The sequence below is a fragment of the Primulina eburnea genome, chromosome 12 (genome assembly GCF_022965805.1).
Source record: "Primulina eburnea isolate SZY01 chromosome 12, ASM2296580v1, whole genome shotgun sequence".
Lineage (NCBI taxonomy): Eukaryota > Viridiplantae > Streptophyta > Magnoliopsida > Lamiales > Gesneriaceae > Primulina > Primulina eburnea.
Genome location: NC_133112.1, coordinates 12,914,061 through 12,986,149, shown reverse-complemented (window position 1 = coordinate 12,986,149; position 72,089 = coordinate 12,914,061). Strand labels below are relative to the sequence as shown.

Below are 72,089 nucleotides of genomic sequence, written 5' to 3'. Positions count from 1 at the left end.
AAGGATATGACAGTAAGAAGAGTCAATGAGGGGATTGAAAACTTACACCGAGGTAGAATCGTCGCAGATGATTGTCGAAGGCCTGCGAATGATACAAAATTCAAAGTAAGGAAAATAGGACTTAACGAACTAGAACTTGGTGGAATTAAAAGTACCTAAGAGCAGACATCCTAGGAGCTGAGGGAGAAAGTTGAGTTAGACAGTTAGGAAAGCGTGTGTCCATGAGCGAAAGGGCACTGGTTGTCCCTACAAATCAAAACACGCAAGCTTCCTCACATTTCAAACAAGAAAAATCCATAAGGATGGAAGCTTTCACACGTAACTAATTACAAAGAACCGCCAATGCATAAGGATTATCACAAAGGATGAGCAAGAGTATATAAATAGCATGAAGCCTACCCAAATATGTCAACGAAAAATCTCGAATAAACACATAGAGCATCATCCGATTGATTCTACCATGTTGATTAAATGAGAGATTCAGATAGTCTACATGTTCCTTGGAGTGGCACAGTTGGTGAGTGGCGAGTGGAAGAATCACAAACTAACAAAGGGAAGCCCATGCTACTTGAAGAGCAGAACCCACCGAAACATAAGCGGAGTCCAGGATATCCCAAAGGGTGTTACGGCGAGAACAAGCCACGCGAGGAAGAGGCAGGCTGCGATGATGTGCAAGATGAGCCACATGCCGCGATTCGCAGTCGGTTAAAATCATTTGGGCGATTAGCGAAATCGAGGAACGAAGGATGTCGAGGGATGGCGGCGCTTCTATTGTCCGGCATATGGTTAGTGGTAGGTGGAAAATTAAGGGGTAATGGAAAAGAAGAAGGAAGTTAGTGTGCGAGATTTTGAGGACTTGGTGCGGAAATCGAGGGGTTAAGGGTGGAGAATGAGATTATTGAGGGGAATGAAGATAAATGTTGGAAATTTTCAAGTTCGCAATCTTGATTTTGATGTTAACAAAACTTGTTGTTGTGTTTCTAATATATTTACTCAAGTGTGAAGTTGTTAACACAAGAAGCAAACTGAAACCGAATTCTACACAAACTGAATTTCTGGCGAGCTTCGGTGTTTTGATGATATCTCCCAGCAGGATGATTCAAATGACAATTCGCCAATTGAACTGACCAGAAAACTCAATTTGGAACAAGTCGTAGCTCACATCAGTTGGGAAAAATCGGATGTTATCATGGTCTAACTGATCGCTCAATTACCGAACTGATCACACGAAAACAGCAATCAGTTGGGTTTGAGCGACTGTGGTATTTTGGTCATATCTCTCAGATAGGTTATCGAAATGAAGCGATTCAGTATGCGTTGGAAAGATAAGACAAAGATCTACAAATCATCTTTAGAAGTCAAAGTCTGAATCGAAGCTTACGATGCTGATAAATGACGATGAAGCTACTGGTTCTGCACAAACTGAAATCAGCTAGGCTGATTTCAGCACACCAGCTGAAACTGAACCAACTGAACCAGCTGCTGACCAACTGAACTGAACTGAACCAGCTGCTGACCAGTTGAACTGAACGACCAGTTGAGTTGACCAGTCGGGAAAATGCCCAGCAAACTGAATTTGACCGTTGTAATTTCAAAACAATACAGAAACTTTTCAACGGGTCATATTCTTATGTCTAACGTATAAACATTGTTGGGGCTTATAAATACAACATATTGAAGATCAAACAAGAGTTTTTGAAGAGGATTCAAAGCATGGGCATTTAGCATGAAGAAATCAGCTAGAAGAGAGCACAAGGCCTTGTGTGAGGATACATTTGAGATGTACATTGTAACTGATAAATTCCTCACACACGATCACTCACACATATACAAGAGAGTTGAAGTTCAAAGAATTAGTTGATTGAGCCTTGCACAAAGACGTAAAACTTGTGTATGTAGTCTTTGCATATGAGACATTAAACAATATCCTGATTGTGAGGTGCTGCCTACAATCTTGAGTGTTAGGAATTCAGTTTAGGCAGTGGGTAAGTCCTAGCTGAATGGGTTTGTACAAAGTGTTGTATAAATCAAAGTCTTCTAGTGAATCCTTCCCAAGGGGAAGAAGGGGTGACGTAGGAGTTATTCAATCTCCGAACATCCATAAACAAATTCGTGTCTATTTGTTTATTGAATTTACTTATCATTTCCATAGTTTTAAAGATGTTTTGTTGAAGCATTTTATGTGTTCTTCAAATACCAAAATATTGTACACCAAGTGTTTGATAAAATGCGTCAACTAAAATTCAACTTGCATATATTTTAAATGCTTTACAAAATATTTAATCGGTTTCTACGAAGGATTATTTCGAGTATCTTCCGCTTGATTTTTTTAACCAAACTCGATTTAATTCATTGGTGTTTCAAGAACCGGGCTATTGTAGCTCAACGGTGCTCCCCCTAACCGATCCCAACAAGTGGTATCAGAGCGGGTTGTTCTTGAAATAACATTGAAACTGATTTTGATATTTAAAATTCGAAATTTCAGATTTTTTGCACATATATATATGCAAAACTGAATTTTCGTGCAACTTGTAGCGACCATGGGAAAAATGGCATATCTCCTTGTTCGAGTGTCCAAATGACGAACCGCTTTTTGCATTGAAAACTAGACTTGTAGAGGTTTACAACAGTATAAAATTTGCAGTTTAATTATGCGTGAGAAAATACAGTTTATTTGTTGAAAACAGAGCATATGTGCTGCAGCAGAGAATGAGCCATATAGAAAATTGGTTAGTTATCCCTCTTATTTTACATTTTTCAAAATTTCAAAAATATAGGGGGAGAACTCATTAAAATTTTAATGGAGTTATTATTGAGGGGGAGAAAATTTTTGTCAAAAATATTTTTAAAATATGACTTTTTGATTCACACAAAAAGGGGGAGAAATATGTTAGTTGAGTTGATTGTTTATCCAAGTTTTGTGATCATCAAAAAGAGGGAGATTGTTGGACCTTTTCAAGTGCGCAATCTTGATTTTGATGTTAACAAAACTTGTTATTATGTTTCTAACATATTTACTCAAGTGTGAAGTTGTTAACACAAAAAGCAAACTGAAACCGAATTCTACACAAACTGAATTTCTGGCGAGCTTCGATGTTTTGATGATATCTCCCATCTGGATGATTCAAATGACAATCCGCCAATTGGACTGATCAGAAAACTCAATTTGGAACAAGTCGTATCTCACATCAGTTGGGAAAAATCGAATGTTATCATGGTCTAACGGATCGCTTAATTACCAAACTGATCACACGAAAACAGCAATCAGTTGGGTTTGAGCGACTGCGGTATTTTGGTCATATCTCTCAGCTCGGTTATCGAAATGAAGCGATTCAGTATGCGTTGGAAAGATAAGAAAAAGATCTACAAATCATCTTTAGAAGTCAAAGTCTGAATCGAAGCTTACGATGCTCATAAATGACGATGAAGCTACTGGTTCTGCACAAACAGAAATCAGCTAGGCTGATTTAAGCACACCAGCTGAAACTGAACCAACTGAACCAGCTGCTGACAAGCTGACTGTTGCGTGTTTTCACTACCGCAAGTGTACGGTGTCAAGTTTTAGTACTGGTTAGAGTACATATATCGATCCCACGAGGAGTGTGTGTAGAATTGTATATCAATTCTTGTAATTAAAATAGTCCAAACTTTATCTAGAAAATTCGTACGAGAATTGGTTTGTTAAAAACAATTAAATTGCAGTGAATAATAATTCGAATTACCGAATGGAGAAATATCAGTGATATAAAATATCTAGAGGAATGATTTCAATAAGTTTCTACGATTATTCTTCCTGGTAGCATTTAAATTCTTGAATTCCTATTATTTAATGGTCAAGAACACTTACGTATTTTATTCCCCCTTTCCCAAGTGACGAATAACTGTATCATTCAAACTTCGATTCAATTATTCCTAATACAAATCTAAGTTTAATTGATAGATGCAATTAATGTTCTTACCTAAGCCTCGCAAAAGTTATACGCCTTCCGAACGATATAAACATCTCACGATGTGCCTCTAGTGATCTATAATCCTAGTCCTTCTCCCGAGTTGCAGAATTAATCACAACATACAATTTATGGCCAGTAAATTGCAATGAAACAAGAGTAGAGAACACAATTAAATAAAACGGAATCCAATCATAAAAATATCCACGTCAAATCATCGTATAGACAAAGCTACGTCAACCTCTAGAATGTAAATTTAGTTCATCACGAAATCCAAGAGAAAACAAGACATGTTTGTGATTCTAGACATCGCCACGCAATAAAATAAAGAGACAAAGGGAAAGATAACAAATCCGAAGCGTCGTCTCTGTCCCCAGATCCGTCGTTCTTCGTAGTTGTGATCGATCTTCGCGTGTTGTGCCTTCGTCTCGCCTTCGCTCCGAGTCTTCCTATGTATTTTCGTCCGAAATGGCGTGTCCCCCTTCTGACCTAGTGGTGCGCATTATATAGTGATTTATGGGACGCCGTGCACGCGGGTGCGCGTGATATCGCGCTGCTGCGCGCGCGCTACTGTGTTTGGTCGTGCAGGTGTACGCGCGGTTGGGCGTAATCTCGCGCGCCCGCGCGCAAGCTTCTGTACATTCGCTTCTTCTGTGTGCGCGCGAGTGCGCGTAATGTCGCGCGGTGGCGCGCGATGTTCTGCTCGGGTGCGTGGCGCGATGGCGCGCGACTCACTGGTCTTGCATTTGTGTTGGTGTGCGCGCGCCTGCGCGTGAAGTGGCACGGCCGCGCGCACACATCTGTCCGGTGATGTGCTCGTGGTCGTGCGCTTCTTGGTACACTTGGCTTCGTGTTCGCTATTTTCTCCATTCCTGAAATGACAACATAAACAAACCAAAAACGCATAATTCTGTTCGAAACAAGCATAATTCAAAATGGATTTAAATGTAAATTAAGTGCAAATCTTGCACTTATCAAACCCCCCAAACTTGAACTTTTGCTAGTCCCGAGCAAAATAAAATAAAAACAAGAAGTCAATTAATAAATAATGAAACTCTTAACAGTCATGGATTCGCAAGAAGTGATATTGGCCTCAGATTTTATCTATTTATTGTAATTCACGATTTCCCAATAGTCACGTGTGTGTGTGATAAGTCAATGTTCGTTTACCCCATCGAGTGCTCAAATAGAGTCATAATGCCCATCCACTTACAGAATCAAGAAATTCTCAGTTTAGTTTAACTCACAATTCATCAAAATACAAGTTCACATTCATAGATCACATAGGACTTTTTTGGTGATTAATTGGCTCAATGAATATTCAACGAAATTATACCAAAGATGAAATCACACGACGAGATGCTTGCAAGCAATTGATTAAAGTTTATACTTGATGACAATGTTTTTCAGGTATCCATAGGCTTGACTTGAACAACTTTTCTCCACTAGTATATTGGATAAATGTGACAAGGTTAATAGGTCTTGTAGGCTTGTAACGTTAGGCCACGGCTCACGGCTACAATAAAGTTATGGAAATCAAAATTTGAGAGAAATATTTGAACTTCATCAACTTCACTCATTTTCATTTTCTTTTGAACCACCACCCACTTTATTGTTTTCTTTTCATTCATATCCTCCATTTCCCGTATTTTCTTTCTTGCTAACCACTTTTGATTCATTCTTTTCATTGTTTTTCTTCTTATTTTCTTTGCCAACTCCTTTTTTCATGCTTTAAATTTTTCTTTTTCTTTACAAGGAGCATTTCAATCATTACAACACCACTGAATTTATTTCTCTCAAAATCAGGTAGGAAATTAAGTGTATAAGCTTCATTTGGTAGTTGCTGTGGGATATAGAATAGATACAAGTGGGGGTTAATTGTATGTCATTGACATACGCCACTTGATTTTTTAATAGGCTCAAAATGGGACACTAGGGATACTTCATGTTCAGTTGGTAGGCTCGAAGGCTCAAAACGGCTCCAAGGATCGCCTAAATCATTCCTATGTCGCATATTATCCGTATTTCGCCTCGAAAAGTGTTCAAATAAGTTCTAGATTACCGTCAATCCATTAATCATCTCATACAAACCAGTCACATGCAATTTGCAATCAAAATGATATGTGAAATAGGTGCACAAAGAAAAAGTAAGCATCTCAATTAACTTTGAAGCTCAACGGGCTACAATTGACAGTACACAAAGAACACAGGCCCAAGGATGTTGTGAAAGACTGCCTAGATCATTTCTAAGTCTGCAAAAGTGTCAATCGATGTCATGCAAGTTTTACCAATAATCGGATCTCCCTCATCTATTTAGCATCATAGGCATGCAACTTGTCTCTAAGCAACAATAGTATCAATAAACACGACAGTGCAAAATATTTGTGACTCCTAGGTTCTCATGAACACATATATATTTCAAGATCGTAATTCAGTTTTCATCATTGGTCACACATTTTGCTTATCCAAGACGCTACCTAACAAGTTCTAACATGCAATAAAAAAAAATTCAAATTAACTAATACTGAGCGAGAAAATAAAAAATTTTGCAGAAAAGTTCTAACAAGCAACGCAATTTTACCCTCCCCCCAAACTTAAATTATGCATTGTAATGCCCGGAAATTTAATCCTATAATCGGTAATTATTGATTTATAATTTGATATGATTACGAAAGGATTAATCGGGACACGAAATGATATTTTCCATGGATGGTGTAAGTTTTGGACAGAAGTAGTGGCGCCCGAGCGGTAGAAAATGACCGCCCGAGCGCCAATGTTCAGTAGGAAAATGCTTCGGGCAGAGACTGTGGCGCCCGGGCGGTAGTTTTTGACCGCCCGAGCGCCAATGTGCAATTCGGAAGAGTTCGGACAGAAACTGCCGCGCTCGAGCGGTAGTTTATTACCGCTCGAGCGCCGCCCAAAAGATTTGAAAAGTGGACACGTATCATTAACCGAGCACCTTAATATATATATACATATATACGTTGGTTTAGGGGAAAAGAAAAGAAAGAATCGGAAAAAGGGTTCTGGTATATTTGTTGAAAATCCTTACGCCTTTTCTGAGAAATCCGTCCGTCTGAATTGTAATCCGACTTCGGTACTGTAATCCTATCGACGTAGGCTACACTTTGACGTAAGTTTTGCTACGTTTTGACATGCTTTGAAATTATGCTATTGTCAGAATTTAATAGGATTCATATATGATGTTCTTGACATGTTAGACATCGTAGAATCGAAGTCAGATTAAGAAATAGACTGATTATGGAATTGTTATGAATTTTGGATTATAATCGGTTGATATCGGACAGATTTGAATTGTGGCGGGATTACAGATTGTATGGAATATGAGTTATAGATTGTAACTGTTATCTGGTAAATTGGTATTAACGGGAATACTGAAATTGTACCGTTATACCGTTGATTTTGAATTAAAGCCAGATTGATCATATTGTTATGATATTGACTGGTATATTGATATGAGATTATTGATATTGTCAGTACCAGACAGATTGTGAGTTCAGGACTTCGACTGAGCCAGAAACCGACGAAGGAAAGGTATAAGTCAATGTGGTATTGGGAGATGGACTTAAGTCGGTTTAGACTTGGGTTTCCCTAAATCACATACTTTACTTTATTGCATTGATATTTCCATTGATTGATGATATACTTGTTTTCTGGAGTTATAGATTACAGGTATTAGACGAGTAGTCTTATGACAGAAGTGCCGTTAGTGGTGGGATCACCACGGGCACATTGCACGATGTCATAAGATGGTGTATTGGCGGATGTGCCAAAGTCTGTCACTGGATGTTTGGCTATCGATGTGGATAGGATGGTGGCTTTTTCTATTACTGTTAATCAGTATTGTATCGATGTGGATAGATTAGTAGCTCTTCTATTACTGTTAATCGATGTCATATCGATGTGGATAGAATTAGAGTTGCTTCTATTACTGTTAATCGGTACTATATTGATGTGGATAGAATAACAGCTTCCTCTATTACTGGTAATCGATACCGTATCGATGTGAATAGAACTGGAGTCTTTTCTATCACTGTTAGTCGATATATGCATGCCAACTTCTGGAACCGGGATCCCTAGACTAGGATTGAGTCTAGTCTGAATGAGGTAGCTACGAGTATTGTCGACAGTTTGATATGGATTATGTTTCAGACTTTGTTACATATATCTGTTACCTGATTTCATGCTTTATATTGTTTATATGATTGCATGTTTCGTTGATTTATACTGGGAGTATATTCTCACCGGTTTATCCGGCTGTTGTCTTGTCTGTATGTGTACTTGACAACAGGTGGGACAGGATCAGGGTCCAGGAGATGAAGAGAGAGATCGTGATTAGAGTGGTGGCACCGGACTTGGACTAGAAATAGGGTTGAACACTTGATAGTAGTTTTCAAACCCTAGTTTGAATAAATGTTTGTGATACAGGACTTGTATTTTATATACTGATATGTATATATGTTTTAATTTCACTACGTTCCGCATTTTAAAAAAAAAAATTTAGACCCTGTTTATAATTGATTAATTAGTCCCAATTATGATTAAGATTTTGATTAGCGTCCGGGTCCCCACATGCATTGTCCTCAATGTATAGAAATAAAGAACACGAAAACACATACCTTGCGCACGAGTGTCAAAACTCAGGCGCTCGAGTTGTTGTCTGCAGCATCTGTGTCATCCATGTCCATGGGCTGCGGCGGTGATAGATCTAGTGGTGGGTAAAATTAACAACTAAGGACGTAAAATAAAATAAAATAATAAAAACAAAATGAATGCTAAAGAAAATAAATTGTGGGTTGCCTCCCACACATCGCTTGGTTTAACGTCATCAGCCCGACTATACCACTCTTGTTCATGGTGGTTTGTATGATATCTTAGAAGCCTTGAGTTCTATGTTTTGACCATCAACCTCCATGGTCAGTTTTCCTTGTCTCAAATCAATGACGGCTCCAGCAGTAGCCAAAAATGGTCGTCCTAAAATAGCACGAACATTCTGACTGTTCCCCATGTCAAGCACCACAAAATCTGCTAGAAGCCTTAATTTATCTATTTTGAGTTCAACATCTTCCACAATACCCAGCGGTGTCCTAACCGATTTATCTGCCATCTGCAAGCTTAGTCCTGTGGGCTTTATCCTACTCAATCCAAGTTTCTCGTAAAGTAAACTTGGCATTATGTTCACACTCGCTCCTGAATCACAGATGGCTTTTTCAACTAATTTACCCCCTATTTCACATGGTACTACAAATTCTCCGGGGTCTTGTAGCTTCTGAGGGAGATTTCCTTGCTTCTCCTTATCATCTCCTCCATTAAATGCCACATCTTCCTGCTCTGCAGACTGAATATTAGAATGTAGGGTCTTGAGATCTTCAAGACTTTTTTTCTTTTTAAATTCAGCTTGTAATTGTAAAAATCTCTGAGGGTATGGAAGTAAGGAAATATCAATGCATTGATTTAAATCATACCTCTCAGATTTCTTACCTCGGGTTCTTTTGCTTGGAGTTGGCTTTTCATTCTGAACATGTGTGAGTTCAACCTCTTTCTCTTCGCTACCTACCACACCAATCTCCTCATGCTGCATAAAAATGGCATTCACCTCTCTCAGATTTGGATCTGCAGCCTTTTGTACTGCGCCTGACGGTTGAGACGTGAGTTGCTTCGTTATCTGCCCAACTTGCGATTCCAGGATTTTCAACGAAGCTCCAATATTTGTCATGTGTGTCTCGAGGTTGTCAAGTCTAGACTCAGTCCTAGCCATCCTCTTGCCAGATTCAGAAACGAATGTCCCAAATAAATCCTCAAATGATGGCTTCCCTTCCCCATTTGATGTATTGAACCCCGGTGGAGGATTCAACACATTCTTATTGTTTGCATATGAAAAATTCTCATGGTTCCTCAAATCAGGATGATAAGTGTTAGGGGGAGGGTTACCTCGATATCCTCCATAGCCTCCAAAGTTTTTGTTGTTGATGTATTGGACTTCTTCAAGAAAATGTGGTTCTTCAACAACAAGCGGTGGTCCCTCAGTGTTTGATGTACTCACTTTATTCATGGTTGCTATCTGTGTATTCAACGCTGAGACTTGCGCAGTGAGTGATGTGATAGGATCCACAGCATAAACTCCAGCTGTCCTCTGTAATCCTGACCTCTCAGACGGCCATTGGTAGCTAATTAATAGTCATCTGCTCAAGTAAGTCATAGGCTTGAGCAGGAGACTTGGCAAAGATCGTGCCACCTGCCGCTGCATCCACAGTTGTACGCGTCTGACCATTCAATCCATTATAGAAAAGCTCGATTTGTACCCAGTCTTCAAAACCATGATTTGGGCACCTCCTGAACAACTCCTTATACCTTTCCCAAGCTTCATACAATTGCTCGAAGTCAGTCTGTCTAAAAGTGCTGATCTCAATCTTTAATTGTGCAAACTTCGCAGGTGGAAAATATTTAGAAAGGAACTTCGTCGCCAGCTCCTGCCATGTCGTGATGCTCCCTAATGGCAGTGATTAGAGCCATCCTCTTGCTTGATCCCTGAGAGAAAAAGGAAACAAGCGCAGTCGAATAATATCATCAGGAACACTATTTATTTTTACCGTGTCCGTAATCTCCAAGAATGTTCTGAGATGTAGATGAGGATCTGCAGTAGTGGCTCCCCCAAACTGGTTCTGTTGAACCATGTTTATCAATGCGGGCTTAAGCTCGAAATTGTTGGCGTTGATGGTTCCTCGAGCAATGCCAGAATAGTGCGTGTTGATCACTGGTCGGAAGTGATCTCTGATTGGTATAGCCTCAGGCGGCATCTGTCTGTCGTTTTCTCTGTTATCAGCCATCGCTTTGATTTCTTCCCTTCTCGCTTTTCTTAATCTTTTTGCAGTTCGTTCGATCTCCGGATAAAAAACAAGCGAGTCGGGGTTTTGCAATCTTAGCATGCACTGTCAAACAGAAAAAATGAAAACTTAATCAATATAAAACAAAATAAAAATAAAAGCTCTAAATTAAAATCTAGACTAATTGGTAACAATACTGATATAAATTCAAATTTGACACTCCCCGACAACGGCGCCAAAAATTTGTTGCGTGTTTTCACTACCGCAAGTGTACGGTGTCAAGTTTTAGTACTGGTTAGAGTACAGATATCGATCCCACGAGGAGTGTGTGTAGAATTGTATATCAATTCTTGTAATTAAAATAGTCCAAACTTTATCTAGAAAATTCGTACGAGAATTGGTTTGTCAAAAACAATTAAATTGCGAGTGAATAATAATTCGAATTACCGAATGGAGAAATATCAGTGATATAAAATATCTAGAGGAATGATTTCACTAAGTTTCTACGATTATTCTTCCTGGTAGCATTTAAATTCCTGAATTCCTATTATTTAATGGCCAAGAACACTTACGTATTTTATTCCCCCTTTCCCAAGTGACGAATAACTGTATCATTCAAACTTCGATTCAATTATTCCTAATACAAATCTAAGTTTAATTGATAGATGCAATTAATGTTCTTACCTAAGCCTCGCAAAAGTTATACGCCTTCCGAACGATATAAACATCCCACGATGTGCCTCTAGTGATATATAATCCTAGTCTCTCTCCCGAGTTGCAGAATTAATCACAACATACAATTTATGGCCAGTAAATTGCAATGAAACAAGAGTAGAGAACACAATTAAATAAAACGGAATCCAATCATAAAAATATCCACGTCAAATCATCGTATAGACAAAGCTACGTCAACCTCTAGAATGGAAATTTAGTTCATCACGAAATCCAAGAAAAAACAAGACATGTTTGTGATTCTAGACATCGCCACGCAATAAAATAAAGAGACAAAGGGAAAGATAACAAATCCGAAGCGTCGTCTCTGTCCCCAGATCCGTCGTTCTTCGTAGTTGTGATCGATCTTCGCGTGTTGTGCCTTCGTCTCGCCTTCGCTTCGAGTCTTCCTCTGTATTTTCGTCCGAAATGGCGTGTCCCCCTTCTGACCTAGTGGTGCGCATTATATAGTGATTTCTGGGACGCCGTGCGCGTGGGTGCGCGTGATATCGTGCTGCTGCGCGCGCGCTACTGTGTTTGTCCGTGCAGGTGTACGCGCGGTTGCGCGTAATCTCGCTTCTTCTGTGCGCACGCGGGTGCGCGTGATGTCGCGCGGTGGCGCGCGATGTTCTGCTCGGGTGCTTGTCTTTGCGCGCGCGGCTGCGCGCGATGTGGCGCGATGGCGCGCGACTCACTGGTCTTGAATTTGTGTTGGTGTGCGCGTGCCTGTGCGTGAAGTGGCGCGGCCGCGCGCACACATCTGTCCGGTGATGTGCTCGTGGACGTGCGCTTCTTGGTCCACTTGGCTTTGTGTTCGCTATTTTCTCCATTCCTGAAATGACAACATAAACAAACCAAAAACGCATAATTTTGTTCGGAACAAGCATAATTCAAAATGGATTTTATCTTGCACTTATCACTGACCAACCAACTGAACTGAACCAGCTGCTGACTAACTGAACTGAACTGAACCAGCTGCTGACCAGTTAAACGGAACGACCAATTGAGTTTATCAGAGTTGACCAATTGATCAGAGTTGACCAGTCGGGAAAATGTCCAGCAAGCTGAATTTGACCGTTGCAATTTCAAAACAATACAGAGACTTTTCAAACGGTCATATTCTTGTGTCTAACATATATATCATTATTGGGGCTTATAAATACAACATATTGAAGATCAAACAAGAGCTTTTGAAGAGGATTCAAAGCATGGGCAGTTAGCATGAAGAAATCAGCTAGTTGAGAGCACAAGCCCTTGTGTGAGGATACATTTGAGATATACACTGTAACTGATAAATTTCTCATACACGATCACTCACACATATACAAGAGAGTTGAAGTTCAAAGAATTAGTTGAGTGAGTCTTGCACAAAGACGTAAAACTTGTGTATGTAGTCTTTGCATATGAGACATTAAACATTATGCTGATTGTGAGGTGCTGCCTACAATCTTGAGTGCTAGGAGTTCAGTTCAGGCAATGGGTAAGTTCTAGCTGAATGGGTTTGTACAAAGTGTTGTATAAATCAAAGTCTTCTAGTGAATCTTTCCCAAGGGGAAGAAGGGGTGACGTAGGAGTTATTCAATCTCCGAACATCCATAAACAAATTCGTGTCTATTTGTTTATTGCATTTACTTATCATTTCCATAGTTTTAAAGATGCTTTGTTGAAGCATTTTATGTGTTCTTCAAATACCAAAATATTGTATACGAAGTGTTTGATAAAATGCTTCAACTAAAATAGTTTTTCTTATTCAACTTGCATATATTTTAAATGCTTTACAAAATATTTAATCGGTTTCTACGAAGAATTATTTCGAGTATCTTCCGCTTGGTTTTTTTAACCAAACTCGATTTAATTCATCGGTGTTCAATATTTCAAGAACCGGGCTATTATAGCTCAACGGTGCTCCCTATAACCGATCCCAACAATAAACTATAATCTTTGATCGCGAAGGAATTATATTTGTGGATCTCATGTTGAGGAACACCAGAAGAATCGATATGCTCAGGAAGCGTGCGAGGGAATTTTATTTTTTGAAAAGACATGTTTCAGCTATCAGCTCATCGTGATAGAATTTTCTTTCAGTGACTAAGTTGGTTTGGGCTCATTTAGAAGCCTTAAAAGAGATGGGCACACCACCAATAACCAATTTGGCCAAATTGGCTACGGTGGGCAATTGTTATGTCTAAAAATAACTCAGGCCCATAATCAGAAGCTCAAACATTTTGGCCCAAGAAGAGTTGCAGTTCGGTCCAAAAAAGCACGATGACAGAAGTTGAGCCATGACCCAACATGAGTGGTCGTGGAATGTGGTTGAAACTGCCATGTGGAGCGTGAGAAAAGCAGCAGGAAGGATAAAAAAGAATCCCCCGACAAAATCAACACAAAAGCTACAGTAAAAGCTCTGCAGAATTCTACCACTAATTGTTCGCCCATTTTCCATTTTCCAAGCAAACTATTTTCTCATTTCTTCAACTTTATTGTAGAATGTTGATAAAAATTCATAACAAAATATTTAAGTTTGATGTTATCTATATATTTTCTCTATAATTTCTTTATTTTCCTCAGTTTATACATTTAGCTTTGAAGCAATATCGAAGGAACTATAACTAACGGTCGAATCGAGATTCGCAACGCTTGATAAACGAAGTCGGATAATTAAAATTTGGCACGAACATGTGCCTGGCACGCCCCACAATTTTCGTGAGAAACAACTTCTAATTCAGTGCATACAATAATCAAATATTTTTATTTATCCTATAATGATTTAATTTTATTTTTTATTAATGTGTTATGATAAGTATTATGAGATTAGTCTTTTAATATAACAAAAATAATAATCTCCAATTTGTATGTTTATATATTCCCATTCTCATCCCTGTCAAATACTCGCATCTAGAAATTTCCGAGATACAATCCCAGCCGTCGATTAATCTACATAACCTATCCACACCGTTCAATAAATATTTCCCTTTTCACCACCCAATCAGCTGCCTTGCAATCATCTATTATCGCCGCCTCGCTATGAAGCTCTCACCAGCAGCCAGCTATTTAGCTCGCTCTTTTTTCTTAGATTTTCGCTTCGTTGATTCTTTTTGGTGAAAATTTCTTTGCATATTCTGTTGCATCGTGCGACGATCTGAGTTTCTATCGTGGATTTGAAACTAATGGTTTTCTACGATTTTATCCGTTTCTCGGACCTTTCTTTCGGTTCCGTTCTTGATTTCGATCGATCATGCTCGAGAGATTTGTGGAGGATTTCGGCTGATCGATGAAGGTAGTTTACGAATCTACTCGTAGTATTCATGGTCTTTGATGAAGGTATTTTATGACTGTTTTGTATTTTGTAATATCTTTTTACCCTATGTAGAGATGATCTATGGCTGAAAATTGATGAAGGTTTATGCCGCAAAGGCCGTATTCGTCAGAATCGTGTGTCTATGACCTCTGGCGAGTTTTCATTTCGGAATTTCTTGATTTTTGATTGTTTGAATCTTACTTTTGCTTTTTGCTATAGTTTACGTCCGTGATCTTATTTTTTTCGTGTTTTGTTTGATCTTAAATCCTTAGGTGATCTTTGTTCGGCGACAAGGTTTTTTACTTCTCTCACCGGATTCAGCTTTTTTCTCCCGTCTCAGAAACAATCGTTGCGTGGAGGATTGATGCAGTGGAATAGCGAATACCATGCGGTTTGAGAAAGTTTTTAACAAATAATTTGTTTAATTGCATGTTATTGCTTCAATAGCATCGTTATGTGATTTGTTGTGAAAGAATGGTGAGGAAATAGTCGTGTAACATGGTGGCTTATGTGTTGCTAGAAAGATGAGGCGATCGCTTGTCCATTTTGACCTTTGCCATGATGGGTGCGCTCGCATGGCAGGTCGCGAATTCAATAAAAAAATGTTTTTTGTTTTGGAGGGGAGATGGTACGGGAAATTGCCCGACTCTTCTCTCTCTCTCTCTCTCTCTCTCTCTGTTCTTGCCATATGCTTTTGTTTCCTTCCATGGTGTTGGTGCGTATCCGGCAATCTATCCCGCAGTTTGGCCTTGAATGGGAGGGAGACTGATTACAACTAATCAAACTCTATTCCAATCCATTCATTACCAAACTGAATCTCAATTTTTGCGAGGAAAGAAGTAAGAAAGCAAACAAGGAATCTATCACCCAAAGTATCAACGAATTCAAAGGTATATATCAGCTTTCCTTCGTATCTTGTTGGATCTATCACCCAAAATGTTCACATCTATTTTTTTTTGTTGCAATTTTAACAAATCAATTTGTCTAATAAATTTATGATAATTGGATTTACAAAAACGAAACTTGGGTGTCTGTATGTTTGACATATTATTATCAAAATTCAGAACAATGAGAGTATTCTTTATGAAGGATATGTTTAACTTATTATCATCAAATTCAGAACAATGAGAGTATTCTTTATGAAGGATGTTGTACGGAGTGGCACTATCTCAGTTCTTGAAAATTTTCTTTGTACGATTTCAGCTGTAAAATTGGAATACGAGGTTTTCTATCTACAGGCATCCTGCTGGGGTAAATGTTAATCATGCAATCCAAACAGTTCTGCTACACTTTCTTCTTGCAGTAATAACAGCAACTGTGTTTGTTGGTCATCGTCCTATGCACAACTAATTTTGTTCTATTAACTAGTCCGTGATTTACATACACATCGGTGTTTACATTATGCTTCTGATGTTTGGCATTGCGTATCATAGTTTATACATTTCGTCATATATTTCCAAGTTCTGCGAATTTTCTTTTGTATATTAGAAGCTATATCAATTAAGCTAATCAATTGAGCCACTGAAACTTTTGTTGCACTCTGAGCTATCAATGGTCAATATGTTGTAATGTAGAATATATTAGAGGAAAGCTTTGTCTTGAAAGTTTCGGAGGCATCTGTCAATTAGATCAGCAATCTTCACTCTGTGGCTTGCCAATTGAAAGGCCATGAATGGCTTTCACGTTTTTGTACTGGTGGAACTGCTGTTACCCGTGCATGTTTATTATGAGATTTTTTTGTTGTGGTGGTTGGAAGATCAATATTTGAATTGCTTCTCTACCAGCTTCATCCATTGAGCAAAGAAAGATATTTGGTGAATATTTGTTTGCTACTTGAAGAATGAACTTGGTTCATCTGTTGAAATTTGTGAAGATATTATCTAGTCTGGTTGCATATGATGCAGAAATTTTTTGTCAAGCGATCCGAGGAAGCGCTAATATTTTTAGGTTATTTTGCGGTGTCTGGTGGACAGCACAGGGCTATCGTAACAAGGTTCTTGGAGGTGAATATGCTTCTTGATGTTTCAGTTTAGGCAAAAACTTATGTGAGACGGTCTCACGTGTATTATTTGTGATACGGATCTCTTATTTGGGTCACCCATAAAAGAGTATTACTTTTTATGCTAAGAGTATTATTTTTTATTGTGAATATGAGTATTGTTGACCCGTCTCACAGATTATGATCCGTGAGACGGTCTCACATGAGACTCACTCATTATATGTTGCCGTGTCCTTTTGTTATTCAATATTCGGAATGATTCCGTTTTTATTAATTTGCGTGAAAATTTACCTGTGTAAAAATGCTATAATTATTATTGAAATTAAATTATATTCTATGATACAATATAAAATAGATTTTATGTTATATATTATATTGTGATAGCCAATTTTTTTCCTTTTTGTGAACTTTTAGTCTGACGGTCCTTTAAAATTTATAAAGGAACGACAAATTTATAAAACTTTTAGATTTTATGTTTTTTGCTATCAGTTAGCTCTTTTTGTGTTTTTTGGTGTTAGCTTTTTATTTTTATCGTGTGAAGATTTTTGACAATTGTTGTGCAAATTTTGAACTTTTTTCCTGCCCTTTCTGCTTTTAAATCATATTTCTGTTTTTTTTTTCGTTTTTTTTTTTATTTTTTTGCATTGATATTTGAGATTGTTTCTTCTAATGTCTAAAAACCATATATGTAAGTCGTATGCATAATTTAATAAGTTAATTAATTTAAATTAATTAAATAATGTAGTTAACATGTTTAATTTATTTTAAATATTTATATATTTATTTTATGGGATTTAATTGTATTTCTTGAGTTGAGTTTTTCATGCCAATATTGAATGTTTGGTCGGGAATAGTAAAAGCAGAGATGATTGATGTGCTGAAATTAAATGTTATTTTTTATTTTAAACCAAAAAATTAGTTAATTTAAATGATTTATAAATTTTAGTATTATAAAGTCAAGTTTGTTGAAAATATAATATTAAAATATGTATGTTGAATGTTGAATGTTGAAAATTAGGTAAAATTAGGTGTTGAATATTGAAAATTAGTGTGTGATGATGTATGTAATGAGGTAATTTATTTTGGAATATTTGTATATGAAACTCTATAAATAGAGCACTCATTTGTGAATGAAATAACAATTGAGTTGAGAGAAAAATATTATAAAGTGTGTAGTTTGATAATTTTGAGAGTTTGAGATTTTTACTTTTTACCATAAATTTTTACTTTTTCACAACACGTTATCAGCACGAAGCTCTAAAAGTCCTGCATACTATTCCAAGCTCCAAACAGAAGAAAAAGGTAACAAAAGTAATAATATTTATTTTACTGTTATTTATTTATTGTGTATTTATTTAATATACAATATAATGTTATTATTAGAAATAATAAAAATAAATTTTTCATAAAACTTGTTATAAATCCTGGGAGGATGTTAAGACGACATCCCACACTCCCGGTAAGGGATACGACAAGTATAAAAGCCTATACGGTTTTTAAACAAAAAGTAATAATATTTATTTTATTGTTATTTATTTATTGTGTATTTATTTAATATACAATATAATTTTATTATTAGAAATAATAAAAATAAATTTTTCATAAACTTGTTATAAATTCTGGGAGGATGTTAAGACGACATCCCACACTCTCGGTAAGGGATACGACAAGTATAAAAGCCTATAAGGTTTTTAAACAAAATAAATTATGACACTCATTATAATATTATGATATGATATACATAATTATTTAAACATGTCTAATATTATATACATCATATTATTACCATAAAATTATACAAATACATAAATTTATTTTTTGTACACCAACGGTCATAAACGGTAACAAACGGCTAGTTTTTGCCCTATAAATATCATCTCACAAACACATTCAATCACTCCAACTTTCTCTTCTTCTCTAAAAATTATTCATCATCAAATTTTTCGAAGAAAAAAGAAGATGGCTTTCTCAAGGATATTTTTAATTATTTTGGTTATCATACTCACGAGTCTTGTATTTATCGGAGAATATCCTCCTCGTACGTTTTCTTTATTTTTACAAATACTTGTACTTGTTGTTTATCCGTTACTTTGTATTGCAATATTTATTAACTAATAAAATGCATCATAATTTTTTTAGTACCACCATGTCAAATTTAACAAAGCTCGAATTTATTGCGCTCGACATCACGGGAAAGAATTATATGCCATGGACTCTAGATGTAGAAATGCATCTTGAGTCATTGGGTCTAAGCGAAACCATTAAAGAAAATGGCATATGCACGTCACAAGAAAAGGCAAGAGCCATGATATTTTTGCGTCGACATCTCGACGATGGATTGAAATGTGAATATCTGACTGAAAAAAATCCCATGGTTTTGTGGAAGGGATTAAAAGAAAGATTTGAACATATAAGGGAAGTTATACTTCCGACCGCCCGGGATGAATGGAACACACTGAGATTCCAAGATTTTAAAAAAGTCAGTGATTACAATTCGGCGATGTATAGAATAATCTCGCAATTAAAATTTTGTGGACATGAGGTCACAGAATCTGAGATGCTTGAAAAAACATTTTCCACATTTCATGCATCAAATATTACTCTACAACAACAATATAGAGTACGTGGATTTGCGAGATATTCTGAGCTCATCGCCTGTCTTCTTGTGGCGGAAAAGAACAACGAGCTATTAATGAGAAATCATCAGTCCCGACCCACTGGATCAACAGCATTTCCAGAAGTAAATGCTGTAAGTAAAAATGAATTTATACCTGGAAACCAAAATCAATTTCAAAGACAAGGTTTTGGTCGAGGTCGAGGTCGAGGTCGAGGTCGTGGACGTGGACGTGGAATTGGTCGTGGTCGTGGACGCGGCCGTGGTTTTGAAAATAATAGAGATAGTTATAACTCATCTCAAAAGAGCGTCCCAAACCATCCACAGAAAAGACATCATGAGAATACAAGTGTTAATGAGAATCACTCAAAAAGATATGAATGTTCTTGTTACAGATGTGGTACTCCAGGACATTGGTCCAAAGTTTGTCGAGCCCCTGAGCACCTTTGTAAACTTTATAAAGAATCATTAAAGGGGAAAGAAAAGGAGACCAACTTCACTGAACGCAGTGACCGTTTGAGTGATTCAACTCATCTTGATGCTGGTGATTTTATGAATGATTTCTCTGGAAATGATCAACATGTTGGTGGGATAGAAATGAACAATTTTGATGCTGCAGATTTTCTCAATGATTTTTCTGAAAATGAACAATATAGTGGTAGAATATAAATGTACAATAATTTGTTTTTCATGTATTCATATAATAATGTTTTATTGTACAATTATGATATGTGTTATATTTATATATGTATTGTCAATAATTTTATTTCATTGCATATTTTTTTGAAGTTCAAATATGGAAAATGCTATGAGCAAAGCTGAAGTTTGCATACCCGATAGTGGTACAACGCACACTATCCTCCGAGATAAAAGATATTTCTTGGAACTAAAACCAACAAAAACAACGGTGAACACAATATCAGGTCCTGTAGACTTGATTAAAGGATGTGGTAAAGCACAATTTTTGTTACCTAATGGTACAAAATTTTTGATCAATGATGCTTTATATTCACCACAATCGAAAAGAAATTTGTTGAGTTTTAATGATATATATTCCCATGGGTATGATACTCAAACAATGAATGAAGGGAATGAGAAATATATGTGTCTTATCACATATAAATCAGGAAAGAAATATGTGATTGAAAAATTACCAATGCTCCCTACTGGATTGCATTATACACATATAAGTCTCATTGAATCAAACATGGTAGTTGATAATTCTTCGATATTAACCAATTGGCATGATCGATTGGGACATCCTGGTTCAACAATGATGCGAAGAATTATAGAAAATACACATGGTCATCCGTTGAAAGACCAGAAGATCTTTCAGAATAATAAGTTTCAATGTAAAACTTGTTCTCTCGGAAAACTTATTATAAGACCATCACCAGGCAAAATCCAAACTGAATCACCAATGTTTCTTGAACGTATTCAGGGTGATATTTGTGGACCAATCCATCCACCATGTGGACCATTCAGATACTTTATGGTATTGATTGATGCCTCCAGCAGATGGTCACATGTATGTTTATTATCAACTCGAAATGTTGCATTTGCAAGATTACTTGCTCAAATAATAAAATTGAGAAATCAATTTCCCGATTATACAATCAAGAAAATTAGACTTGATAATGCTGGTGAATTTACTTCCCAGACTTTCAATGATTATTGTATGTCTATGGGAATCATTGTTGAGCATCCTGTTGCTCATGTACATACACAGAATGGATTGGCTGAATCATTGATTAAACGTCTGCAAATGATTGCTAGACCAATGATTATGAAAACAAAACTCCCTATTTCTATATGGGGACATGCAATTTTACATGCCGCTGCATTAATTGGCATCAGACCAAGTGCATATCATAAATACTCCCCAATACAGCTTGCATTTGGTAAAGAACCAGACATTTCTCATCTGAGAATTTTTGGATGTATGGTGTATGTGCCTATTGCACCACCGCAACGAAAGAAAATGGGACCTCAAAGAAAGGTTGGAATTTATATCGGTTATGATAGTCCATCAATCATTCGATATCTTAAACCTCAGACAGGAGACGTGTTCACAGCACGTTTTGCTGATTGTCATTTTAATGAGGAAATCTTCCCAATGTTAGGGGGAGAACAGAAACATACCGAAAAGGAAATTACGTGGTATGTATCATCATTGTTACATATGGATCCAAGAACAAAACAATGTGAAAAGGATGTACAGCAGATTGTGCACTTGCAAAGAATAGCAAATCAAATACCAGATGCATTTGCAGACACAAAAGGGGTAACTAAATCATATATACATGCTGCAAATGCCCCTGCTCGAATTGAAATTCCAAAGAAACAAATGGAAGATACTCATGATGTCATTAAACGCCTGAAGCGTGGAAGGCCAGTCGGTTCCAAGGATAAAATCCTCGTAAAAGAAAATTCATAGAGAAACACGATGAGAACAAAATAAAGAATGATGTTTCTGAAGAAACACATGATGATCACAAAATAGAGAATGATGTTCCTGAAGAAACACATGATGATGAAAATGTTCTGTCAGAACCACAAACTGACGAGAATCATGAAATCTCTATCAATTACATTAATACTGGAAAAATATGGAACCGAAAAGATATAGAAGAAATTGATGATATATTTTCTTATAATGTGGCAATCGACATCATAAATGATAACGAAGATCATGAACCAAAATCTTTTGGTGAATGTAAAAATCGGCAGGATTGGATAAAATGGAAAGATGCCATCCAGGTTGAATTGGATTCGCTAAATAAACGTAATGTTTTTGGACCTATAGTCCTTACACCTGAAGGTGTAAAACCTGTTGGATACAAATGGGTTTTTATTCGAAAGCGAAATGAGAAAAATGAAATAGTAAGATATAAAGCTCGACTTGTTGCACAAGGTTTTTCTCAAAGGCCTGGAATTGATTATGAAGAAACGTATTCTCCTGTGATGGATGCAATTACGTTTCGGTATTTGATTAGCTTCGCGGTATCTGAAAATTTAGAAATGCATCTTATGGATGTTGTTACAGCTTACTTATATGGATCACTTGATAGTAATATATATATGAAAATCCCTGAAGGATTTAAGATGCCTGAAGCACAAAGTTCAAAACCCAGGGAATGTTATTCTGTGAAATTACAAAGATCATTATATGGGTTAAAGCAATCAGGTCGAATGTGGTATAATCGACTAAGTGATCACTTGATGAAAAAGGGATATGTAAATAATTCAATATGCCCTTGTGTTTTCATTAAGAAAACAACATCCGGATGCGTAATTATTGCTGTATATGTTGATGATTTAAACATCATTGGAACGAATAAGGAAATTCAAGAAGTTGTGTCATACTTGAAGGAAGAATTTGAAATGAAGGATCTTGGAAAAACCAAGTATTGTCTGGGTTTACAAATTGAACAAAAAGAATGTGGAATGTTTGTTCACCAGACAAATTATACAGAAAAGATCCTTAAACGTTTTAATATGGATAAAGCAAATCTTTTAAGTACTCCAATGATTGTTAGATCATTAAACATAGAAAAGGATCCATTCCGTCCATGTGAAGATGATGAAGATATTCTTGGTCCAGAAGTACCATATCTAAGTGTCATCGGTGCCCTTATGTACCTTACAAATTGTACAAGGCCTGATATATCTTTTGCCGTGAATCTGTTGGCAAGATTTAGCTCATATCCAACAAAGAGACACTGGAACGGAATTAAACATATATTCCGTTATCTACGAGGAACGACAGACTTGGGACTTTTGTATTCAAAAGATGCTAATCCAAGTATAATTGGTTATGCCGATGCTGGATACTTATCTGATCCACACAAGGCACGTTCCCAAACTGGATATGTATTTACTCGTGGAGGCACTGCAATATCTTGGCGTTCACAGAAACAAACGCTCGTAACAACTTCATCAAATCATGCCGAGATTATTGCACTACATGAAGCAAGTCGTGAATGTGTGTGGTTAAAATCAATGACCCAACGTATCCAAATTTCATGCGGATTATCATTTGATGAGAAGCCTGTGATACTATATGAAGATAATGCTGCATGTGTTGCTCAAATGAAAGAAGGATACATAAAAAGCGACAGAACTAAACATATTCCTCCTAAGTTCTTCGCATTCACCAAGGAGCTTGAGAAGAATAAATGTATTGATGTTCGTCACATTCGATCAAGTGAAAACTCATCAGATCTCTTCACAAAGGCACTTCCTACGTCAATATTCAGAAAGCACATATATAATATTGGGATGCGCAATCTACGAAATTTGTGAAGAACTGTTCATGTCAACATCAGGGGGAGTTTACGTGACTGCACTCTTTTTTCCTTACTATGGTTTTTATCCCAATGGGTTTTTCCAAGTAAGGTTTTTAACGAGGCAGTATAAAAACACGTAATGAAGACAATCATTATGATCATCATCACAAGGGGGAGTGTTGAAAATATAATATTAAAATATGTATGTTGAATGTTGAATGTTGAAAATTAGGTAAAATTAGGTGTTGAATATTGAAAATTAGTGTGTGATGATGTATGTAATGAGGTAATTTATTTTGGAATATTTGTATATGAAACTCTATAAATAGAGCACTCATTTGTGAATGAAATAACAATTGAGTTGAGAGAAAAATATTATAAAGTGTGTAGTTTGATAATTTTGAGAGTTTGAGATTTTTACTTTTTACCATAAATTTTTACTTTTTCACAACAAAGTTTAAAATTTTAGGTGAATTGAAACATTTTAAAGAATCTTATTAGCAAATTTAAAAATTAAGAGATTTAATTCTTGAGTATAGTGTTTAATGTTTTATTAATTATTTTATGTTTTAATTAAATTGTTATTTTAGCATTTAATTAAAGTTGCAAAGTTTAAAAAAAATGATAAACGCACACACACCCTCAATGCGTGCGCTCGCACACACACAGAAGAAACCTAGGGTTTTTGTCTCCTTAGCTGCTACCACCACTTCTCTTCTCGTACATCCATACTTTTACAAGTTTAGTCAAGGAAAACATTGCGATCGTTCTCCATACATCCTCCACCTTTTTTTGCATCGACATTTGTTTATTTGAGCTTTTATATGTAAAGACTTATTCTAAATCTTTCTTGACGCATCAATCTTGTTATATACTGCTATTTGATGATATTTATGCATGAAAAACATTTTTATATATGAAAGATTTGAATCAAAACATATATTTGTATGTTGAAATTTTTCTGCGCAAATTTTTTCAATAGTTCGTGAGTTTTTGTTGCTTAGGCGTCGTGTGGATCGTCCGAGATGTTATTTATCAGTTTTTGAAGGGTCGGAAGTGGTCTGGTCTCACGAAGAATAGGTGGAGCGCAAGTTGCAGCATCGACTAGATCCAACGAGGTCCACGACATTCTTAAATAAATATAACGTGCAAAAATATTATTTTTGAGTTATGTAAGTTGTCTTGTGACCAAATTATGCATGTACGGGTCTGAAAAACGGAGAACTTGTCCGGGAACCTTTCCAATTTATCTTATGAGTATCTTATGATTGGTAGTGAATATCCAGTCCAAGGGCTATGGTGATCCTTGTCGGTCAAGCGTCGTGGTGTTAGTTTGATCAAACGAATTATGTTATGGTGTCACATTTCAATGAGCATAACTCTATGCAAAATAATTATGTTTATGTTACGTTTATGAAATTATTTATGTAGGGAAGTCACGTCGTATTTATTTATGCCTAAGTTATTTTACGTATTAATTTTGTGTAAATTGCATGGTTTGCTTTAATTATATAGTATTTGGTACTTACAGTATATGCATGTTGAGTCTTTAGACTAATTAGGCTTGATTGATACAGATGACATTGTTGAGAAAGATGAAGGGGATGAACAGTAAGTGAACTCGGGCTTTAGGCTGTACACACCCAATGACCTTGTAGTTTATGAGTGTTAAAATTGATTTAGTACTATGATTTATTTTGTTTACTCATGGATGTGAACAAATTATTTTGTTGGTTCGTTGGAAATATTTTATTAACGTTGATGTGGATGTTTTTTTATTCCTCAAAATAACAGTATTTGAATTGTTTATTTTTTTTTTCAAATTTTATAGGTTTAATTCCTGAAATTTTTGAAAATGATGTGTAGGTTTTTTTTGAGTTTAAAAGTTAAGGGTTCTAAAATTAATTAGATATAAAAATTTTATTTTTTGCATATTTTAAGTAGTATAATAAGTATAGGTCGTTACAATTGGTATCAGAGAAAGGTAATGATAAAAGGTTGTTTCTATTGCCAGTTGCGAGAATCTCAAGAAGTCACGCATCAAATTTGTACTTACAATTTTAAATGCTTGCATGATACTTATTAAATTATTAAATATATGATTACATGAGTAAATGTTTATATGGCATGATTTCATGAAATTGAAGGAGTTCTCCCGAAGATTCGATAATAGGCAGGGGAAAGGAGACCGGAGACGGCTAAGACAAGAATATTTATTTTTCATTAAATATTTTTAAGGCTTCATAATACGATTAAAAATGATTTAAATTTTCTAAAAATGTTAGAGTTCGAATTATTTTACGAGTCAAGCTCGATTTTATCCGGAAAGCCAGTTTTGGGCAAACAAAAGACTTTTAAAATATCAAATGCACTATTTTTGAAAAGTAATTTTCGTAAAATTTTATTATTTAATTAAATAAATGTTATTAGGCCCAATTTAACTAAATTGGGTAGGCCCAATTGCTTCTAAGCTTGCTAGCCCAAAACCAAATCCAATATCATGCAATTAAAATTATAAATAAGAACTAAGGACTTCTTCCACCTCATTATTCAGCCTTTCAGCCTAAAATCACACACTTTTCACACACAAATTTTCAAAAAATAGGAGAAGGAAGAAAAGCTAGGATTCTTCATCGTCCGGTCGTCCAATTTCGTCAACGATTGAATATTCGAGTTTTTAAATGCAGTCATGTTTTATAAACTCTTTTACGTATCATTCAAATCATATTATGCATGTATTAATTGTTTATGCATGAAAATATAGGTTCTTGATTATTTTTACGGTAGAACGATTATTTTCAAAAATACGATGATTTTACGCTTTTATGAAAAACTTTATGAATCCAACGGACACACTACCAACTAGGGATGATTTTTAAATAAAACATGAACAAATTTAAAGGAAAACACATGCTGGAAATCGAGGGGAAGGGTAAGGAGGTGAGTCCTATGGTTTTGAGAATTTTCCTTGTGAACTAGTGTGATTGAGGGCTCGACTAGGATGCATGGGGTGTTGCGGCTCAACTAAGTCTTGAATAGGGTTCGTTTTGGTCGTGGTTAGGTCTTAGGAAGAGTCCTAGCATGGCTAGGACTCGAGGGAAACACTAGGGAAGAGTCCACGAGAGTTGGGACTCTTCCCCATGCGTGATCAAGTGAGGCTCGGGCAAGGGGGCTCGCGGCTCAGTATGGGGCCGGGCTAGGTGGACTAGACAGTGCCTTAGGATGGTCCAATGAGGGTTAGGAAGGGCTGGGCTCGATGGTGGCATGGGTAGAAACCTCCACGCAAATATAGCAACAACAGCCGTAGGTGGTGCGCCCAACTCTTGTTCTGATGGTAGGACTCGCAGCGTGGGTTTAGGGGCTTGGGCTGGGATTGGTTGGGTCTGGACTTGGTCCAAGGTCGGTGAGGGTCAGGTGGGCTCGGTGGTGGCTCGAGTAGGAGAGTCCTAGTTGGCTAAGAGTCCTAGTGAAGGTGGGAAGATCACGCGCAGATTTTGGGACCTGGTTGCAGGGCTCGTGCGTGAGCTAGGGTCAGATTTTATGGGTCCAGGTTGGTCAGGAGGGTACCTAGATGGGTTGGCTAGGGTCAGGCTTGAAGTGGCTCGACCGTGGCTCAGTGGAATCGAGAGATGGTTCGGTGGTCTTGATAATGGGTCAAAAGCGAGAATTAAAGAACAAAGTCTTGAACCATGGTGCACGGGGGTGGTTCATGGCTCATAGGGTAGTTTAGGTAATAAAAAGTCTATGTTTAAAATTTGGGATCAATATATTAAAGTTTGAATTTATTCGAGAATTTAACGCCTCACGAATTGATAATTATAGAATTAAATGAAAAGCCTTGAATTAAGCTGAATATAATAATGAAAAATTAGATTTAAGCTTAAATAATTATTTGAGATAAGTCCATATCATTAAAAGTAAGAAAAAGTTAAAATAGAGAAATTTTATGTCTAGGGCAAAACAATCATTTTACATTTGGGAATTTCGTAAAAGCTTGGCAGCGTCACAAAGGATCATAATGCATGTTAAATGATATTTTATGATTTGAAATGATGATTTTGATGAACATATGATATTTTATTATTTATGGTAAAGTTGTGCAATTTTTACTGTTAAAATGCTATTTTTGGAAAGTTATGATATTTTATGCTTTTCAAAGAAAAGGAAAAAAATATTTTGATGGATGTGAATTGACTGTGACAAATGATATTTGATATGCGGGGAATCCGTTTTAAGAAAGAACGGTGAACTTATAATTTTGTCGAGATGTAGTGAGGGAAAAGACTCCAAAGGGAGCCCATTTGCTGAGAAGGCTCCAGAGGGAGCTCATTTATAGGAAAAGACCCCAGAGGTAGCCCGTCTATGGGAGAAGGCCTCCGAGGGAGCCCGACGATCGTATTTTCATGGTGGAGCCTAGTGCCCGCCCCCATGGGCCATTTTGAGCTGAAGACTGATCAGTCGACCAGAAGATAAAGGATAGTCACTTTTCAAGGATCAAAATTCACCAAAAATGATAAAAGATTGAAAGTTTTACGATAAAATGATTTTTATGATTTATGATTTATTTATGCTTAAAATTATTTTAAATGGTTTATTTATGTTTAAAATCTATTTTAAATAAAATGTGATTTTTAAATGCATGTGAATGTATATGTATTATTTGATACTCATGTTTAGAACGTACTGAGTCATTAGACTCACTAGGTTTGTATGATGCAGGATTTGATGATATTATGGGAGGCGCTGACGATTGAGTGGATCGAGTGCGGCAATACACTCCCGATGGACATTTATTTTCCGCACTAGCTTGTTAGATAAAAAAAATTTAAAAGATTATGTTGACGATTTTTATTAAGGGATCATCAATGGTTAAGGGTACTTCTAGCTGCGGGTTTACAACTCCATGTGATTCATAATAACATTTATTCTTATTCGGGCTTACCCCAATTTGCCACATTCTTTTCATCAACCCCTTGATCAAGAATGTCAGAACTCAAGTCTGATTGCACCAATCAGATCATGGTAAGAGAATTTAGTAGCATAGTCCCATGATCCCCTAAGTATCATTGATAGTTCATGCATTAACCTTAAGTTATGGTAAGCGTACAGTACGGTTCTTTTAACTCATATATCTCGATGGAATATGAAACCATTGATATATCGAAAGTTGCATATGAATTCGATAACGATGTGATATAGCTTTGAGTAATAACAATTACATGATATATGCAACTGAGGAAACACATTTCTAAAATGAACATGTCTTACTCTGGCCATAGTTTCCTTGTACTATAAATTCATCAGATCACAGAGAATATCTTCACCCATAGGCAAACAGTGAATCCTCGATTACAATGCATTTGCTCCTAGATATTTCAAAACTACAACCAACCTTGTCACCTGATGACCTCTCAATGGAGTCGGTAAATGGATCAAAGTGCATGCTAGTACGTATAACCTCTATGTTGTCCCGGGTTAAAGAACTAATGGTGTTCAACCGTAATCGCATACTATTCCACTCGAAAAATGATAAATACTTGGACAGTTTAATGGAAGATTGTTCAGTGAATCATCAAATGACCATCTATTTGTATGAATGGACATCTCCATGCCATTACCAATGAAACTTGACATTTACATAACAAAAGCTAGTCTCAAACTCGAGCGACTTTTGTCTTAATTTTAGGCGTATGATTCAACTGAGAACTTGTTTAGAATATATTATACGCTTCCTAATGAGTTTCATGATCTTACATTGAGAGACAAACCTCATGATACCTATTATATATTCAAAAACTTTATTTATGCAGCTTACATGTGTATATAGATAAAATAAATGTCATAAATAGATAAAACTCTAAAATATTATTAAAATAAAGATCAATTTTACATTAGAGTCAATAAAGTCCAAATCACAAATTGCTCGTTAGACAACTACTCTAACATTGCGAAGGTAACTGAAAAAGTCAGCTAACTTGTGGCAAGATAGGACACTATGATGCACGGGCCAAAGTACTTGAACACAGACTCATCAAATCAGTAACACAAGTTACGAAAGGAAGCTGATCAAACGACAACACTAAGAAGTTCTGGGGAAGAGGACTGCCAAAAACAAAACATTCAGAACACATTAACTCTGATGAGTGAAAAGGATATGAAGGAGATACTAACAAAAGTCAGCTATTCCTTATGCTGAAGAGGCACTGCTCAAGCTAAACATACCTTTCAGCTTTCTTCATGCCGGGGATCCAAGTGACGAAGTTGCGAAGAAGAGGCTCGTATTGGAATGTGGATATGAAGTAATGAATATAAATGCAAGGAGGTATCAAGTAACATATCATCACTACACGAAGTGGGCTATGCCGAAGTCCTTGGATGATTTGGTCAAGATACTGTGCAAAGATTTAGAAATTCTAAAGCTATGTGGTGGGAATCGGGCCAGTGAAACTGATGAAGCATGCTACCTTATGACATGCTCAACAAAGACATCCATAAAGAGGCACCAGATGTGAACAGCGCATGGGATTTTGAATGGAACAAGATGATGTACATGTTCCCTGAAAAGGAAGATGTCATAAAGGATGTGGAGAGGTACATGATGAATGGATTGCTGGATGAGATCCTCTTTGCAACACTTTAGAGTGAACTAGTTTTTTAGTCAGTCTACACATATACAGAAATAAATGTTATCATAAAATATGCAAAAAAAAAAGGATTGAAAATTAAACAAACAACTACTGTATCTATCTTTTCTTTGTGTATTTTGTATGTACCACATAATCGAAGAATACAAAAGAGTTCTGTTTATATGAATGATCGAATTAAACGTGCATTTCTGAAATTTAGATGAATGGATTCCAGAAATTTAAAAATAGATATTAATAATATTAACTTTCTCAGTATTTGCTAAGCCGTCTTAGCTCAGCTGGTAGAGCGCATGGCTTTTAACCATGTGGTCGTGGGTTCGATTCCCACAGACGGCGTTTAAGTACAATTTTTTCAATTTCATTTGATAAAATCTTGATACATATTAACAATATATTTATTTATTTTGTACATTATAAATAAACCGAATATGTGGTTTGAAGTTTGGACCCGATTAAAAATTCATTAATTTAATTAGATAAATATAATTTCAAAAGCACGTAGATTCTAATTTATAAAGATTATATACAAACATTGTTGCCTAGTAAAAGTCAAATAATTTGGTGTATAGATTTAATTTGTCATTCATTCATTCATTATTGACAATATACTTAATTGGGATCTTGCCTAACATCGGATTTACAGAGGGTTGTTTCCATATCCTCTATTATGCTGTTATATTAATATTTTTTGTTTATTTTTATCATGTTTTCCCCATAATTATTTGATGGATTCATAGTTTGTCTGCGTTTTGTGGAAAGATCCTGAGGACAGGGAAGGGGGAGGGGGGCGGAGCAATTCATGAGAGGTTGAATGGTTGTTTTTCTTCTTTCTGTTTTTTTTATATAGACAACCCAGTATGAATTTGATTTCTCTTGAACATCTAAACAAGGATTCCTTTCTGTAATTGTAAGCAATTCATGAGAAGATTGATTAGCAGAACATGTAGTTCGAAGTGAAATGAATTAATATAGTAATTATTGATCAGTAATTTTTTTGTGTTATTACAAAGGCATGTTCCATATTTTTGTTTGTGTCCATGGTTTATTTCCAATTTTCCATTGTTTTATTAATGTATATATGTACAGGTTTCAAAAAAATGATGATAACGTATATGCACAAATTTTGAAACCATTAGCTACGGAGAATGTCCCCCCTTTTCACAGTTTAGCTTTCAATTTTCTTTTCTCATCTAAAACATTATATATTGTTGATGCGATCCAGGTTAAATAGATGAGTCGGGTCAGATACTCCACCGGATCTGCTATCAAGATAATGAGAGAAATATGAGCGAAATGTATCTGAGCCAAAAGCTTCTTTCTCGGACAAATGGGATGACCTGCACTCAAGAAGATAATCAAGTGAATGGGCGCTGAAGAAGTATCCGGCGTGACCACTCCGATGCTTAAGTTAGTGAATAATTCAACAAAGGACCAATGTAACTAAATGATGGTTGTGATATTGGTGTGAATGAAAGGGTTTTTTAACCATCAACGAGCAATGAATGCTAGTGTATTTAATATGTGAATCCATTAAATGCAAAGAGAACTGATATTTATAGTAGGGGAAATGATGATGACCTCGTTTTACGTGCTACCTAATAATTATAGCATTGTAATATCCCCGAAAATTTGAAAGTCCACGTGAACCACATACATGCAAGTTATTAAATTCCCTTTATATTTTATTTATTGTTTTAATGTGTTAAATGCATGTTTATTGCATAAATATGTGTTTTAATTCTTGGTTGGTAAGGTTTCACACATTAAAGCTTTAAATTGCATTTCGCGCTCGAACGAGGAACATAGATCTGTGATATTCAGGAAAATTATTTTAATTACATGATTAACATAAGTTGTTTAAATGTATTTTTTCACGAAATGAGCTTTGTTGGGTATTTTTATCCGTCTGATCATATTTTTAATCGGTACGCAAATTTTATCGAAACGAAGGACTTTTGAGAGTTCGGGCAATCTTTTCAAAAACTAACTTACCAAAACGAAATATTTTTCGGGAGTTTGTTTGGACTTGACGGGCTTATTTTTAAGCTTAGTGGGCTCAAGACCCTTTTTAAACTTTTTAAAATATTATTAGGGACCATTAGCATGTTGTTTACTATTTAATTACTATACTAAACACACCCCTAAACCCAACCCTCACATACCAGCCGCCCACCCCTCCATTCAGCAGCCATTCTCGTGAGTTTTTCAGCAACAAGGTTCAGCAACTTTCGGTCATTGGTAATTCCTTCAAGAAAACTTCTTCCCGCCTCTCCGTTTCACATTCCACGTGCGTATCTTCCAGCTTTTGGTCGTAAAATCATAAAGGCACGCCATGTAACTCCTTTTGCTCATCATTCATGCTGTATTTATTCTGATTTATGTTCTGTGTATGAAGATTTTCGTAATTCTTGCATATTAATCGTTTATGCATTCGGTTGTCCCGAAATCCACATGTTTACACATATAACTCTCGTTTTTTTAAATTGTTGTGTAAAGGGCTGTTGTTTTACGTCACTAAGGAGCTGTACATGTTGAGGGTTAAGGTTCATGGTGCTGTAGTTGAGGCGTGATCGAGTTTGGCCGAGGGACGATCGAAGCTAGGTGCGATTTTTGCATGGGTTATAGATCGGGCAAGAGGGAACGGAACCAGCTGTGAGAGAGGAAATCCAAGCCATGGTGAGGACCCTAAGGGGTCTGAGACGTGGTCCATGATGGCTCAATCGCGGCTGGTCGCAGCTTAGGAGTCGGTTGTGGTGCGTGTGTTAGGGAGAATCGGGTTGTGGGGCTTGTTTCGGGTACCTCACGCGTGGCCGAGCACATGGAGCTGTAGGCATGGCTAAGGTTGGTCCAACCAAGCTTGGTCCTAGTGTACGCTGGTTCGAAGCTGGTTCAGCTTAGAGTGGGCTAGGGTCGAAGGTTAGTGGCTTGGTGAGTTAAGGTTGTAGGTTAAAACGCGCTGGAATTTTCCAGTAGCTCCCAGGCATGATTTCGTAGGTCCTAAGGGGTCTAAAAAGAGAGGTTTAGAGGCTGGTGGTGTTGGTTTTAGTCATGCCAAAATTTGGGAAAGTTTTGGTTAAGTTTCGTGACGATTCGGGTTAAAACCGGGACTCCGATCCAAGTTTTAAAACGGGCTCAAGTTTATGTCTAATAAATATTTTTAAATATGTTTTGGGACATTCTAAGAAGTTTGGTAAGTTTCGTGTCAGTTTTTAGATGTCCAGGAGTAAAACGGTAATGTTGGGTTTCCAGGGGCAAAATAGTCATTTTGCACTCAGGGTGGTATTTTGGTCCTAGCAATGCCCTGAGCACAAATTTACCATGTTTTAAATTTTGGTAAGACCGTTTGGCATGGAGCAATTTCTTTTTGAGCCGGACATGTGAAGAAGTTTTCCTCGCATGATCTCTTGCATGCAGGTATGGAGACTAATACATAATGGGTGTCAGGCATTCTTGGCCTGTATACTCAGCATGTCGAAATCTGATTTACCAGTTGTAAGAGACTTTCCTGATGTTTTCCACAACGACGTCACAGGCCTTCCACCCACAGAGAGAGGTGGAGTTCGCCATTGACCTTGTGTCGGACACTGTGCCAATCTCTAAGGCACTGTATTGTTTGGCTCCAGCAGAGATATTAGAGCTCAAACAGCAAATTCAGGAGCTCATACAATAAAAAAATATAAAAATGTTATATAACTAGGTTACCAATGATTAGATTCGTGTCTGGCTCCAAGAAAGCAAGTCAAGATGTGCAGAATCTATCATTGACGATTAAGAATCTGAGAGCTTGAGCTACTCCAGTGTTGATGATGAAGAACTCAAGTATCTAATGGCTGATGACACAGAACTGGAGTCAACCAGTCAACATGTATTTGACTTTAGTTCAACTGATTTCACACGAGATGAACTCATTTCTACACTTCACGACATGGTGAATGAGTATCACAAGCTTGCCCTATCTTTTGAGAAGGCCATAGCAAAGCAAACAGATCCCAAAAACAACAAAACTGAAACTGATGAATCAGTTGATCTGTTGAATCTTAAAAGAGAGATTGCTGAGCTCAATGCTGAAAGAAGCAAGAATCAATCAATGATTCAATAGTTGATGCTTGAAAATTCAAAGCAAACTGAGTTTATTAAAGCTTAGAACAAATCATCTGTTGAATTAACTGAAATACAAGATAAACTAAAATCAGTTACTGACAGCAGAAGCCCCAAGGGCAAGTGAAGAAGCCAGGACCACCAAAGCCACCACAACCTGGAGCACCAAAACCTGTAGAGAGACCACTGTGAAAAGAGTGCAATTGCTCACATTTTGGCAAGTCCATGTGGGGGACATACAAGTTCTTCATATGAAAGGAGGCATGACCTAAGCTGCTGATTTCCCGAAAAAGAAAGAACCAACTGTGGGGAGATCTTATGTTAGCACACGTCGAGTCCAATGCACTTGACGTTCAAATAGTTAGCGAACGTCTCTGAGATAAAAGAGTGAGTGGCCCTGGAATCTAACAAGGCCTTCGTGCCTACTCTCTTTATGAAGATATTTTCTGAAGGACTTTAGCACATCACATAAACTTATACCCAAAAATACTAGTCTTAACCTCATGCATAGTTGGAAATCTCTATTCAAAGTCTCCAAAATACAAAAACAACATAAAATTATTCCCAAGTAAAATTCAAAGCATGAATGACAAAAATAATACAGTGTTGAATTAAATAGGTTACCAGTCAGTAGAGTCATTTCTAAGTTCACTGTTGCGTGTTTTCTTGATTGCTCGCAAGCGCACGACGTCAAGTTATAGTAAAATGTAATTTTGAGTACAAGTGTCGATCCCACGAGGAATGTCTTTCTAAATTTATATTAATGCTTGTAATTAAAATAGTTTCGATTTTATTTAGAATAATCAATTGATAGATTTGTTTATACCAATAACTAGATTGAAAATAAATTTAATTGTAGTACCAAACAAAGTTGAACAATGGAATAAAAGATCTAGAGGTCTGACTTCACGCAACTATCCACCATGTGCTATTTTGTGTAGCTATATTATAATTGTCCTTCTTATTCATTAACCAAGAATTCTATAATTATCTACTCCCTCTCCCGAGTGCTAAGTAGATACTAATTATCTAACAAAAGATTGTAACATCCCTGTCAACAATCTATAATATAATAACACAATAAGCACTAAATTATTTTAATAGCTTCAATAGCAAGATATGTCCTCCCAAACTATATAAATACCATCGATGTATTTTTCCCTTTCTTGTTTATAAATTCCCTTTTCCAAGTGATAATTTATAAACATACAAATCATTCAAGATATGGCCAATAAAATGAAAGCATTAAGATTGGAAAAATACAAATGAACAAGAAAGGAAACTTATATAGCATAAATTATAAATTTCAACACATGATTTCTAGTTTTGTTCCATCATTCCTCTAGAATTAATATTTAGTTCATAATAATACAAATAACACAACAACACATAAATCTTAAACAAGACATATCAAATAAAAGTAAAAATAAAGAAAGAAGAACTTAGAACAAGAGTTTTGGAGTGTATGAAGTTTTTGTCCAAAAGTATGCAAGAACTTTGTTGAAGAAGATGAGCTTGATCTTCAATCCTTTCCTTGTAGCCTCCACCCTTTTTCTTGCTCCTCAATATGACCTAGATGATGAATAAGAGCATCCTTTTATAGTCCAGACAAGACTCCCCACGTAGCACACCATTTTCCTCTACTTTTATTCAAAGTCCACAAAGTTTCAGAATTTCCGGACTGCTGTTGGTGCACGACCGCAGGTGCGGTAATGGAAGGACCGCAGGTGCGGTTGGCTTTCGGGAGAAATCTTCGTGTCCATCGTGTGAGACCGCGGGTGCGGTCTGCGGTCATGCTTCGGCATGTAGTGCATGTGCGGTTCAGTTAGGGATCGCGGGTGCGGTCCTGCTTCGTCAAACTTTGTCCTTTGCACCTTCTAATTCATCACTATACCACTCCAAACTCTCATTTCTAAGCTTCCAAACTAAAATAACAAAACAACAACAAATCAAATAAAACCTGCTCAAGAATCACAAAATTCCAAGTTAAAAACAAGTAATAAAAGTACAATAAATTGCACTTATCCAACTCCCCCAAACTTAAGATTTCGCTAGTCCCGAGCAAAACAAAACAACAAGAACAAACAAACAAGTCATGAAATATTTTAAAGACTTTGGCCTCAAGATAAATTTAAAACCTTTTATGCATTCACAATTCACATCAATTCAACCACTTGTTCATCCGGATAAAATCATGTGATTGGTTAATTCTCTAACTTCAAATCTCTTCAACCATGTTTCAAATCATTCTCAATTGATTTCAAATTTTTACAAACACATATCACAAGGTCTTTTTCGGTAAAGATTGGGTTCAAAGCAATATTCATTCAAGAAAGGGATACCCAATAAATATTTGATGCAATGAGGTGTGTGTAAAATTGATCAAGATTCTTACTCAATGAAAGTGATTATCAATTGTCCATAGGCTAGATCCTCCCAATCACTCTCCACTAATATATTGGGCAACTATGACTAGGTTAATAGGATTTTAAATGGTTGTAATGTTAGGCCTTGGATCATGGCTACAAATAAAGATTAGGAGTTCAAATAAGGGAGTAAATTGAATTTCATTTCTTTTTGCAAACTCCACTATTTCTTTTATCTCCATTTTTTTTTATTCATTTCATCTCTTTTTCTCCCCTTTTTCTCCAACTTCATCAATGTATAATCATTCATTATTTTCTTTTTTTTTCTTTTGTAGGAGAATATCACTTTCTTTAATCTTTTGAATTCTTACTCCCTTGAGAAGGTAGGAAATAATTATATAAGATATTCAGAAGGTTGGTAATTGTGGGATACTTGAAAAAATATTCGAATGGGGTCTTTTACACATATTTATGTGTGCCATTCAAATTCATATAAGCTCAAAGAGGTGACAAATGATAAATTAATTTTATTTGGTAGCTTGAAAGGCTCAATCGATCCAAAAATCACCTAAATCATTCCTAAATCATAATTTGTCCGTATTTCGCCTCGAGTGATGTTTGGATAGTTCTAGACAAAATCTCAATTCACCAACACAGAGTAGAATCTAATCATCGTGAAAATGGTGTCTCAATGCATCAACCAAATACATATATATTCAAAAAGAAAAGCGCTTGGCTTTCAAGGAATTTCAAAAACACAATTCTTTGTTCATATAGGCTCAAAAGGGCTTCAAATGAATGTTTATGAACAATATAATTGGCCCAAATAAATTCAAAGATTGCCTCAATCATCTATGTGTTTGCAAAAAAATTTATTTCAATGTCCAATGAACATCACAAAGTTTTATAGAAATTATAAGTCTCAAACTTACCAAGTCTCATGATTATTCTCTAAATTTTTCAAATTTATCGATTAACATGAATGTAATGCATGACCTTTCTTTTCAATACAAAAAAAAAATATTTTCATCATTGGCCATTTCGAAATAAAAAATTTCATGACTAAAATACTACAAACACACAAAATAACCCAAAAATTATCACACAAAAAGAAAAATAAACACACCAAATAAAATAACACAAAAATAAAATATAATAAACTAAACCAAATCTCCCCCAAACTTAAACATGTGCATCGTCCTCGATGTAAATAAGCATGATAAATAGGAGAATACACATACACTGGGCAACGACCGTCAGTGGTCATTGCCATCATCCTCATCTTCGTCGTCGTGGGGTGGTTGGAATTCCGGCGGGTGGTAAACGGGTGGCCACTGTGGAAGATGTGGAAATGGATGGCCAGAAGTGGAAGCAGATGGAAATTGCTGAGTCAAGACCGATGTGAAATCCATCATATACCCCATGAATGTATCGGTCCTAAACCGAAAAGCATCCATCTCTTGGCGTTGAACTCGCATATCCTCTTCCAACTGAGTCAATCTATCTCTCCTCTGCCTGTGTTGCGGTAGTGGTTCTTGAGCCTGGGCTTGGGAACGTCTCTCTGCAGCTTTCCTATTGAATTCCCTTTCAGCTCTACGTGCTGCAGCTTGATCACCTCTGACTCCCACAAATGATTGAATAACCAAAATTTCATTCTTTGGCTTCAACAATTCTTCGTTCGCTGCCCAAGTAACTCCCGCATGTTGGCATAAAACAGTGATGAGAGAGGGGTGGAGAAGTCCACTCGGAGAGTTACCTCTTGCATAGTTGAGAATCGAATTCTGAAGCAATTGATCTAGATCAATTGTCTTCCCTGTCATAATGCAAAAAGTGAGGATGGCCCTCTCTTTGATGACAGTAGTGGTGTGTTCGGTAGGCTTTATTCTAGCAGCAATGAATGAATACCAATTTTTCGCAACAGTCTTCAGATCAGACTTTCTAGGCTGACGTGCACATCGTCCTTCATTCTCCATTCGGCTCCCTGTATACAAATTGTTTGAAGAATACTGTTATAATCAACATGCTCGTTCCTGTATTCTTCATATTCGTCGTGCATGATTGCAGGGATACCATATAACGTGTTAGTCGTATGTGCATCAAAGGCTACCCATTTTCCTCGCACAAAAACCGTCAACCGATCATACCTAACCTTGAGATTAGCATAGAACTCTCTCACCAATGAAATGACAGCATCTTGTGGCTGCCTGCCAAATTCTTCCCAATGTCGAGCTGTAAGCATTATCCCAATTTCGGATCGAGGATAACTCATATCAAATTCCCTTTCTTTGACAATGCTTTTATTCCAAATTTTGCCATATTGCTCCTCCGCCTTCTCATCATAAAACCGACTTGCATCGTAATTCACAGTTGATGAGGATGATGCACCCTTAGATTGTTTTCTTCTTGGAGGCATTGTATCGAACACCTTTCAAACAACAACTTCACTTCAACCCACTTCTCAAAATACAAGGATTCTTGCACTCGCCCAAACTACTACTCACAATATCCACACCTCAACAATGTACACAACAATCAATCACAATATCCCCAAAATCAAGAATGTGCTTCACCAAATGAATTTTTCTTCCAAAGCAACTATCACCAACAAATTCGAATTTTTCACAAATATGAGATGAATTTGTTCACCTTGAGTGTGTTGAATTGTTTCTTGAAGAACAAAAACAAAGCTTTGTTCAAATTCTTGAAGAAATTTTCGAGCCCCTTTTCAACCCTAGGTTTTATGTTGAATTTGGTGGAAAAGAATGTGATATTTGATGGAATGAGTGAAGCTATGTAGTTTGTAGTGGTGAATTTGTTGAAGGAATAATAAAAATTTAGTGGGAAAATTGTCTTCTTGAGTAGGGATTTCGAAATGGAAGAGGGTGTTCTTGAGTGGTGTTCTTCGATAATGGTTAAGAATGCCCGATTCTGTTTTAAAAAGGCACGACCGCGGGTGCGGTCTTATAAGCACCGTGGGTGCGGTTCGTCTTCGGATGTTCAGCGCGGGTGCGGTGTTATGAAGACCGCGGGTGCGGTGTTATGAAGACCGCGGGTGCGGTGTTTGTTCGGCAGCTCTTGCAATTTTCTGTATGAATCGACCAGGGGTGCAGTATGCATGGTACCGCGGGTGCGGTGTATGTTCGGTTGTGCAGCGCGGGTGCGACATATGTAAGACCGCTGGTGTGGTGTGCATTCGGCAGCTCAGCGCGGGTGCGCTCCTGTTATTACCGCGAGTGCGGTGATGCTTTGGCACTCCTGAGCGCGGCTGCGGTGTGCTTGTACCGCGGGTGCACTCCTGTTTCGTCAAAAATATTTTTTTCTCAAATTTTCAGTCCTGAAAAGAAAACAGTTGGGATTCATTAAATTTTGGGAAGATATAAGCACACATTATATACAAAATACACTACAAAAAATAACATGATACAAAAATAAAATCAACACCGAAATCAAAATGCAAAATAAAAACAAAAATTTGGGTTGCCTCCCAATAAGCGCTTGGTTTAACGTCATCAGCCTGACTACCATCAGTCTATATCAAGTTGATCCGCCCAAAGGAAAGTTGTCAAGGTGCCTTACTTCATTTCCATAGTATGGCTTAACTCTTTGGCCGTTCACCTTGAAAGTCCTCCCATCACTGCATTTTAGCTCGATCGCTCCATGAGAATACACTGTCTCCACCAAAAATGGGCCTGACCAACGCGATTTCAACTTACCAGGAAACAACTTTAGACGGGAATTGAACAAGAGTACTTGTTGTCCTGGTTTTAGTTCCTTTCGTACAATGAGCTTATCATGCCACTTTTTGGTCTGTTCTTTATAAATCTTGGCATTTTCGTAGGCTTCATTGCGGAATTCCTCCATTTCAGTTAATTGAAGTTTTCTTTCATCGCCAGCTGCTTTCAAGTCAAAGTTCAACTTTTTAACTGCCCAGAATGCTCGATGCTCCAATTCCATTGGCAAGTGACAGGCTTTACCAAAAACCAACCTATAGGGAGACATCCCAATAGGCGTCTTGAACGCTGTCCTATAAGCCCACAGTGCATCATCCAATTTTATAGCCCAATCCTTCCGGTTTGTATTGACAGTCTTCTCTAATATTTGTTTGATTTCCCGGTTGGATATTTCAGCTTGGCCGTTCGATTGAGGATGATATGCTAGTGCCACTCTGTGCTTCACATTGTATTTAGCCATCAGTGAGTTAAAAATTCTATTGCAAAAATGCGTACCTTCGTCACTTATGATGGCTCTCGGTGTTCCAAACCTGGTGAAAATGTTCTTGTGCACAAACTTAACTACAACACGAGCATCGTTAGTACTGGTGGCGATTGCTTCCACCCATTTCGAAACATAATCCACAGCTAATAATATGTAAGATTGACCAAAAGAAGGGGGAAAAGGTCCCATGAAATCTATGCCCCAGACATAAAAAAGTTCCACTTCCAAAATATTTGTCAGTGGCAATTCGTAACGCCTAGAAATGTTTCCTAACCTTTGGCATCTATCAAATGATTTCACTAAGGTATAGCTATCCTTAAAAAACCTGATTGCAATACCTTAGCTGCTGTTCGTGTTGCTCCAAAATGTCCACCATAAGGTGATGAATGACATTGTTACAGAATTTTGTTGGTATCTTCACCATCAACACATCTCCTAATCACTTGGTCAGCACATCTCTTATACACACAAGGATCATCCCAGAAGAAAAATTTGATATCATGGAAGAACTTCTTTTTCTGATGGTGATTTAGATCTGGAGGAAGAGTACCACAAGACAAAAAGTTAGCTATATCAGCAAACCAAGGGAGTTTAGAATTTACCTCAAATAGTTGTTCGTCTGGGAACGACTCATTAATGACTCCACCATCAGTTCTTTCTTCCAGCTCTAGTCGTGACAAGTGATCTGCCACCTGGTTCTCACAAACTTTCTTGTCTTTGACTTCAAAGTCAAATTCTTGAAGTAGGAGTATCCATCGTATCAACCTGGGTTTGGCATCCTTTTTGGCAAACAAATAGCGAAGAGCTGCATGTTCAGTGAAAACAGTTACCTTGGTGCCAATGAGATATGTTCTGAACTTGTCAAATGCAAACACCACTGCTAGCATCTCTTTCTCAGTAGTTGTATAGTAATGTTGGGCTGCATTAAATGTACGACTTGGATAGTAGATAGCCTTGAACATCTTGTCTCGCCTCTGTCCCAATGCTGCTCCCACAGCATAGTCGCTAGCATCGCACATGAGTTCAAATGGCTCCTTACAATCAGGCACTATCATAATGGGAGCAGAAATAAGTGCTTTCTTGATCCTGTTAAATGCCTGCAAACATGATAGGACTCGTTTTTACGTGTTTTTAGTGTTGGTTTCGAGTCGCATTCATACATCATATTAGGTTGTTCTAGTTTATTCTTGCATTTTGTTTGCATTATTTAGCATATGACTGATCTCGTGTGTTTTGTGGTATTTTGTAGGAATGGAACCAAATATGGCAGAAAATGGGCACAACAACGAAGAAGCCTCGCTAGGGCGGTCAAAACTGACCGCCCCAGCGAGCATTCTAGTCTTACCGAGGATTTCGAACAGAAGACCTCTCGCTAGGGCGGTCAAAACTGACCGCCCCAGCGAGACTGCTAGCCTGGACAAGAGAATTTAACAGAAGATCTCTCGCTCGGGGGGTCAAAAGTGGCCGCCCCAGCGAGACTAGAGAGAAGGCTAAAGATTTTTATTCGAGAGTCACTCGCCCCAGCGGTCAAAACCTACCGCCCTAGCGAGTCACGCGATCCAGCAAGATTCTACGAGATTTGTTTCTATTTTCATGGACTCTATCCAAGACCACTAACCTAATACACGAGATTGGGCGCCTCTTAGAGGAGGATTCATCATATTTTCATCAATTTTTCTGGGAGAGAAGGCTAGGAGTAAGGAAGACTTTCGAAGAACTCGAGAATTCCAAGCGTCGCAGCCATCTTCCATCGTCATATTTAGTATTTTATTATGCAGTATTTTATTCTCTTGCATAGATTGTTGATTTTTAGTATGAATTTGGTTGGCTAAACTCTATATTTGTTGGGATTTGAGGGGATCCTACCCCGTACTCGTGGTTTAACATTATTTATCGACGTTTTTATGAGTGATTTGTTTATGCTTTTGCGCTTTCTTATTTCAATTGAAGTCTAGCTAACTTCCTTTGATTATTTCATGTTGTTAATGATTTCGATAGAATAATTGACAATAGGATCGAATAGCATAGACCACGGATTTACCATTTTAGTAGATATACGGAATTGGGTACGTGTCGATAGTGATAATTCACCCGGATGAAAGCTAGCGGATTTCATAGAACGTAATGCAATCGTGAACTGTTAAATAATTGAGGATACTTGATTACTGCATGTTTATGATTAGTATTAATATAGCTCGACAGAGTATATTAATTAGTCTAGGGAATTCCGTCGAATGCACGAGTAAAAGTCGAGTATAATTATTTGAACACGAGCGGTAGGTGAACTGATAATTCCCAACAAATTCGCTTCTCATTTGATTTACATCCAATCTAATCATTGATTTCTTGATTATTTGTTCTTGCATTTTAATCATTTTAGTTATTAAATTCACTTTAGTTTAATCACCAACTCAATCTATCGTTGCTAAAGAAATTGAAGTGAAAATAAGAATATTGTAACGCAGTCCTTGTGGATCGATACTCGTATTCACTTACGTTTATTATAACTTGACTATCGTGCACTTGCGATATTTTAAATCGAGCTTTCATTTATAAAACAAATTTTGGGACCATTCACTGTGCAAGTTTTGCTCGATCAAGTTTTTGGCGCCGTTGCCGGGGACTGTTGATTCACAATTTTTTATTTTTCATTTAAATTCTTTAGTATTATTTATTTCATTATTATTTGATACTCTCATTGTGTTGCAGATTTTTCTTGTGGTGCATGCCAAGATCACTTGACGTGGAGCTTGAATTTGGCCCTGAAATCGAAAGAACTTTCCGCAGACGAAGACAGCAACAAAGACTCAAAGAACAGATGGAAAGACACGAGCAAGAACGTGGAGAGGAACAGCGTGACAATAGACAAGTTGAGATACCACGTCGCATTCCGATGATGGATTATGCACAACCGTCTCTTGATGGAGCACGTCCAAGCATCGTGAGACCAGTCATCCGAGCTAACCAGTTTGAGATCAAGCCAGCTATCATTCAGATGATTCAAAACACTGTTCAATTTGGGGGAAGTGCACTTGACGACCCTAATTCTCATATAGCTGATTTTCTTGAAATTTGCGATACTTTTAAGTTTAATGCTGTGTCTGATGATGCTGTTCGTTTGCGTTTATTTCCATTTTCACTAAGAGATAAAGCTAAGGCGTGGTTAAACTGTTTGCCTGTAGGGTCTATCACTACATGGGAGGATATGGCGAAGGCATTCCTGACCAAGTACTTTCCTCCGTCGAAGACTATGAAGCTGAGAGCCGACATTACTACTTTTGCTCAATATGAGCTTGAGTCACTTTACGAGGCGTGGGAGCGATACAAGGATTTATTGAGGAGATGTCCACACCATGAGCTACCTCTTGGGTTAGTTGTTCAAACTTTTTACTACGGTCTGCTTACTTCTAACCGTACCATGATAGATGCTGCTGCCTGTGGTAACTTGCTGAGAAAAACGGCTGAGGAAGGATATGAATTATTGGAGGAGATGGCTGCTAGCAGCTATCATCCTCACTCTGATAGGCAGAAACGAGGTGCGGGAGTTAATCAAGTTACTGATTTGTCTGCGGTGTCAGCACAGTTGGAGGCTTTGAACAGAAAGATTGATGGGATGAGTGCGAGTGGATCGGCTATGCGTCTGCAAGAGATTTTCTGTGATAAGTGTGGAGGTGAGCATGACGTGCAGGATTGCCAAGATGGCAATCCATTCTATGTGCCTGAGGGAGCAAAACACGTGGGATTCCAGAACCGTCCTAGAAATGACCCTTATTCAAACTCCTATAATCCGGGATGGAGGAATCACCCAAACTTTTCGTGGGGAGGTCAAAACAACCAAAACCGCCAACAAAGAGGTCCACCACATGGGATGCACCAAGGATTCAAGCCAGAACCGCCTAGGGAGGAGAAGTCAAATTTAGAGCAAATGATGACTAAATTTATTTCTGCAACCGAGACGAGATTTCAGAATCAGGATGCATCCATAAAAGGGTTAGAGAATCAAATTGGACAATTGGCTAAGTTAATTGCTAATAGGGAGCAAGGAACTTTGCCAAGCAACATGGAGACTAACCCGAGAGAGCATGTGAAAGCTGTGGAATTGCGCAGTGGAAAGGCACTTGAGTCTAAGGAGGAAAAGAACAAGCAAGGTGAGGATGAGGTGGAACAACAAGGAGGTAAGTCTTCTAACTCTACTTTTACACCTATTGCACCGAGTAAAATTGTTATCCCCCCACCTTTTCCTGCAGCACTGAAAAAAGCTAAGTTAGATGCACAATTTGGTAAATTTCTTGAGATATTCAAAAAATTGCATATTAACATTCCTTTTGCTGATGCTTTACTGAATATGCCAAGTTATGCAAAATTCTTGAAAGATATCTTAGCAAACAAGCGGAAGCTAGAAGATCATATGACTGTGAACTTGACTGAAAATTGCTCCGCTTTAGTTCAAAACAGGATGCCTCCTAAGCAAAAAGATCCAGGGAGTTTCTCTATACCTTGCATTATTGGTGATATTAATTTTTATAAAGCTCTATGTGATCTTGGTGCGAGTATTAATTTGATGCCGTATTCTGTGTTTAGGAGACTGGGATTGGGTGAACCCAAGCCAACTAGGATGTCATTGCAGCTGGCTGACAGATCTGTCAAGTATCCACGTGGGATTATCGAAGATGTCTTGGTGAAAGTGGATAAGTTTATTTTTCCTGCAGATTTTGTAGTACTTGATATGGAGGAAGATTTGGAGATGCCTTTAATCCTAGGGAGACCATTTCTGGCTACAGGGAAAGCACTGATCGATGTTGACGAGGGAAAATTGAGACTGAGAGTTGGAGAAGAAGAAATTATTTTTGATGTCTTTAATACTCTCAAGCACACAATGCACGATGATAGTTGTTTTCGCGTTGATGTCTTAGATTCTCTTGTTTGTGATTTTGTGCAGGATGGATTGCAAGAGCCATTGGAGGCTACTCTCACTACTGAAAAATAGGAGGACGAGCTGGACGAGGAAAGGATGGAGATGGTAGCTCATTTGAATGCCATTCCACCTTGGAGAAAGCAAGTGAGGCTTCGACTAGAGGAATTGGGGGATAGAAAAGATTTAATGCCTCAAAAGTCAAGCCTAGAGGAGCCACCCACTTTGGAGCTCAAACCACTACCTCCACATCTCAAGTACGTATATTTAGGAGAAAATAATAAACTGCCTGTTATTATTTCCTCTTCTTTGACAGATGATATGGAGAGTAAGCTCTTGGGAGTCCTTAAGGAGCATAGAGGAGCATTCGCTTGGAAAGTTTCGGACATCAAGGGGATAAGTCCTTCGATCTGCATGCACAAAATCCTAATGGAAGATAAGTACTCACCTCTAGCACAACCACAAAGGAGACTCAATCCAAAGATGCAAGAGGTAGTAAAAGCTGAAACGATCAAACTTCTGGACGCAGGTATTATCTATCCTATCTCTGATAGTGCGTGGGTAAGTCCTGTACAATGTGTGCCTAAAAAGGGTGGGATTACTGTTATTACCAATGAAAAAAATGAGTTGATTCCCACTAGAATCGTTACGGGTTGGCGTGTGTGCATGGATTATAGGAAATTAAATGATGCAACCCGTAAAGATCACTTCCCCTTGCCATTTATTGATCAAATGATTGAACGATTAGCCGGTCATGAATTTTACTGTTTTTTGGATGGATATTCGGGATACAACCAAATCACAATTGCACCCGAGGACCAAGAGAAAACTACTTTCACTTGCCCTTATGGTACTTTTGCGTTTAGGCGTATGCCCTTTGGTCTATGCAATGCACCTGCTACATTTCAAAGATGCATGACCGCTATTTTTTATGACATGATTGAGAATTTTCTTGAAGTTTTTATGGATGATTTCTCTATTTTTGGCTCTTCATTTGATGAATGTTTAAAAAATTTGAATTTGGTGCTCATTAGATGTGAAGAGAGCAATTTGGTGTTAAATTGGGAGAAATGTCACTTCATGGTGCAAGAGGGGATTGTGTTAGGACACAAAGTATCGGAGAATGGAATCGAGGTCGACAAGGCCAAGGTGGAAGTGATCAAAAATCTACCACCACCTTCATCGATAAAGGGAGTTCGAAGTTTCCTAGGCCATGCGGGTTTTTATAGGCGTTTTATTAAGGATTTTTCTAAAATTGCTAAGCCTTTATCCTCTTTGTTGATGAAAGATGTTGAGTTTAATATTGATTCTACTTGTCTGCAGGCATTCGAAGTACTCAAGAAGAGCTTGGTGACAGCACCTGTTCTGACTGCCCCTGATTGGGAGTTACCGTTTGAGGTAATGTGCGATGCTAGTGATACAGCTGTTGGTGCGGTGCTGGGTCAAAGGAAGAACAAGGTATTTCATACCATCTACTATGCAAGTAAGACCTTAAATGATGCTCAATTGAATTACGCTACTACTGAAAAGGAATTACTTGCTATAGTATTTGCTTTTGAGAAATTTCATTCATACCTTGTTCTGTCTAAAGTGATTGTGTATACAGATCATTCTGCCCTAAAATACTTGCTTGCTAAGAAAGATGCGAAACCTAGGTTAATTAGGTGGATTTTACTATTGCAAGAATTTGATCTCGAGATTCGAGATAAAAAGGGTGTAGAAAATGTGGTTGCTGATCATCTGTCTAGGCTTGAGGATATTAGAATTAGAGCATAGAGCATATTGGGCGACCAAGGCACTGAACTTTGATTTTGCTCTTGCAGGTGAAAAACGACTGTTGCAGTTGAGTCAGTTGGATGAGTTCCGAGGTACAGCGTATGATCTTGCCCTATCTTACAAGGAACGCACCAAAAGAGCCCATGATAAACACATTGTAAGAAGAGAATTCAAAGTGGGTGAAGCGGTGTTGTTATACAACTCTCGCTTACGACTCTTTCCGGGCAAGCTGAAGTCAAGATGGTCAGGACCATTCGTTATAGCCGAGGTGTTCCCATCAGGTGCAGTGGTGTTGCATGATGGCAAGGAAGGGACGTTTACTGTGAACGCCCAAAGATTAAAGCACTATATTGGTGGCACGATTGAGCCACAAATTGGAGTCACTCGGCTCCAAGACAATCGTTGAGGACATGGGTGAAAAGTCGAGCTCTAGACTATAAATTGAGAACTACTTCTACTCCTTATTCTGATTTTAATTAGATTTTTTTTAGCATTCGCATCATTTGCATTTAGGTAGTTGCATGGCATTTGCATAAAAAAAAAAAAAAAAATTTCAAAATTTCTTCAGAAAATACCTCGCTAGGGCGGTTAGTATTGACCGCCCCAGCGAGAGGTTCAAATTTTTCATGAATTTCGGGCAGAGAGATTCTCGCTCGGGCGGTCAAAACTGAACGCCCTCGCGAACACTCGCAATTTTTTTAAAAAATTTTTAAAACAGAAAACCCCTCGCTAGGGCGGACACTTGTATCCGCCCCAGCGAGCACTCGAGTTTTTCGGACAGAAAGACTCTCGCTAGGGCGGACACTTTTGACCGCCCTAGCGAGTCGCGATTCACTTAAAAACTGCGCCACACTTCTCTCCTCTCCCACTCGAAATCCTACACTTTTCTCTCAAAATTCCGCCCCCCCACGCCAGATCTGAAGCGATTAACGTGGTTTCTTGCCAATTTACAGGTATATTTGGGAATCTCCTTTGTTTCAAAGCTCAAGACACGATTTTTCCGGGCAAATCTACACTCTCCTACCACCTACGCCGCCGCCGCCGCCATCTCTTCCGTTCTTTTCAAGCTCCGGCAACATCTACTACTCCGGGCTCCTCCTTTGTGCACTCATCTCATACCATGGCTTCCAAACGCTCGAAGGTAACCCGCGGTGCCTCTAGTTCTCGATCCACCCCCTCTATATTTGTGAATGACAGGGCTAGGGAGCGATGTGAGCAAGCTAAACTCCATAGAAAACCAATCCCTGAGAGGGGATGTACTTCGTGGATTTTAGATAATGTTTTTGAGGAGTTAGAAGTTGCAGGACGAGGGTGGACGAATTTTTTAGCACAACCGAATGCGGCTGTGGTGCCGGTTGTACGTGAGTTTTACGCTAACGCCCCGGAAGGGACTGAAACTAAGGCTAGGGTGAGGGGACGTCTAGTCCCAAATGATCCTAAAACGATAAATGATTTGTTGGGTTTACCGGCAGTGGATGATTCGGTATTCCAGGCTTGGGTGCTGAATCCGGATTACGATCTGATCATTCACACATTGTGTTATCTGGGCACTACGTGGAAGCAGCCGGGAACGTATATGGTGTTTCTTGAGAAATTTTTGAAGGTGAAGGCGGCACTTTGGTATGCCTTTCTATCGAAGAGATTGATGCCGGTAGGGCATACGAGTGATGTACAGCGGGATAGGGCGGTGGTTCTTTATGCGATCTATACCGGGATGCCTATTGATGTGGGCAAACTCATATTCGAGCAGCTTACTATCTGTATCAATTGCAACAAGTTAGCCTTTTATTTCCCCACTATCGTGACTGAGCTATGTGCCCGCGCGGGTGTGATTTTCGCGGACGATGATGAGTGGCTACCGCCAATGAGAGCCATCGATGAGGCTCTTCATACCTCCAAGTACGCGAAGAGACGGGATGAGCTGCCCGCTGATGTATTTTACGGTCACGTGCAAGCCGCTCCACCACCTCCGGTCTTCGGACATCCACCACCACCGCAGCCACGCCGCCGTGCCATTCGAGACCGAGTCGACGAGTTGGGCGCTTGGGCCACCTACCAGACTCATTATCAGGCCATCGACCAAGCCCACACTCTGAACATCGAGTACTTGGTGCAGGGCATCTCGACTCACTTGGGCTTAGACACTTCCGGCCGGCCGCCTGTTCCAGCATACCCGCCACCTTTCCACTTCCAGTACACGTATCCTATGCCGCCTGCAGCTGACGAGGGCAATCCACCACCTGAGCATGATGAGGAGGAGGAGTTTTGATCAGGGGAGTTCACTGTTTCCCCTTTCTTTTTCTTTTGCATTTTCTATTGTTGCATTTGAATTCATAAGTTGTTATTGTTTTTCGTGTCTGTTTCGTTTTGTGCGATGAGGGCATTGCACAACTCTAGTATGAGGGGGTCGGGTAGTTTGTTTTGTTTGTTTGTTCAGTTATTTAGTTTGTTATTTGGGTTTTTAAGTCGTTGTATTTTTCGTTGTTAGATTGTGAGTCGTTTATGGTGAGTTGACATGATTTATGAGCCGATGATGATGTTGCTTTGAGAAATATTGATTGGGTCAATGCATGAATGATACTCTGGATTGTTGAAACATGAGTTTTGGTGCAAATTTTGAACTTTTTGAGCACATATGTGTGGGGCCTAGAATTTTGTAGGAATAATGGTGAAATTTGAAATTCTTGTTGGTTAACTTGAAAGACATCACGTATGAATTGATTTAGCATGAAAACCCGTGGAAATAAGTCACTGATTGAGATCGTGCATGATAGCATTTGACTGACCTTGAACTGTACATATGCCCCCTTGTCAATACCCTGAATTCAAATACAGTACTCCTAACCAGCTATAATCCAAAAAGATATATTCTTAGCCTAGGGAGTACATGTGTGAAAATTGTGCATCAAAATGTTGAAATAACAAAGTTCTTGTAAAAAGAACTTTGGGAAAAAAGGAGATGTAAGGTGAGGGGGAGCCGAAAATAAAAGGAATGAAATTCTATTCCTAGGCTAAAAGTTGGAGATGTAAGGAGTCGAGGAAGTCAGACGCACAGTCTTGACAATTGCACAATGAAAATGATCGATGTACTCCCAACTTTTCGCCACTTGAGCTTATTTTCTTTCCTTTCGACACCCTTCTATGCACTTAAAAATTAACTAAAGTTCAAAATGATGGTTAGTGATGAATGGACACGGGGATGCATGCTAGTGAGATTTGTATTGAAGTGTTAATTGAGTGACTTGCATAACTTGACGATTGATCTATTTGACGTACGAATGACTAGACCCACCATGACACACATACGTTCGAATTAGTGCCAAGACTTATTTGTAGATGAGAAAGAGTATTTATTTGTGAAATGATTTGATTATGATGTGAAAAAATTTACTGAGGCATGAACATAAAGTTGTTAACTCACCATTAACTTTTTCTTGTGGTGGTTATTTCGTTTTTATTTTGTCTGTTTAGAATCTCGTGCTTTAACCTATTTTACTCGAGGGCGAGCAAAAGGTTAGTATGAGGGGGTTGATAGGACTCGTTTTTACGTGTTTTTAGTGTTGGTTTCGAGTCGCATTCATACATCATATTAGGTTGTTCTAGTTTATTCTTGCATTTTGTTTGCATTATTTAGCATATGACTGATCTCGTGTGTTTTGTGGTATTTTGTAGGAATGGAACCAAATATGGCAGAAAATGGGCACAACAACGAAGAAGCCTCGCTAGGGCGGTCAAAACTGACCGCCCCAGCGAGCATTCTAGTCTTACCGAGGATTTCGAACAGAAGACCTCTCGCTAGGGCGGTCAAAACTGACCGCCCCAGCGAGACTGCTAGCCTGGACAAGAGAATTTAACAGAAGATCTCTCGCTCGGGGGGTCAAAAGTGGCCGCCCCAGCGAGACTGGAGAGAAGGCTAAAGATTTTTATTCGAGAGTTGTTGCGACTTTGATTGTTGCACTCCCAAGAGCAGGTTGTCCACAAGTAGTATAATTCGGTGAGTCCGAATATCGTATCCACAGGGAAGCTAAGGTAATTACAAGTCCACTACAATGTCTTTTTGTTTTTGTTTTTGTTTCTTTTTAATTTTAATTGAATCTTTAATGGGTAAATTTTAATTGTTCAAATTTAAATTTAAGTAGTTGAGATTAAAGGATCCACTCTTGGTATTTTAATAAAGTTAACATTAACGAACAATATTGAAATCCACTTAATAAAATGGTTCCAATATATTAAATAATCATATTTATATTATGTTATAAATTATAATCTTATAAGTACATAATATATACCAAAACTTATAAATGTGGTCAAGTATTTATTGTGCTATATATATTTGTAAACACTAAATCAAGGTTCCCACTTTAAATGGTTGGTAAAACCAAACAAACATTTAAATGGTACCAATAAATTAATACTATAATATATTCATATATAATAAATCAAGGAATCCATTTTAAATGGTTGGTAATACCAAACTAACATTTAAATGGTTCCAAGAATTTAGTGTAACATATAGCAACAATAAATCAAAACTCCCACTTATAAGTAGGGTATAAAAATGCTTAAAGAAATAAATATAACATAAACAATAAATAATGATTAAATAATATAAAACATAGATTCTTACCTTATAATAACCTTATTATCATGCCAAGAGCTTCACCTTATCATCTCAACTTTAGGAAGTTAGCTATTCATTATTCAAAGTGTAAAACTTTGAATATGAAATTAACATGCTAATTATATTTAAATGAAGAAATAAAAGAAAAATATAGAGAGAAATATTATGAACTCAAAGATTTGTTCATAGAATGAGGGATATCTCAATACATTACAATGCACCCCTATTTATAGCCAAATTTGGGGAGACAACCACAAATAAAATATTATTTTTTACACATAAGTCTTCATTGGTGTTCCAAGAAATTAATATTATATTGCACATCACTTTTGACAAGCATCTTCTCCGAATTTTCTTCTTCACATAAAATGAAACATGTGGATAATTGAGTTGTCTAGTTGTGGTATTTTTTTCAGAATATTTGACCAAGTAGTTTGAGAGATATGGTCAAAATACTAGAGCATGGTAAAACTGCCACTCCTTCGGTAACTTTAATTGTTGCTTAATTTGATCCCAATTGTGAGAGGATTTTTATCTCATGCTTGCCACCAATATTGTAGATATTAACATCAACTTTCTACAGGTCCAAGAATCATCTTAATCCCATTTGCAACGCCAAGGTTATTCTTGTTTTATCGAACCTGTAAAAATAGTAAAAACTTATAATTACACAACAACTTATATTTTATACAATTTATTATAAAACATATAATATTTAAAAATTTAATAAAACAAAAACTATATATTTATATTATAAAACATTTAATTAATGTACAATTTTTATGTTTATCACACCTCCCAACCAGCTTATTGCTAGTCCCTAGCAATTTAAGCGTTAATAGCAATACAAAACATATTGATTAATTTAAATAGAAATGTAATCAGAACTATCTAAGTGTTTAAATAAAATTTGAAAACTGTCAAAGTTATATCAAGATCATCATAATTATAATTTATGAAATAATTTGAGATGATTAATTCAAAGCTTATTTTAGGTAGTTAAATGTACACGGCCTTCAGAAATTCCTAGTAAGAGTCTCAACTCCATATCCTCACAGGTTAATAAATGTTTCAATTTATGGCAACGATTTCTCTCATGGAGTTGGAATACAGATAAATGCTCAGAAAAATGGTTTACAGAATGCAGACAGACAAACGAGCCAAACTAATCAAAAGATAGAAAATCAATTGATTTAAAATCCAGTTGTTCTTATTATATTTTTTTTTCCTGATTTTTTTTTTTTTTTTTACATCATGGAATCAGACTAAGTTTATGCTTTTTGACCACATATTTATTTAATTTGTACAATGTATTTCTCTCTTTCTTTTTTTATTTTATTTTTATTTTTTTATTCTTATGAGAGAAAAATGGGTCGCAGCATATAACTTAAAAATTACATAGATCTTCAACATCTTTCTTTTTGTATTTTTCTTTTTTTTTCTTTTTTTTTTTTTCAGGAAATATATATTTTTTTTTTCAAAATAAGAACTCAAGATCTAAACAATAGATAGTCTCTCTCATGATCAATAAAGGCTCGAAAGCTGTTTTCTCAGTCCTCTCCACTCACTCACAAAATATGTGTGAGTTCAAAAATTTTAGGCACTCTTATAAGGTATATCTTGGGCCATATACTTTACTACCTAATTTTATCACAATGGTTAATCACTCAAAAAGATTTCATAAATCATATTTTTATATTGATCAGAATATTAAAAATGACCTTTTTTCAAATAAAATTTAAACATTCTTAAATAGATTAATGCATGTTCTAATTTAAATCTTTCAAATATGTAATGTATGACATTTTTGCAAAAAATTACTAAGGTACAAACAATAAACATGGTTTTATTTTAAAATAATATTTAATTTTTTTTTAAATTTGTTTTTTTTTTTTTTTTATATGTGTTCTCCCCCCAATCAGAATATGACATTGTCCCTAATGTCAAAATAGCTATTAATAAAGAGTACATAATGAAAGAGATATCACCTGGAACTTTATTGAAGATAACAAACTGAAACAAACGCAAACCAATCCACGACTTTTGAATCAATGATCCAACTTCCTTTTCTTACTGCTTGATTGCGACCAATTGATCTTTGTTATCATCGGATCAGGCTTATGAACAAAAGCTTCCAAATCATCAATTAATTGATCGGCAGTCGAAGCACAGATGAGCATCCGTCGTGAATTTTCTGAAATGAAATTCTGTTCCACAGCTTTATCAAGAAATGTCAACAAACTGTCATAATAATTATTGATATTCAACAAGCCCACGGGTTTATTATGGATATTAAGTTGTGCCCAAGAAACAGTGTGAAAAATTTCTTCTAATGTACCAAAACCACCTGGTAGTGCGATAAAAGCATCAGAATTTTCAATCATTTGAGTGATTCTTTCATACATAGAAGAAACTTTTAATTCCTCCCCAATCGTAACACCTGTAATATTTCCTTCAGCTAAAGCTATAGGAATAATACCCAATACCTGACTACCTCCAAGATGAGCAGATGTTGAAACAGATCCCATTAACCCAATATTACCTCCCCCATATACCAAGTGAATTTTTCTCTCAGCCAATATCTTTCCAAGATTATTCGCTGCTTCTACAAACACTTCATTTTTTCCAGGACTCGACCCACAAAATACACAAATATTTTTCAATGTTTGTGCAGAGGATCCAGTCATGTTTTTACTTTCCTTTTTTTTTTTTTCTGCGAAAGTAGAAAGAAAGATGAGAGATTTTATAGGGGTAATATGTTATCATGACAAAACTATGGGTCACAGCTGTAAACAGAATAAATAGTAAAAAAATAATGACACACATGCTTATAAACAGTAGTGTGATTGTGGCTCACAATTTTCCTCTGGTTTTACGTCCAGAAACGGCTTCAACGCCTTCTATGAGTCGAGGATATGCTTCCCATCCAATTTTCTTATAAATTGGCAAACAGGGTCTTTTTTAGTCAGATTCCCAAGACTATGACGCTCATCTTGAAATTGTTTCCATAAACGGAGAAGTTCAATATGCACATGTCCACTAGAATGCGTCTCAAGAGTCAATAAGATGTTATCTAAAGACTCCTTACTCAGCCCATTCTTAATGAAATCAATTTTATCTTCTCTGTTATTGGAAACACATCCCAAAGATCTGCATCGTTTGTCACAAGTCCATCTTGCACACTTATGACAAACCCCTAAACTTTTGGCCCTTCGTTTTTTCGCATAAGTGCTTTTTCCTAATCCAGGCAAATACCGAATAAGCAATGATTGTGGAACTTCTCCTCCTAATCGGACCTTAGCTTCTATTACAAGACGAATATCTTCTGGAATTCCTTTTTGCATTAGTAATCTCAATCTTTCACACCTTCCTGCATAAATTTTTCTTAGAACATTTTCAGAAACAGAGGGAAAATATTTACAAATTTTTGAGAGAATTTCATCCATTTTGAAAAGAAAAGAAATGATTTTTTTTTTTTTAAATTTTTGTATCAGCAATTGTGGGAAACTGATTTAACCGACTATGAGAGTCACGGAGTACCGTTATCCGCCATTTAACCGGGAAAATAAAAAGATTAAGAAAACCTGAAATAAAAACAAACAATAATCAAATGCAACACAAAAAAAAAAAAAAAAAAAAAATCAAGGATCAGAAAGGGAAATAAACTCTTCTTGAAAGATTTCATTTTCCAAAAATGGTTTAAGCCTTTGTCCATTCACTTTAAAAACATCACCATTTTTAGGATTTTCAATATCCACAGCTCCATAAGGATACACATGCTTTATAACATATGGGCCTGTCCATCTTGATCGTAATTTTCCTGGAAATATGTGAAGTCGAGAATTATAAAGCAAAACTTTTTTACCAATCTCAAAAGATTTTCTAAGAATTGTTTTATCATGAAATGATTTGATTTTTGCTTTATAAATCCTTGAATTCTCATACGCATCATTTCTGAGTTCATCAAGTTCATTAAGTTGCAATTTACGCAATTTGTTGGCATCATCCATGCTTGAATTTAAAGTTTTTATCGCCCAATAAGCTTTATGTTCCAATTCCACAGGCAAATGACAATGTTTTCCATAAACCAACCTATAGGGAGACATATTCAATGATGTTTTAAAAGCTGTTCGATATGCCCACAGTGCATCATTAAGTCGCAGAGACCAGTCTTTTCTATTTGAGTTAACAGTTTTTTCCAAAATTTGCTTTATCTCCCTATTAGCTAATTCAACTTGTCCATTTGTTTGAGGATGATAAGGAGTTGTTACTTTGTGAGTAATACCATATTTTTTCATTAATGAAGCAAATGGTTTATTAACAAAGTGAGTTCCCCCATCACTTATCATAGCTCGAGGAATTCCGAATCTACTAAAAATATTTTCTTTCAAAAATTTGATGACGATTTTATGATCATTTGTTCGACATGGAATTGCCTCTATCCATTTGGAAACATAATCAACTGCAACTAAAATATACAAGTATCCAAACGACGGTGGAAAAGGTCCCATAAAATCTATTCCCCAACAATCAAATATTTCAATTTCAATGATAGGATTCAAAGGCATCATGTTTCTTTTTGAAATCGCACCCAATTTTTGACAATTTTCACAGATCTTGCAGATTTCGTGGGTGTCTTTAAACAAAGTGGGCCAATAAAATCCACACTGCAAGATTTTTGCAGCTGTTTTCTTTGAAGAAAAATGTCCCCCGCATGCTTCTGAATGACAAAATTTAATGACACTACTTACCTCATTGTCGGGTATGCAACGTCGAAAAATTTGATCCGGACAATACTTGAACAGATACGGATCATCCCAATAAAAGTTTTTTACCTCATTCAAAAATTTTCTTTTATCTTGGGAACTCCATTGCGGTGGCATTTTTCCTGTCACAAGAAAATTTACTATGTTAGCAAACCAAGGTGTAGTAGTAACTGAAAATAGATGTTCATCAGGAAAATTATCGTTAATTGGTGTCATTTCAAAAGATGATCCTGTTACTAGTCTCGATAAATGATCGGCTACGACATTCTCGGTTCCTTTTTTATCTTTGATTACAATGTCAAATTCTTGGAGCAACAAAATCCATCGTATCAGTCGTGGCTTTGCATCCTGTTTGGTCAACAAATATCTAATAGCAGAATGATCAGTAAACACGATAGTTGTTGATCCAATCAAATAAGAACGAAATTTATCTAATGCAAATATTACAGCAAGTAGCTCTTTTTCAGTTGTGGAGTAATTCATTTGAGCATTGTTTAAAGTTCTACTTGCATAATATATCACATAAGGCTTACCGTTTCTTCTTTGACCCAATACTGCACCGACTGCATAATCACTCGCATCGCACATGATTTCAAATGGTAAAGACCAATCAGGAGGTTGCATGATAGGAGCTGATGTTAAATGTCGAATGATTTTATCAAAAGCATTTTGACATTCTTGAGTCCACTCAAATGCACTGTCTTTTGTTAAGAGGTTACAAATGGGTTTAGAGATTAAACTAAAGTCCTTTATAAACCTCCTATAAAATCCAGCATGTCCCAAAAATGAGCGAATTTCTTTAATGGTTTTTGGAGGGGGTAAATTGGCAATGACATCAACTTTTGCTTTATCGACTTCAATTCCATGAGATGACACGACATGTCCCAAAACAATTCCAGAAGTAATCATGTAATGACATTTTTCCCAATTTAAAATAAGACCTTTTTCCTCGCATCTTTTTAAAACTTTTTCCAAATTTTCAAGACAATTATCAAATGTATTCCCAAAAACAGTTAAATCATCCATAAAAATTTCCAAACAATTTTCAACCATGTCGCAGAAAATGCTTAGCATACATCTTTGAAATGTTGCTGGGGCATTGCATAAACCAAATGGCATCCTTCTGAATGCAAATGTTCCAAAAGGACATGTGAATGTAGTTTTTTCTTGATCTTCGAGTGCAATGGGAATTTGATAATAGCCTGAATATCCGTCAAGAAAACAGTAGTAGGGATGACCTGCTACTCTTTCTAAAATTTGATCCAAAAATGGTAATGGAAAATGATCTTTTCTAGTGGCGTCATTTAATTTTCTATAATCAATACACATCCGCCAACTAGATGGGACTCGACTTGTTAACAATTCACCTTTTTCATTTTTTATCACTGTGATGCCAGATTTTTTTGGAACTACTTGTGTTGGGCTTACCCACTTACTATCAGAAATAGGGTAGATAATTCCAACATCAAGTAGTTTGAGAACTTCAGTTTTCACAACATCTTTCATGTGTGGATTTAATCTCCTTTGTGGTTGTTGAGATGTTTTTGCATTTTCTTCTAAGTGAATTTTGTGTGTGCAAATTAGTGGATTAATGCCCTTAAGATCTTTTAGTGTCCAACCAATTGCATTTTTATGTCTTTTAAGCATATCAACTAATTTACCTTCTTGATTACTTGAGAGTTTGGAAGAAATTACCACCGGATATGTTTCATCTTCTCCAAGAAATGCATACTTCAATTCTTCTGGCAAGGGTTTTAACTCCAATACTGGTGGTTCGTCTTTGTTCTCATATTTTTCATCAAATTCTTTCTCTGATCCTGGTAACGAGTGATACCTGAAAAAATCGTCAAGATCAATTTCAATATTTTCTTTAACAGTTTCAATTGAACAAATATCTAATTGATCACGAGTACTCCCTTCTTGAATGTTTTCTTCCACAAGAGTTTCAATAAGATTTTCATCTTCACTTTCATCTCCTTTGTCATGTGGTTGCTTACAAAGATTAAAAACATTGAGCTCCAAGGTCATGTTACCAAATGACAACTTCATTATTCCATTCCTGCAATTTATAAGAGCATTAGAAGTTGCTAAAAATGGACGACCTAAAATTACAGGAATTGCATTACAAGCTTCAATAGGTTGTGTATCTAAAACTATGAAATCGACAGGATATACAAAGTTATCAACTTGGACCAACACGTCTTCTACCATACCTCTTGGCACTTTAACAGATCTATCAGCAAGTAAAAGTGTTACCGAAGTAGGTTTTAACTCGCCTAGATTGAGTTCTTGATAAACTGAATATGGAAGTAAATTCACACTAGCTCCAAGGTCAAGCAAGGCTTTTTTAATCTTTCGTTCTCCAATAATACACGAAATAGTAGGACAACCAGGGTCTTTGTATTTCAAAGCATTATTATTTTGAATGATTGCACTTACTTGTTCGGCTAAAAATGCTTTCTTTTTCACATTCAATTTTCTTTTCACAGTGCACAAGTCTTTCAAAAATTTGGCATATGATGGTACCTGTTTTATTGCATCTAATAAAGGAATATTAACTTTTACTTGTTTAAAAATATCATATATATCAGAATTCAAATTTGATTTTTTTGTATTTTTCAATGCATGAGGGAATGGTGGTGACACTGTCTGTTGAACCTCCTCTTCGCAAGTTATGGGTTCCACTTCCTTACCCTTTGGAGTTGATTTATCATCATCTTCACAAGGTTCAAGAATGGATTTTTCCACAACCTTACCACTTCGAAGGGTAATAACAGATTTTACCTGATCCATCGGTTGAGTTCCAGAAGTTCCAATTTGTGTATGATGATCCTTGGGATTAGGCAGAGGTTGTGAAGGAAATTTACCTTTTTCATGAACATTAAGTGCAGATGCAAATTTAGCAAGAGTATCTTTCAAGTCTGTCATGGTTTGAGCAGTTTGAGTATTGATAGACTCTTGCTTTGCAATGAAAGAATTCAATGTATCTTCCAAATTTCTTTTCGGCGGAGGAACATAAGGTGCATAATTTTGAAAATTTTGTTGATTTTGAAAATGTGGTTGCGGAAATTGTGCAGCATTATCATTCCTCCAACTAAAATTTGGATGATTTCGCCAACCTGGATTGTAATTTTGAGAAAATGGTTCAAAATTTGGCCTTTTGAAATTGTTCAAAACATTGGCTTGCTCATGGAGACATTCTTTAAAAGAGGGCAAAGTGGGACAATCTTTTGTAAAATGATCACTTGTATCACAGATGTGACACACAATTTCTTGAACAGATTTTAATTGACCATTCTTTTTCAATTCAAGTGCCTCAACTTTTCTTGCCAAAGAGGTAAATCTAGCTTGAAGATCATGTTCATCTTTGAGAGTGTACATACCTCCACCAGATGTAGGAGATTGAATCTTGTTTGATGGTTCGATTGTACCTATAGTGTCCCAATTTTGAGCATTTTCAGCTAATGAATCGAGATACTCAATTGCCTCGTTCGGATCTTTATCTTCAAATGTTCCATTACACATAAATTCAACCATTTGCCTATCTTTAGGTGTTAAGCCTTCATAAAATTGAGAAACAACTCTCCAAATTTCAAAACCATGATGTGGACAAAGATTAAGCAATTCTTTGTATCTATCCCAACACTGATAAAAAGTTTCTCCTTGTTTTTGAGTGAAAGTGATGATTTGCCTTTTGAAAGAATTTGTTCTATGAGATGGAAAAAACTTTTTCAAAAATTGTTGTTGCAATTCATCCCAAGTTCGAATGGATCCCGATCTAAGATTTTGTAGCCAAGTTTTAGCTTTATCTTTTAAAGAAAAAGGAAAAAGCTTAAGGCGAATGGTGTTCATGCTACAATTTAGATCATTATATGTGTTGCACACTTCTTCAAACTCTCGTAAATGCATGTATGGATTTTCAGAATCTAAGCCATGAAAGTTGGGTAAAAGTTGGATAATACCAGGCTTAAAATTGAAATGAGATGCATCAGGGGGAAAAACTAGACATGAAGGTGCACTAGTACGTGTAGGATTCATGTGATCTCTAAGTGTTCTTCGTCTATCATGATCATGTTGAGATTGAATTTCATCTTCATTTTCTTGGATGGGTTCTTCCGCCATGTTTTGTAAAAATAAAGGGTTATTTCGAATGAGTCGACCACTAAGTGTACGTGACCAAATGCTCATGCAAATGCAAAACAAAAAGAAAAAAAAAACACACAAAAGCAATAAAAAGAAAAATAAACTTTAAACAATATTAAATAGACTTGAAATTAAATTATACTTCCCCGGCAACGGCGCCAAAAACTTGTTGCGACTTTGATTGTTGCACTCCCAAGAGCAGGTTGTCCACAAGTAGTATAATTCGGTGAGTCCGAATATCGTATCCACAGGGAAGCTAAGGTAATTACAAGTCCACTACAATGTCTTTTTGTTTTTGTTTTTGTTTCTTTTTAATTTTAATTGAATCTTTAATGGGTAAATTTTAATTGTTCAAATTTAAATTTAAGTAGTTGAGATTAAAGGATCCACTCTTGGTATTTTAATAAAGTTAACATTAACGAACAATATTGAAATCCACTTAATAAAATGGTTCCAATATATTAAATAATCATATTTATATTATGTTATAAATTATAATCTTATAAGTACATAATATATACCAAAACTTATAAATGTGGTCAAGTATTTATTGTGCTATATATATTTGTAAACACTAAATCAAGGTTCCCACTTTAAATGGTTGGTAAAACCAAACAAACATTTAAATGGTACCAATAAATTAATACTATAATATATTCATATATAATAAATCAAGGAATCCATTTTAAATGGTTGGTAATACCAAACTAACATTTAAATGGTTCCAAGAATTTAGTGTAACATATAGCAACAATAAATCAAAACTCCCACTTATAAGTAGGGTATAAAAATGCTTAAAGAAATAAATATAACATAAACAATAAATAATGATTAAATAATATAAAACATAGATTCTTACCTTATAATAACCTTATTATCATGCCAAGAGCTTCACCTTATCATCTCAACTTTAGGAAGTTAGCTATTCATTATTCAAAGTGTAAAACTTTGAATATGAAATTAACATGCTAATTATATTTAAATGAAGAAATAAAAGAAAAATATAGAGAGAAATATTATGAACTCAAAGATTTGTTCATAGAATGAGGGATATCTCAATACATTACAATGCACCCCTATTTATAGCCAAATTTGGGGAGACAACCACAAATAAAATATTATTTTTTACACATAAGTCTTCATTGGTGTTCCAAGAAATTAATATTATATTGCACATCACTTTTGACAAGCATCTTCTCCGAATTTTCTTCTTCACATAAAATGAAACATGTGGATAATTGAGTTGTCTAGTTGTGGTATTTTTTTCAGAATATTTGACCAAGTAGTTTGAGAGATATGGTCAAAATACTAGAGCATGGTAAAACTGCCACTCCTTCGGTAACTTTAATTGTTGCTTAATTTGATCCCAATTGTGAGAGGATTTTTATCTCATGCTTGCCACCAATATTGTAGATATTAACATCAACTTTCTACAGGTCCAAGAATCATCTTAATCCCATTTGCAACGCCAAGGTTATTCTTGTTTTATCGAACCTGTAAAAATAGTAAAAACTTATAATTACACAACAACTTATATTTTATACAATTTATTATAAAACATATAATATTTAAAAATTTAATAAAACAAAAACTATATATTTATATTATAAAACATTTAATTAATGTACAATTTTTATGTTTATCAAGAGTCACTCGCCCCAGCGGTCAAAACCTACCGCCCTAGCGAGTCACGCGATCCAGCAAGATTCTGCGAGATTTGTTTCTATTTTCATGGACTCTATCCAAGACCACTAACCTAATACACGAGATTGGGCGCCTCTTAGAGGAGGATTCATCATATTTTCATCAATTTTTCTGGGAGAGAAGGCTAGGAGTAAGGAAGACTTTCGAAGAACTCGAGAATTCCAAGCGTCGCAGCCATCTTCCATCGTCATATTTAGTATTTTATTATGCAGTATTTTATTCTCTTGCATAGATTGTTGATTTTTAGTATGAATTTGGTTGGCTAAACTCTATATTTGTTGGGATTTGAGGGGATCCTACCCCGTACTCGTGGTTTAACATTATTTATCGACGTTTTTATGAGTGATTTGTTTATGCTTTTGCGCTTTCTTATTTCAATTGAAGTCTAGCTAACTTCCTTTGATTATTTCATGTTGTTAATGATTTCGATAGAATAATTGACAATAGGATCGAATAGCATAGACCACGGATTTACCATTTTAGTAGATATACGGAATTGGGTACGTGTCGATAGTGATAATTCACCCGGATGAAAGCTAGCGGATTTCATAGAACGTAATGCAATCGTGAACTGTTAAATAATTGAGGATACTTGATTACTGCATGTTTATGATTAGTATTAATATAGCTCGACAGAGTATATTAATTAGTCTAGGGAATTCCGTCGAATGCACGAGTAAAAGTCGAGTATAATTATTTGAACACGAGCGGTAGGTGAACTGATAATTCCCAACAAATTCGCTTCTCATTTGATTTACATCCAATCTAATCATTGATTTCTTGATTATTTGTTCTTGCATTTTAATCATTTTAGTTATTAAATTCACTTTAGTTTAATCACCAACTCAATCTATCGTTGCTAAAGAAATTGAAGTGAAAATAAGAATATTGTAACGCAGTCCTTGTGGATCGATACTCGTATTCACTTACGTTTATTATAACTTGACTATCGTGCACTTGCGATATTTTAAATCGAGCTTTCATTTATAAAACAAATTTTGGGACCATTCACTGTGCAAGTTTTGCTCGATCAAAACAATCATCATCAAAAATAAATGTCGAATCTTTCTCTAACAAATTACATAAAGGTCTAGTAATTTTAGAGAAATCTTTGATATAACGATGATAAAACCCAGCATGTCCCAAGAAGATTCTGATCCCTTTAAAATTCTTTGGTGGTGGGAGATTTTCAATTGCCACAACTTTAGCTCTGTCAACTTCTATTCCTTTAGCTGAAATTTTATGCCCAAGCACAATACCTTCTGGAACCATGAAGTGACATTTTTCCCAATTCAAAACTAAATTCTTCGCCTGACATCTCTGCAAAACAAGCATTAAATTTTGCAAACAGTGATCAAAAGATGAACCGAACACAGAGATATCATCCATAAAAACCTCCATTAATTCCTCGACCATGTCAGAAAATATGGCCATCATACACCTCTGAAAAGTAGCAGGTGCATTGCACAGACCAAATGACATTCTCCTGAAAGCAAATGTACCGTAAGGGCAAGTGAAGGTAGTCTTCTCCTGATCCTCCGGTGCTATGACAATCTGATTGTAACCTGAATAACCATCTAGAAAGCAATAATAATGATAACCACCAACTCTATCAAGCATCTGGTCAATAAAGGGAAGAGGAAAATGATCTTTTCTAGTGGCATCATTCAATTTCCTGTAGTCTATGCATACTCGCCAACCAGTCACTGGACGAGTTGAAATCAATTCATTATTCTCATTTCTCACTACAGTTATTCCTCCCTTCTTAGGCACTACTTGTACTGGTGAAACCCACGAGCTATCAGATACAACATAAATAACACCAGCATTTAACAATTTTAATACCTCAGCCCTCACAACCTCTTTCATTGCTGGATTAAGCCCTCTCTGATGATCAACATAGGGTGAATATGACACCTGCATCAAAATTTTATGCATACAAACAGTAGGGCTAATCCCCTTTATATCAGCAATTGTCCATCCTAAAGCAGATTTAAATTCCCTCAACACCCTCAACAATTTCTCTTTTTCAGTACAAGTAAGAAAAGAAGAGATGATTACCGGATATGTTGAATTTTCACCTAAAAATGCATAACAAAGGTGACTTGGAAGTTCCTTCAATTCAGGAGATGCTTTTGGTACCTATTTACTTGCATCTTCAAGTATTTCTACATGATGCACATCAATCTTTTCTTTAGGCATTGTATTGAGAGTAAGTAACTCCTCCTGCACATCCCAATCATCTTCATCCAGTGTAGACACCGATTCCAACAAGCATCTCTCCAAAGAATCTTTTGTCAATCTACCTGCACCAACATGAGATACACATGAATCAATTACATCAATACTATTACAAGTACTTACCTCATTTGGTTCTTTGATTGTGTTGTAGATGTTGAACATAACTTCTTCTCCACCTACTCTCAATGTAAGCTCACCCTTGTGTACATCAATCAAAGCTTTCCGGTGGCCAAGAATGGCCTTCCAAAGATAAGCGGAGTGTCCTGATCTTCTTCCATATCTAGAATGACAAAATCAACAGGAAATATAAATTTGTCTACCTTTACCAGAACATCCTCCACTATACCCCGTGGATATGTAAGTGATATGTCCGCCAGCTGCAGGGTAATAGTGCTAGGCTTCACCTCGCCAAGCTCTAAAGTCCTGTAAATAGAAAAATGCATTAAATTAATACTGGCACCTAAATCACATAAAGCTTTATTTATTCTAGAACCACCAATAACACAAGGAATAGTAAAACTCCCCGGATCTTTGAGTTTCTGTGGTAGTTTCCTTTGGAGTATGGCGCTACACTCTTCTGTCAACTTCACTGTCTCAAACTCATGCAACTTCCTCTTCTTTGACATCACATCTTTGATGAACTTTGCATAGTTTGGCATTTGCTCTAAAGCATCAGCAAATGGAATGTTGATGTGAATCTTCTTGAAAATTTCCAAAAATTTGGCAAATTGATCATCCAATTTCTTCTTTTTGAACCTCTGCGGATATGAAAGAATTGACTTAAATACCGGAGGTTGTTCAACTTCAACTTCAGCTTTGGAAACCTCAGTTTCAACTTCTTCAACAGTCACCTCATTTTCATCCTTCTCATTGGAATTTTTACCCTCAAGTTCTCTTCCACTTCTCAAAGTTACAGCTTTGCATTGCTTCTTTGGATTCACTTCAGTGTTACTTGGGAACTGGCCTTTATTTTGATCTTTCAATGCATTAGCCAATTGACCAATCTGTGTCTCCAATGATTTCATTGTGGCTCCCATATTTCCCATGTGAGTTTCCATGCCATCAAGACGAGATTTAGTCCTAGCCATCCTTTTACTCGATTCAACAACAAATGTCCCAACAAGATCCTCAAGTGAAGGTTTTCCTTCCCCCTTTGATGCATTGAACCCCGGTGGAGGATTCAACACATTCTTATTATTAACATATGAAAAATTCTCATGATTTCTCAAACTAGGATGATAAGTGTTAGGGGGAGGGTTACCTCGATATCCTCCATAACCACCAAAATTCCTATTGTTGATATAATGAGCCTCATCAGGAATATGTGGTTCTTCAGTAACAACAGATGAATTTTCAACTTCTGATGTACTAGCCTTGTTCATTGCTGCAATTTGAGTTGTTAAAGCTGAAAATTGAGCGGTGAGTGATGTAATAGGATCTATGGCATAAATTCTAGCTTGCTTCTTTACTCCTGACCTTTCAGACGGCCACTGATAACTGTTAATGGTCATCTGTTCAAGCAAATCATATGCTTGATCGGGTGATTTGGCAAATATTGTGCCACCAGCTGCTGCATCAACAGTGCCTCTTGTTTGTCCATTCAAACCATTGTAAAATAATTCAATCTGTACCCAATCTTCAAAACCATGGTTTGGACATTTCCTCAACAACTCCTTATACCGTTCCCATGCCTCATATAATTGCTCAAAATCAGTCTGCCTAAAAGTACTGATCTCAATTTTCAACTGTGCAGACTTTGCAGGTGGGAAATATTTTGCAAGAAACTTGGTTGCTAAATCCTGCCATGTAGTAATACTCCCCAAGGGAAGCGATTGGAGCCATCCTCTTGCTTGGTCCCTAAGAGAAAAAGGAAACAAACGCAATCGAATTATATCATCAGAAACACCATTTATTTTTACTGTGTCAGTAATTTCAAGGAATGTTCTGAGATGTAAATGAGGATCTGCAGTAGCGGCTCCCCCAAACTGATTCTGTTGAACCATGTTTATCAATGCAGGCTTAAGCTCAAAGTTGTTTGCATTAATAGTCCCTCGTGCTATGCCCGAATAATGAGCATTCAATACCGGCCTAAAATGATCTCTGATGGGTATTGCAGGGGGTGGATTTTCATTGTCTCTATTTTCAGCCATTGCTCGAATCTCTTCTCTTCTTGCCTTTCTTAATCTTCTTGCGGTTCTTTCGATCTCAGGATCAAAGATAAGCAAATCAAGATTTTGCGATCTTCGCATGCACTGTCAAACAAAGACAATAAACAAATAAATGTTCAATGTAATACAATAAAAACAGCTCTAAATTAAAATCTAGACTAATTGGTAACAATACTAATATAAATTCAAATTTGACACTCCCCGGCAACGGCGCCAAAAACCTGTTGCGTGTTTTCTTGATTGCTCGCAAGCGCACGACGTCAAGTTATAGTAAAATGTAATTTTGAGTATAAGTGTCGATCCCACGAGGAATGTCTTTCTAAATTTATATTAATGCTTGTAATTAAAATAGTTTCGATTTTATTTAGAATAATCAATTGATAGATTTGTTTATACCAATAACTAGATTGAAAATAAATTTAATTGTAGTACCAAACAAAGTTGAACAATGGAATAAAAGATCTAGAGGTCTGACTTCATGCAACTATCCACCATGTGCTATTTTGTGTAGCTATATTATAATTGTCCGTCTTATTCATTAACCAAGAATTCTATAATTTTCTACTCCCTCTCCCGAGTGTTAAGTAGATACTAATTATCTAACAAAAGATTGTAACATCCCTGTCAACAATCTATAATTAAATAACACAATAAGCACTAAATTCTTTTAATGGCTTCAATAGCAAGATATGTCCTCCCAAACTATATAAATACCATCGATGTATTTTTCCCTTTCTTGTTTATAAATTCCCTTTTCCAAGTGATAATTTATAAATATACAAATCATTCAAGATATGGCCAATAAAATGAAAGCATTAAGATTGGAAAAATACAAATGAACAAGAAAGGAAACTTATATAGCATAAATTATAAATTTCAACGCATGGTTTCTAGTTTTGTTCCATCATTCCTCTAGAATTAATATTTAGTTCATAATAATACAAATAACACAACAACACATAAATCTTAAATAAGACATATCAAATAAAAGTAAAAATAAAGAAAGAAGAACTTAGAACAAGAGTTTTGGAGTGTATGAAGTTTTTGTCCAAAAGTGTGCAAGAACTTTGTTGAAGAAGATGAGCTTGATCTTCAATCCTTTCCTTGTAGCCTCCACCCTTTTTCTTGCTCCTCAATATGACCTAGATGATGAATAAGAGCATCCTTTTATAGTCCAGACAAGATTCCCCACGTAGCACACCATTTTCCTCTACTTTTATTCAAAGTCCACAAAGTTTCAGAATTTCCGAACTGCTGTTGGTGCACGACCGCGGGTGCGGTAATGGAAGGACCACGGGTACGGTTGGCTTTCGGGAGAAATCTTCGTGTCCATCGTGTGAAACCGCGGGTGCGGTCTTAGCATGGCCGCGGGTGCGGTCATGCTTCGGCATGTAGCGCAGGTGCGGTCCAGTTAGGGATCGCGGGTGCGGTCCTGCTTCGTCAAACTTTGTCCTTTGCACCTTCTAATTCATCACTATACCACTCCAAACTCTCATTTCTAAGCTTCCAAACTACAATAACAAAAACAACAACAAATCTAATAAAACCTGCTCAAGAATCACAAAATTCCAAGTTAAAAACAAGTAATAAAAGTACAATAAATTGCACTTATCATTCACCTCCTCAACATGCATGGCAAACACTCTCCCCTGGGTCGGCTGCCTCCACTGCGGGCAGTCCTTCAGCATGTGATCACTGTCTCCACACTTGAAGCATTTTCCCGAACCCCATAAACACTGTCCTATATGATGACGGTTGCCCTTCGAGCACGCTGGATACTCACCAGGCTTCTGAGGAGACTTCTTTTGCGGAATAGGACATTTGCCTTTCGGCAGTCCTTGAAACGGCCTCTTTCCCTGCTGTCCCTAGAAAGGTCTCTTAAACTGCTGTTGTTGTGAGTGATGCTGCTGGGGTGCCTGATAGGGCCTCTTGCCCTGCCTATCGTTCTCAATATCCCTATGATCCTACTCTGCCGCCAAGGCTCTCGACACGACAATACCATAAGTGGTAAGACCAACAACTCTAACATCACGGTGGAAGATCGACCGTAACACATAAATGAAATGCCTCAGCTTCTCCCGGGCATCATTCACAATTATGGGCAAGAAGTGACACCCCCTATAAAACTTCTTTAAAAACTTTGCTACGTTGTTGTCTCCGTGTCGCAAAGTCATAAACTCCCTGGTCAGGCGGGAGAGTACTTCCTCAATGAAGTACTTGGAATAGAAGACCTCTTTAAAACCAGTTCAAGTTAGGGTCTGCAAATTTACGGACACAGACGCACTCTCCCACCACAATCTGGCATCCCCTGTCAACAGAAAAGCGGCACATCTAACTCTGTCTGCATCCTGCTCCATAAAAATGAATATCACCTTGATGGATTTAATCCATCCATCATCTATCATCGGGTCAGTAGTGCCCGAGAACTCCATTGGATCCATACCGTGAATCTCTCATACACCGCCTCTGGCCTAGGCCTCGCTCCCGTATCTATTCCAGCATTGTTCCCCGCAAACTGTGCGAAGAACTGTGTCATCCCTGCAAACATCTGTGCCTACATATCTGGCGGTGGATGAGGAGGGTTCTCCCCATCCCGAGCCTCTCTATACTCTTCACCTGCTCCACGTGAGATCATACGTCTAAAAGGCATACTGCTCTCAAATTTACCCAACACGTAAACCAACATGCAAGATCATAATATCCATATGATAAGATGAACGTAAATCAAACTTAAACATGTACATGTTGAAACCATGACCTTGATGCTTAATACATGAAAGAATTTTAAAACTTAAAACTTATAGACTTGAGCCGTGACTTCGTGAGCTTCTCGCAACCGGCAGCAGGCATAACGCTTTACAAGAACATCGCTTTGATACCAACTGTAACATACCCTACTTTGAAACTATGTAAAATTTACGAAAAATTAAATTTTTTCTTAAATGAGTAATAATATTTCAAAATGCAATATAAATAAAATGCTTGACTAAATTTTTGAAATATGAACGAGTACAAACTATTCCCGTTTCATCAATGTCACAATCAAAACGAGCTTGCAAAAGTACTTGTTTAACAACATGAAGTAATTTCATTAAAATCAGAGTAAATGAATTTAATATGCATAAAATTCTTCAAAACTTAAGCGGTCCTCGGGTTAGGCCTCGGTACAGTCCTAGCCAACTCATTGGTCCCCACCTCTCGTCTTCTCGTACTCGCCCTCACCTGCATCGATAAAGTCTAGTGAGTCTAAAGACTCAACATGTATAAGATGAGAATAACAAGTAAAACCACATGCATTTTAAAGTAGCACATACATGATTAAACTATGTGCATACTTAAATAAACATAGACGTGCCATCATTTCAAAAACATTTTCATAAATTACTTACATCATACATACGTAAACATGCATACTCATCATCATTTTGCGTAGAGATATGTTTCAAAGTAAGTGACCCATTACATAATGCGCATGATCAGACTAAACCACAGTACTGGGTTGACAAGGATCATCACAGCCTTTCGACCGAACATTCACTCCCACATACATAAGATCCCCGATCATGCTTTACCGAGTGTATTGGTCCCTGTTCATGCTTTACTGCTTCCCTGATCAAAACCCTGTCATGCTTTACCGGGGTGGAGAGGTCCCCAGACACGTACTCCAGCTTCCAAACCCATAACATAATGGTTACAAGACAATTCGCATACCTCAAAAACATAAAACATTTTATTTTTGCACGTAGAACATACTTACATAGCATTGAGGGATTCGTTGAATCTCGCTTGGGCTACTTCAGCATAATACTAACACAATATTCATACAACTTAAATTCCATAACTTAACCGTACCAATCGTACTCACTACCAAAGTAATTAAATAACTTTTGACTTTCTAGACCACTCAGGACTTGACCATGTTTAATCATCATGCTAAACCATGACATAGAACCCTGAAACAATCCTGACATGGAGTATATACATTTCTCAAGTAATGGAAGACACAGATCAATACTACCTAATTAGTAGCTCAAAAATCCCTAGACTAACGCCTAGGCACCGTGCAATGTGGCGCCGCGACTCTGGTAATTAAATAACTTATAAGTTTCTATAACACTCATGACTTGACCATGTTTAATCATCATGCTAAACCATGACATCGAACCCCGAAACAATCCTGATATAGATTATATACATTTCCCAAGTAATGGAAGACACAGACCAATATTACCTAACTAGTAGCTCAAAATCCATAGACTAGCGCCTAGGTTCCGTGCAATGTTGCGCTGCAGCGCTGGTAAGCACCTATGCACTATGTACCAGCGCCTTGATGCTACAAGCGCTGCGGCGCCAAAGGGGTAGCGCTGCGGCGTCCGACCTACGAAACATTATCACCAAAAACGACCCTTGATCCAAATTCTAAGCCACGTCCAACCGACTCGAACCAACCATGGAATAACCTCGAGACCCATCCTAAGATGATATGGAATTGACTCAAACCCATAAAAATGCCCCAAATGTCCCCAAACAATGACACGTAACCACAACGGGTTTCAATCCCATAAACCCGAAATTCAGCATAATGCGCTTCCCTACGACTTCCATTGTATCCAAACCCTTACCAAACCAAAACGACAAACCAATTAGCCTCTGATCACAACACACGACATACTTAAATGCAGCAGTAACCAACCGATGATTACCAACGAAGCCTGCAACCAATAAACCT

General features: G+C 36.9%; 1 protein-coding gene, 1 long non-coding RNA gene and 2 other non-coding genes across 4 annotated transcripts; 2 read left to right on the top strand and 2 right to left on the bottom strand.

Annotated features, from left to right (window-relative positions):
• Positions 1-14,483: 14,483 nt before the first annotated feature.
• LOC140807332 (uncharacterized) lies at positions 14,484-28,437 on the top strand. The gene is made up of 6 exons (XR_012112656.1): positions 14,484-14,780; positions 14,874-16,615; positions 16,706-16,804; positions 24,708-24,821; positions 25,718-25,751; positions 28,423-28,437. It is a non-coding gene; the product is annotated as an uncharacterized lncRNA (long non-coding RNA).
• Positions 28,438-30,613: 2,176 nt separating this feature from the next.
• On the top strand, positions 30,614-30,686 carry TRNAK-UUU (transfer RNA lysine (anticodon UUU)). The gene has a single exon. It is a non-coding gene; the product is annotated as a tRNA-Lys (tRNA).
• A 9,662-nt stretch (positions 30,687-40,348) lies between these two features.
• Positions 40,349-40,813, bottom strand: LOC140806669 (uncharacterized). The gene has a single exon (XM_073163219.1). It carries the CDS (start codon positions 40,811-40,813, stop codon positions 40,349-40,351), a length of 465 nt encoding a protein of 154 aa, XP_073019320.1.
• A 3,469-nt stretch (positions 40,814-44,282) lies between these two features.
• Positions 44,283-44,389, bottom strand: LOC140808523 (small nucleolar RNA R71). Its single transcript, XR_012112943.1, has one exon. It is a non-coding gene; the product is annotated as a small nucleolar RNA R71 (small nucleolar RNA).
• Positions 44,390-72,089: the final 27,700 nt, after the last annotated feature.

Bases quoted from the DNA above. Each gene is read 5' to 3' on its own strand.
- LOC140806669 (XM_073163219.1), bottom strand. From the start codon at position 40,813: ATGTCTCCCTATAGGTTGGTTTTTGGTAAAGCCTGTCACTTGCCAATG.